Here is a 72,089-nt window from a genome sequence, read left to right on the forward strand (position 1 = left end):
TGGCACAATTTCCAGTGAATGATTTTAGCAACACGGTCATGGCGTTGTAGGTAGTCAGTTTGTGAAATTTTGCTGCACCCACTGATCAGGTGGTCAACTGTCTCTTCTTTTTCATTGCAGAGGCAGCATTTGCTGTTGGTGGTAACATGTTGAATTTTTGCCTTCATACAGTTTGTGGCTAGGGCTTGTTCTTGAGCTGCCAAAATAAAGCTTTCTGTTTCTTTTTTCAGTACTCCTGATCTTAACCAGTTCCAAGTTAGTTTCTGGTCAGCTTTGCCTTCAATACTTTTCAAGTATTGGCCATGCAGAGCTTTGTGTTTCCAATTTTCAGCTCGCTGCTCAATTACTTCTTTCTTATATTCTGCTTTTGTTTTAGTTGTCTTTAAAAGGCCTCCTTTATTTACTTCCTTAATCATGGTTCTTCACTTTTCTGGATGTAACCATTCAAGCTGCATTTTTCTTCTTCCACAGTCTGCTTTACTTGTAGGAGTCCTCGACCACCCTCTGCTCTTGGTAAATATAATCGGTCAACATCACTTTTAGGGTGCAAGGCATGATTCATTGTCATAAGCTTCCTTGTTTTTCTGTCCAAATTGTCTAACTCCATCTGGGTCCAGTCAATTATTCCTGCAGAGTATCTAATCACAGGTATAGCCCAGGTATTTATGGCTTTTATGATGTTTCCTCCACTCAATTTGGACATTAATATCTTACGAATTCGTCGAATGTACTTGGCTGAAGTTAATTCCTTGACTTTATTATGCATTAAGTCAGAGGCTTCTAAAATTCCCAAGTACTTGTAGCCTTCTTCTGATTTTACTGCCTTTATCATTTCTTCATTCTCTAGTTCTATTCCATCCTCTTCTATGATCTTGCCTGCTTTGGTTGCTATTGTTGCACATTTGTCAATTCCAAACTGCATACCAATGTCTTGGCTGAATTCTTTTGTGTTTTCAATTAATAAATTCAGTTCAGCTTTTGTTTTACCAAACAGCTTCAAATCATCCATGTACATCAAGTGCGAGATTTTCAGTCCTTTTTTTGCAAGTTCGTATCCACAGTTCATCTTCTTCAAAATGATTGTCAGTGGTAGCATTGAGAGTATAAAAAGTAGGGGTGAAAGGGAATCGCCCTGGAAAATGCCTCGTTTAATTTCAACTTCACCCAGTTCTTCTTCATTAGCCATAAGTTTTGTTTTCCAGAGGTTCATTGAAGATTCCATGAATTTTTGTATGTTGCTGCTGATGCCTAATATTTCCAGGCATTTCTTGATCCAGCTATGGGGAACTGAATCAAATGCTTTCTTATAGTCTATCGAAGCCATGAACAGGTTGGTTCGTCTTTTCTTTGAGTTCTTTAGGATTAGCTTGTCGATCAGCAATTGATCTTTTGTTCCTCTTGAGTTTTTGCAGCATCCTTTCTGTTCTACAGGAAGCAAGTTATTTCTTTCCAGGTATCTATATATTTGGTTTGCAATGACACCAGTAAGAAGCTTGTATGTTGTTGGCAAGCAGGTGATTGGCCTATAGTTTCCAGGGTCCTTTCCTTTTTCTTTATCTTTTTGGATCAAAAATGTCCTTCCAGTTGTCATCCATCCATCATTTTCAGGTGTTTTTAGGATCTGGTTCATCTGGGTTGCCAATCTTTTGTGCAGACTTGTAAGTGCCTTTAACCAGAAGCCATGCAGCTCATCCGGTCCAGGTGCACTCCAGTTCTTCACTTTTCTTGACTGTCTTTGCACCATTGCTTTTGTTATTTTCACGTCTTCCATTTTATGCATTTTAATAGAGTCCTCAACCTGTTTGATCCATTTTGCATTTCTGTTGTGCTTCTTGTTGTTTTCCCACAAATTCTTCCAGAATTTCAGAGCTTTCTCTTTATCAGGCTTTTCATTTGTTGTTACTCCATTTCCATTTTCTAAATTCTTATAAAACTGGTGCTGATTTGCTCTGAACTGTGAGTTTTCCTTGAACTGAGTTACTCGGTTTTCATACCTTTTAATCTTTTCAGCGATGGCAACAACCCTCTGCTTCAGCTCTTCAATTACTATTGCAATCTCCTTATTCCTTAGATCGTATCTTGCTTCCAGGTTGCTTTTGACCTGCTTGTTCTTTAGCTGACCTTGCCTTAGGTTCTTCAAGTTGCTCAAATCTCCACGTACTTTTTTGATCTTCAATTCTAACCGAATTTTCCACTTAGGCTTCCCCTTCTTGCCTCTTTGGGTCTTTTGTATTTTCAACCCCAGTTCTTTGGTGGTTATGATGGCTGCTGCATACATCAGTTGGTTTGTTTCAGCTAATGTAGTGGTTCGAATAGTTTGCACAGCCTCATTGACCTTTTTTAGTACATTTCTCAATTCTTTCCGGTTCACTTGGTTCAGCTTTGGCAAACGTGTTCTTTCATCATCTTCCATTTGGTGTTTTATTTTTCCAGCTAATTGAGCACTATCTGTTGGTGTTTGTTCTTTAGTGCTTCCTTGTTTTTTATCTTCATCCATTTCAGTATCCTCTTCTTCCCTTTCTTCCTCAATTTGCTTTTGAGTCTGGAAATCATTCTTGATGTTACTCCTCTTTGTTGTTGTACTCAGACCATTAATTGCTTTCTCTTCTATTGCTATTAATTCTTCTGTAGTGAAAAATTTGTGGTTTAGGATTACACGTCGTTGGTCCATTAACCTTTGTTCACTGGTGTCACAGTCCGTATGGTTCATCTTCCAAATCTGATACATTCTTTTTTGAAATCCATGTTTTGCTGGTTCAGACTGATAGTAAGCTTTCATAATAGAGGTGTTTTCTTCCCTGGTCCAGATTTTTCGCTTTTTGGGTTTTTCTTCCAGTAGCTTGTCAGCTCCATGCCCTGGTTGCCTAGCAGAGGGAGTTGAGCCCTGTAACTCATTTTGCGTAGAATGCCCAGGAGCCATAGCATCCAACGGAACCCTTGTTAATCCGGGCGACGGTTTAGCCGGCATAAATTTCATTTTTTCTGTATTCACCATATTTGAATGGGTTGTGGAGCAGATTTTGTCTGGCCCTTCACCTAAGGTCTGTCTGATATGGTTGCACCTGTTCAGCATAGCCCTTAGGATCACTAGAGCACGCAAGCCCCTCCACCACGACAAGGTAGAGCTCCTCGGAGGGGACTATTATTATTATTATTATTATTATTATTATTATTATTATTATTATTATTATTATTATTATTTTACAACCAAAATTTGTGTTGTTAAGCAAGGCAATGAGTCGAGGGAGTCATGTCCCTGGCAGCCCTGAAGATGCTCCCAAAATGGGTGTGTTTGGGTCTGTTACTTGGAACCCTGACACTCCCATATTATTACTTTCCTGCCATGGTGGTTAAGCACATCACTGCAGTGTGAATCATGCAGTCCTTTAGCAAAGAGTTCCCCAACGTTTCTGGCTTTGTGGATTGGCAGAGGGGATGGTTATGTGTGAGCGGCCGGCAAGCATTCGCGCACACATGCAGCTCCATTTGTGCGAGAGGTGTGCTTGTGCGCCTGCCGTTCATGCAAATGGCACATGCATGGGCACAAGTGATGATGACCATGCACATGCTCACTAGCCGTTTCCAAGGCCCGGTTGTAATCCCTTCACAGCCCACTAGTGGGCCAGGGCCCACAGGTTGGGGATCCCTGCTTTATCAGATCCATTTTCCCCCATTGACTTTGCTTGTTGGATGCTGGCTGGAAGACTAGAAAAGGTGATGACATGACCCTCAGATGCTTTAACCATCATAAATATAAGCCAGTTACCAAACTCTTGAATTTTGATCATGTAATCATGGGGATGCTGTGATGGCCATAAATTTGAAGTCCAGTCATGTTGCATTTTTCAGTGCCATTGTAACTGCAAGCAGGCTCTAAAAGAATGGTTGTAAGTCAAGGAGTATACATACATACATACATACATACATACATACATACATACATACATACATACAGTTGTAATTTTAAAATCAACATTTTACAAATATTTATTTAGTATTTTTATCCAAAAAAATTTGGGTTGATGAAGTTAATCTATTATGGATTATTTTGTTAATACAGTTGAAATTGGAGACTGAAGTTGAGTAAATCCATCTTTAATTAAATGATTTCTCAATAGAGAATTGAATAGATGAAAAAGGTCTTCTATTATAGATAACCCTCGTACATCCAATACAATACACCAATTTGAAAATCTTTACCCAAAAAATCCATTTGGGGCCAGTGCTAACTCTGTTAAGCACCATCCAGGGAATTCGCTTCCTATGTGTATTTCTTAGGTATTATTTTAATCAGAAGGAGAAAAAGGAAATGATTGAAAGAAGGGAGTGCTGTTTCAAACTGGTGATGATCTGTTTAAAATATTCTTCACTCCATTTTGATGGGGATAATGAGAAAGTGCTGAGAATTTTTTTCTTGATTTCATGTTTGTACAAATGTCACAACATAAGAAAATCCATACTGGAATAGAGTAACATTTTATTTGTTACAGAGAATACCAGGAATGCTATAACTAAGGTATAAGGGCAATATCTTTGGTTGCAGGAACAGTTGCAGGAACTGGGCATGGCTAGTCTAGTAAAGAGAAGGACCAGGGGAGACATGAGAGCAATGTTCCAATATTTGAGGGGCTGCCATAGAGAGGAAGGGGTCAAGCTATTTTCCAAAGCACCTGAGGGCCAGACAAAGAATAATGGATGGAAACTGATCAAGGAGAACCTTTACTATAGAAGGGAAAAATGAAAAATAAAAATAAAAAGTGTGTTACAGTAAAAACAGTAAGGGGTCTTTGCATGTTAAACCTCTAGCTACATTCCAACTCAATTATACTCATCAGGGACTGCAGCAATAACATGCACTTATGTCATATGAAGTTAGAGATCATATAATTACTAAAAATTAATTTAGATGACTGGTGATCAACAATGACCTGCTAAAGATTTCAATGTAAAAATATAAATGTCCTCAGCCAGGATGTCTATGAGGTGGGAGGGTTCGGTGGATATCCAAATGTCAAGAGAGTGACTGCGAATCATTTATAGAACTCTTTCAGCCTTGGCTATTTGAACATATGTGAAGCCATCTTGGAGAATTCTGGGAGTTGAAGTCTACCCATCTTAAAATAACCAAGGCTGAGAAACATTAATTTATAGTAAAAATTAATACATATATTAATTTAATAATAAATATAAATATTACAATATATATAAAAAGATGTCGAGACTCTAGAAAAAGTGCAGAGAAGGGCAACCAGGATGATTAGGGGACTGGAGGCTAAAACATACAATGAACGGTTACAGGCACTGGGCATGGCTAGTCCAGTGAAGAGAAGGACCAGGGGAGACATGATAGCAGTATTCCAATGTTTGAGGAGCTGCCACAGAGAGGAGGGAGTCAAACTATTTCCCAAAGCACCTGAAGGCCAGACAAAGAATAATGGATGGAAACTGATCAAGGAGAGATTCAACCTGGAAATGAGGAGAAATTTTCTGACAGCGAGAACAATCAACCCATGGAACAGAAGTTGCCTTCAGAAGTTGTGGGTGGTTCATCACTGGAAGCTTTCAAGAAGAGACTGGACTGGCATCTCTCAGAAATGGTGTAGGGTCTCCTGCTTGGGCATGGGATTGGACTAGATGACCTAAAAGGTCCCTTCCAACTCTGTTAAGCTGATAATCTTGAACCCACATTTGGTTTTGAGGATGACACAAATCTTGAGGATAACATGTAACGTAGTAATTGTTAACTTTCTTTTGTTAACATAATTTTATTTCAGCAAAGTATACAGAACAGATGCCAAGCTCCCTAGCTTCTAATTTCCTGAGTACTCCCTGGGCCCATTTGTGTAAAAGGTGTTGAATTGGCTACTCTCCAGTCCTTTGCAAAGAAACCAATCTTGAGGATACAGTTATCCTAGAAGATCATCAGTTTTACATCTGAGTTTTCAAGGAATTCTCGGATGAATTCCATCTGGACACAATAATCTACTTGTTTCCAATATGTTAACTTCATTTTATGCTAATGCTGTTTGGCACAGATATCTGTGTATCTCTGCTTCAGGAAAGGATGCAAATAAGTTGCTTATATTTTTCTGTTTTTTTCCAATCGTATGTTCTTTAGATGCTTCCTTAAACTTTTTTTGATGCTCCTTTCTAGTGTCACATAATGACCCAGTTAACCCAGGGGTGGGTTCTAAAATTTTTTACTACCAGTTCTGTGGGTGTGGCTTATTTTGTGGGCGTGGCTTGGTGGGGGGTAATGTGACTGGGTGGGCCTGGCCAACTTTTTTTTTTAACTTTTAAAAGCATTTTTTCTACAACCTTAACAGGTTGTAGAAAAAAATGCTTTTAAAAGCCTCTGACAATCAAGCAACTCAGCTGGGATCGTCAGATGCTTTTAAAGGCATTTTTTCCCTACAACCTCTTCGGCTGAAGAGATTGTAGAAAAAATGCTTTTAAAAGCCTCTGATGATCCCAGCTGAGCCGCGTGATCATCAGAGGCTTTTTTAAAAAAAACTTTTAAAAGCATTTTTTCAGCCGAAGAGGAAAAAATGCTTTTAAAAGTAAAAAAAAAAAACTCTTTGTGCTTTTTTTGGGTCTTCTTATGGTTCCTCTGTTGAATTTTACATTCTGTTTTGGTTAGACAACTCTTCCATTTTCTGAAAGAAATTTTCCTTTATTTAAAAGCTTCCTTAACACTATTTATTAATCTGTTTAGTGATCTCATGGAATTCTTCTTAATCTGGGGTACACGTTCCCAGTCTCTGAGAAACATAGGCTTTCATGGCAAATAGTATCTTTGAAGTGTGTAATAGGCAAGACTTCCTTCAGATAGCAATAGCAATAGTTCTTAGACATATATTGCTTCACAGTGCTTTACAGCCCTCTCTAAGCAGTTTACAGAGTAGGTGTCAGCACTCCAACTTATGCTCTCTTCCAGTGCTGTCATGAAGACCAGAAGTGCTGAATTATTGCTGAGATGAACTTTTACCTAGTTTTCTGCATGCAAGAGATAGGGTTTTCTGGGGGATGAGGGTGGGGGTCACATTCCTGTGAGAAGTACGTGCCAGGATGGAGAGATGGATTGGCTAATGGCCAATGAGAAATCGGGTTGGAGAGCGGAAGAGGAGGGGGTTGGAAGGAGGGGCCAGTTGAGCTGCAATTAGCCTCAGAAATGTCGGCTATTTCTGTTCTTAATAAAGAATGATTCATTAGAGACTGCGCTTGAAAATGAAACTTATTTTAAGACAGAACCGAAACCTGACAGACAGCTCAACTCTCCTCCAAATCCAGGCTGGCTGAGTTTAAATCATCCCGTTCCCTCCCACACAACTGGTCGGACGGACTATGGCTGAAGCCAAGCTATCGGAGGAAAGCCTGCTTCAAGAAAAGGGAGGAGCAGAAGCGGTCGTGATTCCAGCCAACTTGGAAAATACAAAGGTTCAACTTTCTCCACCTTCCCCCCCCGCAGAACTTCAAGCAAAGAAACGTGAAGCAGATAAGTACCCGGGGACTGTGCCAAAAGCCTTAAAGGCGGAATCCCCTTTTGCAAAGTTAAAAGATAAAGAAAAACCCCTAAGTGAATTGGGAAGGGCGAGCTGGGGATGGGAATGGCAGCGAAGCCCAGACAAGGCAGCACCTCCCTACCCCAGGATGAGAGACGAGGCAGAGGACTATCAACACCAGGGCTGGCCCTCCAGAGCTCAGCACAGAGAGGAGAGGGCAGAGAGGGAGGAGCCACCCCAGTTCAGAGGGAAGTTCGATGGTGACCCAGACAACCTCGCCCAATTCCTCGATTCAGCTGAGATATACATAGAGCGGTTCGGACACCTCTACCCTTTCCCCAGAGCCCTAGTGAATGCTATCAGGGAAGGGCTGGAGGGAGAAGCAAAGAGGTGGTCAGCATCACTCTACAAATACAGGGGCCCCCAGCTACAAAATGCGGATGGGTTCTTGCAACTATTGAGAGCCCGTTATGAGGAGGAGGAGGAGGACCCCTATGTGGAAGACGAACTCAGAAACCTAATGCAGAGGGGGAAGCCTATCAGAGAGCATATCCGTGAATTCAGGAGAATCATTTCCGACAGAGGGGTCCAGTTCACAGCAAAGTTCTGGAGGGAGTTTCTACGATCCATAGGTTCATCCCAAGGGCTCAGCTCAGCATTTCACCCGAGTACCAATGGGGGGGCAGAAAGACTGAACGCTATGATAGAACAGTATTTAAGATGCTACGTCGACTACCAGCAGTCCAATTGGGCAGACCTCCTATCTTTTGCGGAGGTTGCATATAATAATGCTGTCCACAGCAGCACGGGGCTAACCCCGTTCAAAATAGTGAGTGGCATGGATTTTGTTCCCATGCCAGAATACCCGAGGGAGCCCCCTTCCTCAGTCAGTTTGACCGACTGGATGGCAATGTTGAGACAAACTTGGGAAAATGTTAAGAGGGCGCTGGCAAAGGCGGCTCAATCTTATAAGGACCAAGCAGACAAGCACCGAACTCCCCAAAGACCATTTCAGCTGGGAGAGAAAGTTTACCTCTCCACCAAGTACTTGAGACTTAGACTCCCGAGCAGGAAATTGGGCCCAAAATTTATAGGACCATTTCCTATAATAAAAATAATCAACCCTGTTACGGTGCAATTGCAGTTGCCACGGCTTTTGGGGAAAATTCACCCCGTTTTTCACAGTAGCCTTCTAAAACCTGTAGTGGGGTCTACTTTAAGGCCAACACCACGTGAACCCCCTGGGCCCCTGGTTGTTGGGGGCCAAACGCATTATGAAGTGCAGCGGATTCTCAATTCAAGATGGCACAGGGGGCGCCTTCAGTACTTAATTAAATGGAAGGGTTACCCATTGTCAGAGGCTTCCTGGGTGAAGAGCACAAACATCCAAGCTGATCGCCTTATAGCAAAATTCCATGCAGACCACCCGGGAAAGCCGGGAGGGGGGGGTGCACAGCCAGGGAGGGGCTGATGGGACTAATCTTCTTGTGTTTTCCCTATGGGATAGGTGATGTCGCAGAAGTGAAGGGAGAGGGGCCGGATGTCAGCACTCCAACTTATGCTCTCTTCCAGTGCTGTCATGAAGACCAGAAGTGCTGAATTATTGCTGAGATGAACTTTTACCTAGTTTTCTGCATGCAAGAGATAGGGTTTTCTGGGGGATGAGGGTGGGGGTCACATTCCTGTGAGAAGTACGTGCCAGGATGGAGAGATGGATTGGCTAATGGCCAATGAGAAATCGGGTTGGAGAGCGGAAGAGGAGGGGGTTGGAAGGAGGGGCCAGTTGAGCTGCAATTAGCCTCAGAAATGTCGGCTATTTCTGTTCTTAATAAAGAATGATTCATTAGAGACTGCGCTTGAAAATGAAACTTATTTTAAGACAGAACCGAAACCTGACAGTAGGTATATTGCCCCCAACAATCTGGATCCTCATTTTACCAACCTCCAAAGATGGAAGGTTGAGTCACATGAGACTTGAACTATCAAACTGCCGGCAGCTGGCAGTCAGCAGAAATAGCCTGCAGTACTGCATTCTAACCACTGCGCCACTACAGTTCATTATCACTAGATAATCTACTACCAAGTCATTCAGACTTTGGATGATTAGTCCCATATTTTGCATTTAGTGTGAACATCTACTCATCAATCAATATCAAGGCAAGGTATTTATTATATTATAGATTTCTGAACTGTGTTCAGAGGCAGCAGCAGAATGCAAGTTTGAATTTTAACTCGTTCATGAGCAGTGAAGGTAAGGTCCATTGAATCACATACAAGCTAAACAGTTTGAAAAGCTTTATTGACTGTGGATACAACCTCAACTGGCACCTTTTGCCAAGTTTTGACCTTCCTCGCCAGCACTGGTCAACTCTGAACAGGATCCGTACCCAACATGGTGTCTGCCAGGACTCATTGTTTAAGTAGAGTCTTGTCTCTATCCCTCAGTGTGACTGTGGTGCCCCTCGATAAAATATCCACCATATTGTGTCCGGATGTCATTAAGAGCTTACACCGGTCCTGTCCTTGAATGGCTGGGTGGACTAGACATTAACATTTGAACTACTATAAGTCCATGTATTTGCCCTATGCTAAATAAATAAACAACCTCAACTGATATACGAAAAAAGGTATATGTATCTTATTTATTTATTTATTTATTTTTGTATCCCACTTGGGTTGCACGGTGGCTCAGCGGTTAGGATGCTGGGCTTGTCGGCTGGAAAGCCAACAGCCTGCGTTTGAGACCCAAGTGCCACATGATGGGCTGAGCTTCCCATCCTCGCCCCAGCTCCTGCCAACCTACCAGTTCAAAACCATACAAATGTGAGTAGATAAAGAGGTACCACTTCGATGGGAAAGTAGCAATAGTCCATGATGTCATGCTGGCCACATGACCAGAGAAATGTCTTCAGACAAGGCTGGCTCCATGGCCTTGAAACAGAGATGAGCACCCCCCCCCCTATAATTGGCAACGACTATCAGAGTCAAATCCATAGGGACTCCTTTACCTTTTTTAATCCCACCTTTATTATTTTTATGAATAACTCAAGGCTGCGAACATATCCAATACCCCTTTTTCCTCTTATTTTCCCCGCAACAACAACCTTGTTAGGTGGATTGAAGTGAGAAAGAATGACTGGCCCAAAGTCACCCAGCCGGCTTTCATGGCTTGCCAACACACTTAGTTCTGAGTAAGGAAGACAATTTGTAACCAACATTTTGCAAGCAGTATTGAAGTGATGAAGGTCATTTTTCATCGGTTCTCTGCATCTGTATTGTTTGTATTTGGTGAGTATATGTTTGTGTATATATACACACAGGATACATGTTTTGTATATATGCACATACATACAGTATTTGCCTTGAATAGTCGTCTGTCCAAAATCTGGAAGCTCTGTTAGGAAATAGAAAAACATTTTGCAAATATGTTAGATTGTCTCAAGTGCAGAAAGTCAGAAATTACATGTCTTCTGTTGGAAAAAATGTCCATCTGGGTTCAGTTCCAAGTGGGAAGAAAGACACTGGAAACATGGAGACTGCTTGGAAAGATTGTTTAATGATGGACAGGACTACATGGTTTGAAGTCCTGGGCAAAAAGAGCACATGGGAGAGAGAGAGAGAGAGGGAGGGAGGGAGGGAGAGAGAGAGAGAGAGAGAGAGAGAGAGAGAGAGAGAGAGAGAGAGAGAGAGAGAGAGAGAGAGACCCTCTCTTGAGCTTTGAATTTGAGCTTCCTCTTCCTGTGGCAAGCTATTGGCTGCTGTAGAACTCATAGCTAACCTTGTAAGTTTTCTGAGTCAAGCTTGGTTGAATCTTGCTGGGTGATGATGTAATGACTGGGCTTTGGGCAATCCCTATTATGGCTTAATGGCTTTGTCCTGGTTTGGATCTTGAGTGAGAGCTAATTCTATGATATCCTGAGGGCCATGTCTTTTGTGTTATAGATAAGCTGGCCCAGCCTTTGTCTTGTAGATAGGTTGACACCAAAATATCTGCTGGAGGGGGGGCAGGGAACTGAAGCTCTGAATTTATGTCTTTAGAAACATGTTTCTCCTTTAGGGAAAATACAATATTCTGCCTTTTTAATATTTCCTAGAATATTTCATTTTTCTAGGAGAGAGGTGGGTGCTGCTAACTTCCTACACTTCTTTAGTACAAATATTCTCTTTCTGTATATATAAAATCCAGATGCTATTTGAATTTGTCAGTCTTTTTAGCTGTTTCTATGATTTCCTTTGCTGAAAAGGCACTCTACGTTTATACCAATAGTGTAATTCTGTGTTTCCCACAAATTATGAGGGTAAAGAAGGACTAAGTAGGATACGAACAGCAAGCTCTCTGCCTCTCACCTCTCACCTCTTCTTCTAACCGGTGGATGGGTTTCTCTTGCATTAAGTGTGTCCAAAGCTGAAGTTCCTGAATGGTGGTTGTGAATCTAATTCTGTCCTAGTACTTTTCTGCACTAGGGCTAAGCTTGCTGACAAAATTAGTTTGGGGTTTTACTGTAGTTACTATGGTAATAAATTGCTAAGGCTTGAAGTTTTCCATTTCCCAGATGGCCTTTCCTCGCTGCCTTTCCTGGCCCCAATGCTACAATGATAGGGACAGTCCAGTGGTCATCAGCTCCATATAATTATAATGGATATTATTGGGTATGATTTTAGTGAGCATTATACCCATTAGACTGAATTAACTTACTTGTAATCATGTTCATTCATTTACATCAGAGAGCAGAGGGGAGAAACTGGAAGAAGTCAGAGTAAATTGTTGTAAGCACATGTTTATTATGCTTTGTGCATTGGCTACTTGCTGCTTTAAGTCAAAGCAGCCATGGAAAGCTTGAAAACCATATATTATTGCTTTCATTTCAGGGGGCGGGGCCAGCTGTCGGGCCGAAAGGGTGTGTGAACAGGTAGCTCTGCAACACACAGCCAGTTTTCAACCCTCCGGTGGGCTTTTGAAGTCGAGGAGGATCCTGAAGGGACATATGAAAAAGAGGGGCATTCTGCAGATTGGGAGCGGACCGTGCACCGTATCGGGAGGCAGGAGAATTCCTCAGAGACCGGACGGGGAAGAAGACAACCAGCGATGGCCATCCAAAAGAAATGACAGCTGGACAAAATAAGTGAGAAGCAGAACAATGGTGGATCGGATCTGGCCCAGAGGTGGGTTTCAGCAGGTTCTGACCAGTTCTGGAGAACCGGTAGCAGAAATTTTGAGTAGTTCGGAGAACCGGTAGTATAAATTCTGACTGGCCCTGCCTGCCCCCATCTATTCTCTGCCTCCCAAGTCCCAGCTGATCGGGAGGAAATGGGGATTTTGCAGTAACCTTCCCCTGGAGTGGGGAGGGAATGGAGATTTTACAGTATCCTTCCCCTGGAGTGAGGTGGGAATGGTGATTTTGTAGTATTCTTTCCCTGCCATGCCCACCAAGCCACGCCAACCAAGCCATGCCACGCCCACCAAGCCACGCCCACAGAACCGGTAGTAAATTTTTTTTGAAACCCACCACTGATCTGGCCGAAATCAGTTCTGATCATTGAAAGTGAGTGTAAAGGGAAGATTAAAAATTAAATGCTTTCGAGGGGATCCTTGGGTGGACTTGAAAGAGAAGCGGTTCCAGCTAGAAGGAGGGGCGGAGGAGATTCCCCCTCCCGATGGAAGAACAGCAAGGAGACGTGCGGGGAAAAGATAAGATAAGACCCAGAAAGAAAAGAAGGCAAGGGAGAACAAGATTGATTGGAATAGCAGGAAATACTATCTTGTACACTGGATTAAATAACAAGGTTTCTATTTATTAAACAGGTGGGAGAAGAAGATTTGGATAGCACACGCTTTTCATGTGTAGAAAGTTAGCACCTACCCCTCTCCTAGAAGAATGAAATATTTTAGGAAATATTAAAAAGGCAGAATATTATATTTTCTCCAAAGGAGAAACATGTTTCTAAAGACATAAACTCAAAGCCTCAGCTCCCTGCCCCACCAGCAGATATTTTGGTGCCAACCTATCTACAAGAGAAAAGGCTGGGCCAGCTTATTTACAAAACAAAAGACCTTCACTCTCAGGACATGATAGGATTATCCCCCACTCAAGATCCAAACCAGGACAAAGCCATTAAGCCATAATAGGAATTGCCCAAAACCCTTTCAGAACACAACCCTCTTCATTACATCATCACCCAGTAAGATTCAACCAAGCCTGGGACTCAAGACAACCTACAAAGTTACCCCTGCATCACCCCATGAGAGTCTGACAACCAATCAGAATACATTTCTTTCACAGGAACAGGAAGCAAGTTCAAAGCCCAAGAGAGGGTATAAATCAATCAATCTATCTATCTATCTATCTATCTATCTATCTATCTATCTATCTATCTATCTATCTATCTATCTATCTATCTATCCCTCCCTCTCTCCCTCCCTCTCTCTCTCTCTCTCTCTCTCTTGTCTTGAACAACAAGAGTTTGTTTGCATCTGTTGAACTGTATCAGCTTTAACACCAGTTAGCAATTTGAAAGTTGTTGGTAAGCAAGTAATTGGACTGAGGTTATCTGGTGTTGTGCCTTTTTCTGGATCTTTCACTATCAGATAGGTTTTGCCTGTTGTTAATAAAACTTCAATTTCACCTTCTTGCAGTATGTTTTAAACTGCTTGGCAATGAGTGGGCGTAGTACACCAGTCAGATGTTTCAAGCAAACAAAACAAAATAAAACATTCAGTTTATCTTCACGAGTGTTGACTAATTCTTAATCTTTGCCCTGTTCTCTACCATGCCTGCTGTTTTTACAAGTTCTTTCATTTCACTTTCTGCTTTATTCTTATCCACCTCCTTTATCCAAGTTGCATTTTTGTTCCACAGTTGTATCCAGAATTGGATTGATTTGTTGGGGTTTTTTTTTTCCTTTCTGACTAGTTCAGTGCATTGATGGATTAGCAGAAATGTATCTGATTTGATTGAAATCAGAAATGTTGCTTATTGTGTGCAATTTGAGTTTTATGTCTGCTGATCTTCTTTGCTATAACTGTAATTTGCTGCTTTATTATTCTAGTGCTTCCTCAATCTTCTTTGTTTCTAGGTGATATTTCTTGATCAGGTATTCTTTGGTTTTCTTGTTCTTCTGTTCTTTTCTTTCACCAGTTTTAGCTTGCACCACATCTAATCTTAGCACACTGATCTTACCTTCCTTTCATTTTGGAGATACACTGTTTGGTTTTTTTCTTCTTTCTTGATTTTGCATCTAAGATATTAAGTATAACTGAAGCCATACAACACATTAGTTGATTTGTTTCTACCCTAACCCTCACCCTCACCCTCACCCTCACCCTAACCCTAACCCTAACCTGGTCCTTATATTTCATATTACAGAGTTGGCATCTTTTAATACTTGTGCTAGCTGCTTCTCTGGAACAAGTTTCAATACAGGCAATCTTATTCTGTTGTTTTTGTGCTGTTCTAGATGCTCAGTTATTCTTTGGCTCAATTTCTTTACTTTTTTAATTAGAGGACTTTATTCTGAGAAGGCAGAGGATACTGTCTTTGGTGTAAGCCGCCCAGAGACCTCAGAGAGTGGGCAGCATAGAAATACGACTAATAAAATAAAATAAATAATATATATATATATATATTGTATTGTTTTGTATTGTATTGTATTGTATTGTATTGTATTGTATCGTATCATATCGTATCGTATCGTATCGTATCGTATCTAATCGTATTGTATTGTATTGTATTGTATTGTATTGTATTGTATTGTATTGTATTGTATTGTATTGTGTTATATTATATATATCATATCGTATCGTATCGTATCATATATTGCTCGCTGCCCTAGAAGAGTGAGGAAAATTCTCAGGGATGACTCTCATCCTGGTCATTACTTCTTTACCCTCCTACCATCGGGAAGGAGATATAGAAGTATAGCCAGCCATACAAACTGGCTGAAGAACAGTTTTTTTCTGTGGGCTGTCAGACTCCTGAATGAGAAATAACATCATAACTATGTAGTACTATGGACTTGCAGGGCCGGTGCAACGTGTAACTTGTTCACACTGGTGCAATAGGACTGGGTGTTTTGTTAATATGATTTATTGGGTTAGGGATTTTCTGTGTTCACTGTGAGTTGTATTGTATTTGGGGGGGGAGGTGCACTGAGGGAGCTCAACCAATCTCATTGCACATATGTTGTGCACTGACAATAAAGATTTGAATTTGAATTGAATTTGAATCTAGAACTGGTACATACTTTTTATATATCCTTTTCTCATTGGACTTATTTGCAATAACAGAATGACAGGTCATTATTTCTTTGTTTTTAATCTTTGTTATTGTCATTACTATGATGGTGATAACAATGGCAGGAAATTCACCAAACATTTGGAATTTTAAGTTTACTGGGCTTGCTAACCCTCAAAAAAAAAAAAAAAAAAAAAAAACTTGCTTGAAACCGTTTACATACAGTGATACTTCCATGACTCCTAAATATATGGTTGGAACATGAATATTAAAATGTATGATATTCATACTAAACAGAAAGAAGAGATAACAGTAATAATTCAGACATTCCCAATATGGGAACAGCAAATTGTTCTGTCCATTCTTATAATCTGAATTTCAACACAGATTCCTTTTGGTTTCTGTATTTGATCAGTATTAGACCAACTCTGAGATTTGGCTGAGTTGCAACTGGGTAAGCAATTATGAGTTGGCAGGAAAATATATTAGATTTTATTGGCTTGACTCCTGTACTCAGCCATGAAATTGCAGCCTTGAGATTCCTTCTTATCTGTGCATCAATTTGCCCTTTGAGGCTTTATGTTTAAGGCTTATAAAGGATACTGAGATGACATCTGTAAGGTCACCTCGTAGTTAGTAAATATCAGCTTTAAACATTTTTGTCTGTCCCAAAAGAAAAAAAAAATACCTTTACCATATTACTTGTCCCTTTTAGATTTATTTCTCTTTTGACATACAGTGGTGTTGTAGAACTTTCAACTGAGGACAGGAATAACTGTGTGACAATGAAATTGCTGGGCTGCCTTTTTTTGTAATGTGCCTTTTAAAAAGATTTAATACAATTTTAAGTTCTATTACTGAAGGCTTTCCTGGCCATACATATGATTTCTAGTAAAATCAAGGCAAATCGTTTCAAACTGGGTTGCAGGAAATACGATTTCAACAACAGAGTGGTCAACGCCTGGAATCCTGTACCTGATTCTGTTGTTACAGCCTCAAACCCTCACAGTTTCAACCTCAAACTGTTTACCATGGACCTCACTCATTTCTTAAGAGGTCCGTAAAGAAGGCACGCATAAGCGCACCAGTGTGCCTACCGTCCCTGCCTTACTGTCCCCATATATTTGTATTTACTTCCTTTGTTTATGTTTATGTTCAGACCTATACTTGTTATCTTGTACATGTTTGACAAACAAACAAACAAACAAACATCCTTCTCATGGACCAAGATTCCAAGGTATTTCCCAGTGTAGCTTTCTAAATAGCTATTTAACTGATAACAAGTTCTAAATTAAAGGACGCGGTGGCTCAGTGGCTAAGACACTGAGCTTGTCGATTGAAAGGTCAGCAGGTCAGCAGTTTGAATCCCTAGTGCCATGTAAAGGGGTGAGCGCCCAGTTTCTGAAAGCAGTTCAAAAGCACGTAAAAAATGCAAGTAGAAAAATAGGGACTACCTTTGGTGGGAAGGTAACAGTGTTCCATGCGTCTTTGGCATTTAGTCATGCCGGCCACATGATCATGGAGATGTCTTTGGACAGTGCTGGCTCTTTGGCTTTGAAATGGAGATGAGTACCACCCCCTAGAGTCGGGAACGACTAGCACGTATGTGCGAGGGGAACCTTTACCTTTAGCTTAAGTTCTAAGTTATAGTAATATCACTTTTATTTAGTTTTTTAAATCTTATATTTAGGAGCTCTCCTTCTATCCATCATGATATAAATGCAAATTCACGGTATTTATTTTTGATTTGCTCTTCATTTATCTTATTTAGTGCCATATGTTTGTCATCTATGGGTCTGTGACTCTTCTGCTCCCTCCCTTTCTTCTTGTGGCATTGCCAACTCCTACCTGTCACCAGAATCACACAATGGCAAACAGCAATTACCCTACTGCAATGACTATATATTTATATCCTACTCTTCTAGATGGTCTTACAACAACAACAACAATACAGAAAACCAACATTAATTATGACAAGGGTGGCAATTCAAAGCACAGCTTGCAGTTAAGATTCAACGGAGACCTGAAATAATAGAAGGAACAGTCAATCAAACTGTAGAAGGATATTGAAAACAATGTCTTAACAAAAGAGCATAGGAATATTTCTGTAGTTAAGCACAGCATATAAAGAGGCCACCTCTCTTGTAAATATGCTGACCGACGGCACAAAGAATAAGGTCTTTCCAGCCATATAAAAGGACATGTCTTTATGAAGGCACAATATGGATTGTGGTCCATTGGATTAGAAGATTCTACCTTCACTCTATTGTGCACCACTCTTTGTTATTGTTAATGCATTGATTGTAAGCTGCCCAGGGTCGTGTCACAGTGGTGAATAAATTTAATAAATAATATCTTCAACAATTATTTATTTATTTAGGGCAAACTAATCTCCCCTGAATAAATACATTAGGGTTCTACTGGGTCCCATGCTAATTGTCATTAAAGAACCAATTATGGAGGAATTCTCAAGAAAAGTCTGATTATTCCTCTGGATCAATTGAATTTTGTAATCTGCTTCATTTAAGGTTGATTCACATAAATAATACTACATTTGTCTTAAATGTACCAATTGCTACACGACAATGTATCTAAAAACCCCTGAAAGCAGAGGTGGGATTCAGCCGGTTCGGACAGGTTCAGGCGAACCGGTTGTTAAATTTTTGCACAGTTCAGAGAACCGGCTAATGGCACCACTGGCTGGCCCTGCCCACCCTGCCCGTCCCACTCCTTATCTCATCTCGCCCGCCTTGGCCACAGTATAGCAGCTGCTGCTCTCTAACTTCCTTGCTCGCTAGCTTGCTTGCCTTGACCAAGTGGCCCCTGCGGCCCAGCCCACTTGCCTGCCTTTGCCCCAGCCTCCCACATGACCCAGATCCCTGCCCAGCCTTCCTTCGCCATTCTCCGCTGCCTCCCATGTGGCCCAGCTAACTGCCTGCCTGGTGACCCTTCCTTCGCCTTTTTGCCAGTGGAAACAGCCTGCAGCCCTGCCTCTTTGCCAAGGCAGTGGCTACAAGGTGTTCACGCTGGCAAAGAGGCTGAGGCTGCAGGCCATTCGCACCAGCAAAGAAGTTGTGGCAGCAGTTTGACAATGATGTAGGAATTAGCTGTTTAGCAGAGTGATGGCATGGGGGGAAAACTCCTTGTGTTTAGTTGTTCTGATGTGCAGTGCCCTAAAGCAACGTTTTGAGGGTAGAAGTTGAAGGAATTTATGTCCAGGGTGCGAGGGGTTAGATATTTTCACAGACCTCTTTTTGGCTCGTGCAGTATACAGGTCCCCAATGGAAGGCAGATTGGTAGCAATTGGTTTTTTTCTGCAGTTCTAATTATCCTCTGGGTCTGTCTTGTTGGGTTGCAGAGCCAAACCGGACAGTTGTAGAGGTGCAGATGACAGACTCAATAATTCTTCTGTAGAACTGGATCAGCAGCTCCTTGGGCAGCCTGAGCTTTCTGAGTTGGCGCAGGAAGAACATTCTTTGTTGTGCTTTTTTGATGATGTATTTGATGTATTTAAGTCTTTAGATATTGTAGAACCTAGAAACTCGATGGTCTCTACTGTTGCTACTGTGTTGTCTAGTATTATGAGTGGTGGTAGTGTAGGAAGGCTTCTCCTAGAATCTACTATCAATTCTACAGTTTTAAGTGTGTTCAGTTCAAGACTGTTCCAGCCACACTACAAGGCTAATTGTTTAACCTCCCATCTGTATGCAGATTTGTCGTTGTCTCGAATGAAACCAATCACTGTTGTATCATCTGCAAACTTCAGTACTTTTAACAGAGGGATCCTCTGAGATGCAGTCATTGGTATTGTTCTGACCTAGGCTTCCCCAAACTACAAAGCAGACTCCCTGTCCAGAAAACTCCTTTTTATTAAGTTACTGTGAATTCTTCTCATTCATATCCAGCAAAGTTTTCAAGGGTAAATTTACAGTCACAGACTTTATCTGGCTTGGGAAGCTGTCAGGCTGATATCTTCAAAACTTGGGAGTAGCATTGGGACTACTGAGAGGTCGGGAGCCGTTAGAAAAACCGGAGCGGAAGGATTCGAGCGGAATAATGCCTAAATCAAAGGAACTTGTGTCTTCAAGCTCATCTGGCAGTGATTCAGATGCTGATACAGCGCATGCAAATCATCTGCTGTCAGAAAAAAGGAAAAAACAGACAGCCCCAGAGAAACCTGTAAAGAAACAGAAGACTGGTGAAAGTTCCAGAGGTGCAGCCTCCTCTGTGCAAAGTAGCAACAGAGATGAGAATATGTTTCAGATTGGTAGATATGTCAATGTTCGGGACTTTAAAGGTAAAGTCCTAATTGATATTAGAGAATATTGGATGGATCAAGAAGGTGAAATGAAACCTGGCAGAAAAGGCATCTCTTTAAATCCAGAACAGTGGAGCCAGCTGAAGGAACAGATTTCTGATATTGATGATGCAGTAAGGAAACTGTAAAGAAAAGCCATACAGAAACTCTACTCTTATAGATTTAAGTAGTCTTTTACATTAGCATTCGTTTTTCTAAAACTTATTTGTTTTCCAAGTTATTGTATATTTGGATTGCAAACAATTTGTAAGATGGAATGCTTTTTTTATTGTGCATTAAAAGTGTATTCTGAGTGAAGTTACAAATGTGTATACTTTTATTAAATAGATGTTATGTTCTCACATCATGATGTAAAATAAAACACATTTAATTAATAAAAAAAAAACTTGGCAAGGAGTCACAAATTAATTAAGCAAACTAATTGTCTCCTGCAAACTCCGCTCCCCTTTCGCTCCTCTTTTATTCCCTCTGGGAGGGGCCATTCATCGTCCACCTGTGCCTTTACTTCCAAGTCGACCCTTGTTCTTTAGCTGTTCCCTTCGTTTGGCAACTCTGCGCATGTGCACACTGGGAACAGGCCAGGGGTGGGTTCTAAAATTTTTTACTACCAGTTCTGTGGGCATGGCCTATTTTGTGGGTGTGGTTTGATGGTCATGTGACAATTCTTTAGGATTTAGCAGAGGTACTGGTCTACCAGGCTTTTAACTGCTTTCAGAGCTGTACCGGTCTACCCATTTGTTTTTGGAGGCACCAGTCTACCCATTTGTTTTTCGAACGCAGTGGTCTACCATCACACTGCTTTTTAACACTGATCAGCTGTAGGGCTGCCCTTTGAAGTCCCGTTTTTTTTCCTTCTAGCCAATCAGCTGGGACTCGGGAGGCAGTGAATAGATAGGGGGTGGGGCCAAATAAAAGGTAAGAATAACACAGGGGGGGGAGGGCCCAGCTCCCGAACAAAGAGAACCGGTTTGGTGACATCATATCGTCACCGCTACCAGCTCGGCCAAACCGGGCCGAACCGGGAGGAACCCACCACTGGAACAGGCTCCAGCTGTTCGTCTGCCTGACTGATGTCTGACTCCGAAGGCAACTGATAACTGGCATATGGCCCTGGCCCCCTCTCTGCCTCTGACACAGAGCTCTCATCAGAGCAGAGGTGGGTTTCAGCAGGTTCTGACCAGTTCTGGTGAACCGGTAGCAGAAATTTTGAGTAGTTCAGAGAACCGGTAAATATCACCTCTGACTAGCCCTGCCCCCATCTATTCTCTGCCTCCCAAGTCCCAGATGATTGGGAGGAAATGGGGATTTTGCAGTAACCTTCCTCTGGAGTGGGGTGGGAATGGAGATTTTATAGTATCCTTCCCCTGCCACAACCACCAAGCCATGACCACAGAACCGGTAGTAAAAAAATTGAAACCCACCACGGCATCAGAGCCTTCCCCAGACTCCAGGACTGGCCCATGTTCCTCCCCAACCTCCTCACTGTCCAAATCTGCTGCCAGCTCCGCTAGCAACTGGTGGGCCACAACAGGTATATAGAGAGAACAGCCTTCTCTAAGTGGTTTACAATGTTAGCATTTTGCCCCCAACAATCTGGGTCCTCATTATCACTAAAATGCTTTGAAAACCACCCCTTTTGGATGCTTACCAGAGCTCTAACAAACGAGTACTTTAACTGTAACACACATTCAAGTACTCATCAATATTAAAGCTGTGAAGTAACTGCTTATTTGCCATTCTGATTCAAAAGGAAAAGCTTTTCTTCCTAAGATTGCTTCAGTACATGTACTTGGAAATATTCTGAAGATATAAAGTGGAGGAAACCATGTCTGGTACAAATAAAATATTAGACATGACTTCTGAGAACTCTACTTACAGTTTACACAGCTTCCTCGGCCTTCCACTGTCTCAAAATCCTTCTGTGATCCATCCTTTGCCATGCTCTCCTCAGGCAACAGACAGTGGTGAAGGCAGCATGGAGAGCGTAAAACAAACTGCAGTTTTACGCAATGTATGTACTCTGCATGTGCTCCAGGCATCTGGTATTGACATTTACCTCCTGTTCCTTGTTATATCAAATGAAAAGAAAATGGATCACAAAGGACTTAGGGAAAACAGTCTCTGGTAAAATAACTTTTGAACAGATATGCAAGCAACCCATATTTTCATGTTGTGCAAGTCATGTTGTTTTCCTAGGTGACATGAACATCTGTTAGAATATAAAAAATATGTTAACTGACTCTCATTTAAAAAAAAAAGAAAAATAAGAATTCTTTTTTCTTACAATTGCTAAGAGCGTAGGGAAGAAAGACAAATTATGCCTTATCTAATTCACTAAGATCTTGGGGCCTTTATATATTTATTTTATTTATTTTTTTATTTTATATTGGATTTCTATACCGCCCTTCTCCCTAAGGACTCAGGGCGGTGTACAGCCAGATTAAAAAAAAACATGCAGAACAAATATTAAAAACAATTAAAAGATATATAAATTTGGCCCAATTAAAACTCATTTACCAATTAAAAACGTTTAAAACATTTAAAAACAGTTAAAAATTTCATCTTAAGCCAGCCCGGCTTGTTTAAATAAATGGGTTTTAAGGGCGCGACGGAAGGCACTGAGGTCTTGGATTCTCCTTATCTCTGGGGGGAGCTGATTCCAGAGGGTGGGTGCCCCCACAGAGAAGGCCCTCCCCCTGGGGGTCACCAGCCTGCATTGTTTGGCTGATGGCACCCCGAGGAGGCCCTCTCTGTGGGAGCGCACGGGTCGCTGGGAGGTCGTCGGTAGCAGCAGGCGGTCTCGCAGATAGCTAGGCCCTATGCCATGGAGCGCTTTAAAGGTGATAACCAACACCTTGAAGCGCACCCGGAAGACAACTGGGAGCCAGTGCAGCTCGCGCAGGAGCGGTGTTACATGGGAGCGCCATGCTGCTCCCGTCACTACCCGCGCTGCTGCGTTCTGGACCAGCTGGAGCCTCCGGGTGCTCCTCAAGGGGAGCCCCATGTAGAGAGCGTTGCAGTAGTCAAGGCGAGAGGTGACGAGGGCATGAGTGACTGTGCACAGGGAATCCCGATCAAGAAAGGGCCGCAACTGGCGAATCAGGCGAACCTGACAAAAGGTCCCCCTGGTTACAGCCGTCAGATGTTCCTCCAAGGACAGCTGCATATCCAGGAGGACTCCCAGATTGCGAGCCCTCTCTGTGGGGGCCAATGACTCGCCCCCAATAGTCAGTGATGGAGTCAACTGACTATATCGGGATGCCGGGAGCCACAGCCACTCAGTCTTGGAAGGGTTGAGCTTGAGCCTGTTCCTCCCCATCCAGACCCGTACAGCCTCCAGGCACTGGGACATCACTTCAAGGGCATCGTTGGGGTGGCCTGGGGTGGAGATGTACAGCTGGGTGTCATCAGCGTACTGGTGGTATCTCACCCCAAAGCCACGGATGATCTCACCCAGCGGCTTCACATAAATGTTGAACAGAAGGGGCGAGAGGACCGATCCCTGCGGCACTCCACAAATGAGAGGCCTCGAGGTCGACCTCTGCCCCCCTGCCAACACAAACTGCGACCGGTCGGAGAGAAAGGAGGAGAACCACCGCAACACGGTGCCTCCCACCCCCAACTCTTCCAGCCGGTGCAGCATGATACCATGGTCGATGGTATCAAAAGCCGCTGAGAGGTCTAACAGGACCAGAACAGAGGAACAACCCCTGTCCCGAGCCCTCCAGAGATCATCAACCAACGCGACCAATGCCGTTTCTGTGCTGTGCCCAGACCTGAAACCCGACTGGAACGGATCTAGATAAGATGTTTCCTCCAGGAATTGCGGAAACTGTCGTGCGACCACACTCTCAACAACCTTCGCCATAAAGCGAAGGTTGGAGACAGGACGATAGTTGGCCAATATTGCCGGATCCAGGGACGGCTTCTTGAGGAGAGGCCTCACCACCGCCTCTTTCAAGGCGGTGGGGAAGTAACCCTCACTCAACGAAGCGTTGATAACACCCTGGAGCCAGCCTCGTGTAACCTCCCGGGAAGCCAGTACCAACCAGGAGGGACACGGGTCCAGTAAACATGTGGCCGCACTAAGTCTCCCCAAAATCCTGTCCACATCATCAGGAGTCACAGCATCAAACTCCTCCCAGATAACATTCTCAAGACTATTCCTCGTCACCCTGCCCTGATCTACCCAGTCAGAGTCCAAATCCCCCCGGATCTGGGCGATTTTGTCATACAGGTATTGTCCGAAATCCTCCGCCCTGCCTTCTAAGGGATCCTCCCGCACTCCTGGATGGAGCAGGGCGCGGGTCACCCTAAACAGGGCAGCCGGACGATTCCCTGATGACGCAATAGAGGCGGAAAAGTAGTTAGACTTTGCCGTCTCTATCGCCACTAGGTAGGCCTTAATATGCGACCTTACCAGTGTATATGCCTGTTTGTCTCAGATCCATTGTGCTGACAAACTAATGTTATTCGTTGTTGTAACTTGCTAATAAATGAATCCAGGTACATTTGAAATAACAAACAGACCATTTGTAACACCATTACCCAACCCAGATACAGTGGTTACCAGAGAATTTTGTCCGCACACTCAAACCAGGAATAGTGGAAACTAATCAAGGAGAGAAGCAACTTAATACTGAGGAGAAATTTCCTGACAGTTACAACAATTAATCAGTGGAACAACTTGCCTCCAAGAGTTGTGAATGCTCCAACACTGGGAGTTTTTAAGAAGATGTTGGATAACCATTTGTCTGAAGTGGTGTAGGATTTCCTGCCTAAGCAGAGGGTTGGACTAGAAGACCTCCAAGGTCCCTTCCAACTCTGTTATTCTATTCTATTCTATTCTATTCTATTCTATTCTATTCTATTCTATTCTATTCTATTCTATTCTATTCTATTCTATTCTATTCTATTCTATTCTATTCTATTCTATTCTATTCTATGGCTTAGGCTTTTGATTGGTTAAAACTCATAGACAGATAGCAAGTTAGATATTGTTGACAAGGTGGCCCAGGGCATTTGGCAGACCATCTGCGGCCAGCGACTGCTCCCCACTGCCCGGTGCATTACCACAGGGAGGGCCTCCTTGGGATGCCGTCAGCCAGACAATGTCGGCTGGCGACCCCTAGGGAGCGGGCCTTCTCTGTGGGCGCACCTACCCTGTGGAATCAGCTCCCCCTGGGGCTCTGGGTGGCCTCTGACCTTCGCTCTTTCCGCCGTGGCCTTAAAACATGGCTATTCCACCTGGCTGGCTTGGACTGAAGGGGTTTTAGAGGGGATTTTAATGGTTTTTATAGTTTTATTGGCTATTTATTGGCTCAACCCATCCAAGACTGAGTGGCTATGGTTTCCGATGTCCCGATATAGTCAGCTGGTGCCATCGCTGACTATTGGGGGTGAATCATTGGCCCCCACAGAAAGGGCTCGCAACTTGGGTGTCCTCCTGGATTCACAGCTGTCTTTAGAAGATCACTTGACGGCCGTGACCGGGAGGATTTTTCATCAGGTTCGCCTGATCCGCCAGTTGCGTCCCTTTCTAGATCGGGACTCCCTACACACAGTCACTCATGCCCTCGTCACCTCTCGTCTGGACTATTGTAATGCTCTCTACATGGGGCTCCCCTTGAGGTGCACTCGGAGGCTCCAACTGGCGCAGAGTGCGGCCACGCGGGTGGTTATGGGAGCAACATGGAGCTCCCATGTAACACCTCTCATGCGCGAGCTGCACTGGCTCCCGGTGGTCTTCCGAGTGCGCTTCAAGGTTTTGGTTACTACCTTTAAAGCGCTCCATGGCTTAGGACCTGGTTATCTACGGGACTGCCTGCTACCACCAATAGCCTCCAATACGCTCCCATAGAGAGGGGCTCCTCCGGGTGCCGTCGGCCAAACAATGTCGGCTGGCGGCCCCCAGGAGGAGAGCCTTCTCTGTGGGGGCACCTACTATCTGGAACGAGCTCCCCCCGGAGATACGGAGGATCCCGGATCTTCGCACCTTCCGTCGCGCGCTTAAAACATTTTTATTTCATCATGCTGGCCTGGCCTAAATCATCTCCTCTTTTAAATTTAAATTTTAAACATAAATTTTTAATCTGTTTAATTATGGGGTATTTTAAAATTCAGCCTAAATTATTTAATTTGTTTTAATTTATTTTAGATTTTGTATTTCCTGTGTTTTATCTTCTGGCTGTTCACCGCCCTGAGTCCTTCAGGAGAAGGGCGGTATAGAAATTTAATAAAATAAAATAAAAATAAATAAATATTTTTAAAAAATTGAACTTTGTGTATTTTTTTGTTGTGAGTCGCCCTGAGTCCTTTCAGAGATACGGCGGCATATAAGTCCAAATAATAAATAAATAATAAATAAATAAAGCAATGATAAAAAGTATAAACTATTGCTTTCATTAGAGGAACTCTTTTGCAAAAAGTTTTCTTTCAGCTAGATTCTATGTTGGTTCCCCGATGGATGGAACCTGTAACCAGTAGCAGGGCAGAGATAGGAAGATACATTATTCAACGTATGTGTTTGTGTTTGTGAAGCCATGGAGAAGTATCATATATTCATCTGAGGTGAACACCCAACATACATTGAAGATAGCTGCATTTTCATCTTTTCTAGAAGTTCAGAGATGGACAATCTGACAGCCTCGAGGCATCTCCAGACTTTAAAATACTCAGTGCGCTAATAGTTAAAACCATCTCAACATAATTACTTTATACTGGTTACTCTCTTTTTTTATTCAACCTATTCATCACCCATTCATTCTTGACTCTCTCTCTTCTTGCTTAATATTCAACACTTCTTAAGTGTTACCCTGTTCCAACTGATTGTTGTGGTTCTCCTGAAATATCTAATTCTCATTTCAATATAACAAAACTAGGAGAAACACCCTATTATATATAGCAATTTTGATTTTTTTTGACAAGATTGATTCTTTGTTATACATGAGCTGGGCTTGCTGGCTAAAAGTCAACATCCCTGGTTCAAGAACTGAGCACTGTATGACAGGGTGAGCTCTTGTTACTTGCTCCAGCTCATGCCAACCTAGCAGTTTGAAAGCATGCTAATGTAAATAGATAAATAGGTAGTACTTTGGTGGGAAGATAACAGAGTTTCATGCACCTCAGTGTACAGACATGCTGGCCACATGACCATGGAAAGTGGACAATGCTGCCTCCCTAGATTAAGAAACAGAGATGAGCACTTCCCCTTAGAGTTGGGTATGAGTATATGAGCTACTAAATTTGTACTATTATTTGCACATCTTCAACTCTCCCTTTTCATTTACCCATCTTTGTTAAACATTCCATGAAGGCATATAAATATATCTATTTGCTATCATTTATTCATGACCTTCCTTTCTTCTCTCTATTTTTCCCGGCAAACAAAACTACCTCATAGATCAATACAAAATGTTGCATCATAAAACATATCTAACCTTCTCTGAAATTATTTGGGTTTTCAATCAACAACATGGCATCATTTACATATAAACTGCATGCTTGTACATTCATATTCCCAACTGATGCACTTCTAACCTCACCACAAACATTCCCTGTTAATTTATCCATTAATACATTAAGGGTCCAAGGGGATATCACACATCCTGATTATATTCCCTACTGACTATTCCTTCATATGCTTTATTTCCAATTTATATAGCACTCATCTCACTTAGCAAGCAAACCTCATATTTATTTAAAACATTCCATAATTCAAGCCTATATACGTTATCACGTTTTCTCTAAATCAGGGATGTCAAACTCGATTTCATTGAGGGCCGCTCAGGGTTGTGTTTGTTTGTTTTTTATTTTATTTTATTTTATTTATTTTTAATTTGATTTATATGCCGCCCTTCTCTGGAGACTCAGGGCGGTTTACAATGTACTAAGCAGTAGCCTTCATCCTTTTGTATATTTATACAAAGTCAGCTTATTGCCCCCACAACTGGGTCCTCAATTTACCTACCTTAGAAAGGATGGAAAGCTGAGTCAACCTTGAGCCTGGCGAGATTCGAACCTGCAGTAATTGCAGGCAGCTGGTCTTAATAACAGGGTGCTTTAGACCACTGTACTACCAAGGCTCCTGTGTTTGACCTTGGGGGGGGCGAAGTGGGTGTGGCCATGAGTGGGCATGGCCAGCTTGACATCACTCATTTCGGGAGTGCCTATGGTGGCCCGAGTGTTCTGCCAGAAAAAACAGGCTCCTGAGCTCTGTTTTCAGCTGTGATGGCCTCCCGCAACCCTCTGCCATCAAAAATGGAGCTTGGGAGCACCCATGTGTGGCCCTCCTGAGCTCTGTTTCGCTGGCAGAGGCACTACGGGCCGGTCCTTCGCTGTTTCCAGGGTGCCCTCGTGGACCAGATCTAAGCACCCCATAGGTCAGATATGGCCCCTGGGCCTTGGGAGCACCCCACCCCTGCATTTGTTGTACATCAATTTTTTTTTCACATTCTTCTGTTTCTCAAGGACCTGCTGAAGAATAAAATTCCTGTCTGTACACCATCAGCTACACTAAATTTCCCAGATTTTGCTTTTTCTCAATGTCATAACTTTTCAATCAGAATTTTGCCAAGCAATTATCTAGGCATATTCAATATTTTTTTTTTTAAAAAAAAGCCCCACAATAATTTTTACATCCATTCTTGCTATTTATTTCTTTATAAAGAGGAACAATAATAGCATTCTCCCAACTGTCACAGGCACAGATGAAAATTTCATACCTATGTTTTTTTAAAAAAATTCCCCAATGTGAAACCTGACATACATTTATTATTTCCTTTTCATCATTTTTCTCTTGGACAACAATATAGTAATATGCTCCTGAATGCAACTGAATGAAATAATTTATTCCAGTTCTACTCTTCATGATACCACAAACATTCCAGTACCATTCTCTAAAATATTTCTTGCCGTATTCCCATATTTTGAAATGCCAGAAGCCTGCTTTTGCCAGAAACTCAACGATCGGAAAGTATTGACGCTATAGGAAAGCTTCAGCTTTTTGCTTCCCATTGCTGAAATTTTGAACTTCCCATTGCTCTCGCCTTGACCTATGATTCTTCCACCCTCTACCAGAGCCTGAAGGTAATGATGAGAGTTATCTAGCTTGTTGCTAGCTAAACACAAAGAGTCAAAGAGAAAGTAGTTGGAAGAACCCTTGACACATAATCTACTGAGGGACTGCAGATGTGAAATCTCAACCTGTGGCCAGTTCAGATAGATGGAAAGTCAGAAAAATAATACATTCTGGCAGCTTTGCTCTATATGGAGAACTGCAGTGAAAGAACCAATTAGAAGGAGAAACTGTCCATCTGAGATGGCATCATACTTTAAGACATTTTGAACTTCAGAAGAAAGATGCTGTTGCAAAGGGAGAGGAAGAAAACGGCCAAACTCTATTTCCTGTGTTCCCGGTTTTCTCCTATCAATTTGTTCCTACTTCATGTAGCACAGGGGTGTCAAACTCAAGGCCCGGGGGCTGGATCCGGCCTGCGGGGTACTTAGATCTGGTCTGCAGGGCTGCCCTGGAAACAGCCAAGGACTGACCTCTGCCAACTAAAATGGACTCGGGAGGCTGCTAGGCCCGTGTGAAGCCCTCCTGAGCTCCATTTTCGCTGGCAGAGGATTGTATGAGGCCATTGTAGCCTCCTGAGCTCTGTTTTCACTGGTAAAGTGCTTGGGCCACAACAGGTACCTCTGACACGAGTGACGTCAAGCTGGCCATGCCCACTTGGCTCCCAAGGTCAAACACAACCCTGATGCAGCCCTCAATGAAATCGAGTTTGACACCCCTGAGGTAGCCCATCCTGAATAGATCAGCTATGGAATGATATTTCTCCCCAGCTTTGCTGAGTAATGATGATATTACGTGACTTTTCCTTTTCTCTATTTCCTCCCCTCTTCTTCTTTTCCCTTGTCTTCTGCTATTCCCTCTCCCCGTCCTTCTATAGATTACGGTGTGACATATTATAGTCCATTACTGAGACTCAAGCAAAGACAAAACCTTTATATAAACCTTTGGAATTGTCAGTAAAACCCAGAAAATTCCTGATCTTGCTCTTTAACCTATCTACACATCCTACTGAAAACATTAAATGGGGAATATAATTCACGTGTTTGAATAGCACATGGTCATGTCAAAATAAAGCACTGAGTGAATGGAAGAGTGAGGAGAGAAGGTATCAATTTAGGGGAGCCCTAGTAGATTTATTCTCATGATTATCTCTGGTTAGATTTAATCAGGATTCCCTTGAAGGGGAAGAATATCTTATAACTCCAAACTGATAAATGAGATATTACAGGGTGTTCCAAAGTAATAACCAGAATTAGTGGTTTGGTATGGACCTACCCAGTGGTGGGTTCCTCCCGGTTCCGCCCGGTTCCGCCGAGCCGGTAGCGGTGACGATATGATGTCACCGAACCGGTTCTGTCCCCCCGTCCCCCACCAGTACCAGTACCTCTGCTAAATCCTAAATAATTGTCACATGACCATCAAGCCACACCCACAAAATAAGCCACGCCCACAGAACCGGTAGTAAAAAAATTTAGAACCCACCCCTGGACCTACCTCACCACACAGAATTAAGTAGGGATTTAATTTCATTTATTTTTTTCCATATTTCAAATCATCTATCTACAACAGGTAGAACATTTTTTTTTTTATCTTAGTTCAACAGATCATGTCCAAATGTTGCTTTATTCTGAATATGGGTATCACTAAAAGGGTAAAACACAATGAGGGCAATGAATTCTATTGAAAAAATTCTCTCCTGGTGATTTCTAATTTCTTTCTCATTTACCAAAATTGCTTTCCATTGTCTCATAGCTTCTTTTACAAAATTCTGGATGATTGTACTATAGCAAATATTTCCAAAGATTTCTGTACCAAATTAAGTGAGAGGAAATTTATAATAATCCAATCCATTTTATGTTGGGGTTTTTTTAAATCTGGAACTATTTCAATATCATTTGATCAATCAACAATTGATCTTTTGTTCTTCGTGCATTTTGGCAGTTATATTTTGGTTCAGGCAATGATTTTTTTTTTAAATGTAACTGAACATCAGTTACAGTACATGAAGTAATATATCTGTTATCATTTTGAATACTGTTGGCAAACAAGTAATTGGTTTGTAATTACTTGCAATTATACCCTTGTTCCTGATTTTTATTATTTAAAATGTTCTACCAGTTATTGTCCATATTTCAGCTTTTCCAATGTGTAATATTTCATTAAATTGAGTGGCCAGCCTTTCATGGAGAGTTGTCAAATGTTTAAGCCAAAATCATCGTATTTCATGTTTTCCTGGTTCTTTACCTTCTTTGCATGCTTTTGAAAATCACTTTTGATGCTATGAAAATATCATCCATTTTGACTGAGCCAAGGTTCTCAATTACTTTTACCAATTTGCATCTTTATTATTTTCTTTTTGAGTATCCCATATGTCACTCCAAAAATGTAATGTTTGATCTTAGATGTTTCAGATAAATGTTTCATCTTCTATGTTTGTAGTTCGTTCCATTATTGCTTATAAAACAAATGCTGGTTTGTTTGAAACTGTGAGTTTTATCAAAATGCACTTATTCTATATTTGTGTTCATTTTCTATGAAATAGCCATATTATAAAATTTGTATCTTTCAGGCCTTTGGATAGTTCTTTTGTTATTCATCTTTTCCAATGGAGGAAGCCATACATGGTAGCTTGAATTTTTCATAAATAATCATTTCTTATAGCTCCATCAGTCGGCCAAAGAGCTGAAGTTCATCATTTTTTTGCTCAATATTTTCATTTCTTTCATTATCTTTATTACCTGTCTCATAATTTAATATAATGTAGTGTCGTTCTTCAAACATTTAGTTCATTTAATGATCTTCAGTCTTGCCGGTATTTTTATTAATCCTATTTAGCTTTCTCAGCTAGTGTTTCCAATCCTTGCAACTCAACATCCATAAAAGGTTTTCTTTTAAAGATGTCTCTTGTTCGCTGTTCATCAGTTTCTGAGTCTAAATGTTTATGTTTCCATATTTCAGATTTTCTTTACAAATCCTCGAATTTTTTATTTGATCTGAAATAGCATTTTATTCATAGCTCAAGTTTCTTCAATTGAACTTGACCATTCTGGTTGCCTAGCAAGCAGAGGTGGTATTCAGGTGGTTCAGACCGGTTCGGGCAAATCAGTAGCTCCAATGATCAGCTGGCCCCACCCATCCACTCCCCACCCTATTCTGTCCTTTATTTCCAGCTTTCTTGCTCACCTCAATCACGTGGCACAGCTGATTCCCCACCCCTCACTGTTCTACTTACCATTGCTGACTTGGAAGCTAAGCAGCTGAACTTCTAAATGCTCTATTTTCAGCGCAAAGCACATGCTCACTGAACCAGTTGTTAAAATGGCAGCATCCCACCACTGCTAGCAAGACCAGATGACTCCTATATGTGTCACCAGATGCCCAGAAGATATAGCACCAGACACAGTGCTTGTTGACCTGTACAACATTCAATCTGGTAAAAGATTTTTCTTTTGTGAGTTCACCTTTGAAAATGGGCTTGCATCAGTGGTGGGTTCCTCCCGGTTCGGTCCGGTTCGGCTGAGCCAGTAGTGGTGATGATATGACGTCACCGAACCGGTTCTCCCCCCCGCCCTCCCACCCCCCACCCACGTTATTCTTACCTTTTATTTGGTCCCACCCCCAATCTATTGCTGCCTCCTGAGTCCCAGCTGATGACTAGAGGGAAAAAAACTGTTTAAACTCTTGCTGCGGGGCTTCAAAGGGCCGTCCTACAGCTGATCAGTGTTAAAAGCAAACGAATGAGTCGGGTCGTAAGTGCGAGGACTGGTCGTAAGTCCATTGAAGCACACAAGCAGGATGGTAGCACCTGAGTGGGTATTATTAATGAATCACAGTCTTTAGGATGGGTATTTTCTCATCATTTGGATTCTAACCAAAAGCCCAAAGCTTCATAGTGATAAATTTATAGTATACAGAAAGTTTCAAATATTTTTTTTTTTTTTTGCAAAGTTGCTGGTGTCAAGCCTGGTGCATTAAAACTTCCAAATACTCATGAATCTCTTTAGTATATTTCCAACAGAGATAAATAGAGATAACCTGGTAGAGATAGCATGGTAGATCTTCATTAGCAGAAAATTCTCTGAAAGAAAAGGAATATACTGCAGTGTTAAGAGTATATGCTTCATATGAAGAAAGGATTAATTTTAACTCCTGCCTCAAATTCTTCAGCGTACACCAATAAATGTAAATGATGCTCCTCCAACTACAACAAAATTGTCCACTATTTACCAAAATTAGAAATATGTCGCAAAAAAGAAGTTGGAATAAATATATAAAAATACTCGCTGGACACCCATGCTTTGCTACGAAACTATGTGATCGGGCATGATAAATTGACACTTACAGCCTGAAACTTAATGTAGAATGTATAACTCCATAGCATCAGAGCATGTTAATATAAGGCAATTGGCAGTTGGAACAGAGTTCTTTTCATGTGGAGAGGGGGAGTAGAACATCTAACTCCTTAGCATCAGAGCATGTGAATATAATACTGTATATGAAATATTAATGATTTGATAGTTATTTTGAAAAATCCTTTCTTAGTGAGCACCTAGAAGCCAAGACAAACATATGTGTCAAATTTCAAGTTTGTAGGCTTTACGGTTCTAGAGATTTCATGATGAGTGAGTGGTATTTGGCTTAATATGCTACATCTCAAATACCCATGGAACAGAACATTTTATAATGAATTTTGCTGGTCAGCCTTCATTTCCAGGCTTAAAACCTAAAGATGAGTCTACTCCTAGGACCTCCATTGATATAGAGATGGTGTTTTCTTGCCAATAATATAGAAATGGTTTATAACGGCTTGCTTTCTACATGGTTTATCAACTTCTTAAATACAGCTCAAGTATTTATCAGAACTGATCTTGCTTAGCTTTCTCTACCAAATAGCAACTAAATTCTATTTGATACTGCCATTTGTTGTATTTAGTTGTATTAATAGTCTTAGCTGCACTTAGACAAATGTACAGGTTCTCTTGCTTACAGTTCTGTGAGTAGATGGACTTAGTGGCCCAGTTTTGTGTACTGTTGCTGGTAAGGATGTGTTAACAATAAATAGGGCAAAGTCTAAGGATTCTATAGATAATGATAAGGATATAGAACAGTGGTGGGTTTCAATATTTTTTACTACCTGTTCTGTGGGTGTGGCTTGGTGGCGTGGCTTGGTGGGCATGGCAGGGGAAGGATACTGTATAATCTCCATTCCAACCCCACTCCAGGGGAAGGATACTGCAAAATCTCCATTCCCTCCCCAATCCAGGGGAAGTTACTGCAAAATCCCCATTTCCTCCCGATCAGCTGGGACTTGGGAGGCACAGAATAGATGGTGGCGGGGCCAGTCAGAATTTTTACTACTGGTTCTCCGAACTACTCAAAATTTCCGCTACCGGTTCTCCAGAACTGGTCAAAACCTGCTGAAACCCACCTCTGATATAGAATCAGGGAATTTGCCCCATGACTCATGTTTTTTCATTCACATATATTCCTCTTCCATATCTTGAAGTACCAGAGAAAGAAGGGGGAAAAATACATTTCTGGAGCTGACATTTCCTGCATCAACTTGTAATTGTGCAAATAAATCTGTAGGCATATAGGCACTAATAGATGAGTTAAATGATATATACACATATCAACCCAAAACCACAAAAACGTTCTCTCTCCAAACTATGCTGTCAGATTTTCTTTTCATGTTGCTTTGAAAATTGGATTCCCTACTGAGATAAGTATTTCATTATTGCAGTAGGGGATAAGTTGAGCATCCCTCAACCAGAAACCAGATCAACCACCTGATCTTCTATTCGTTTATTTTTAATCAATTGTCATTAGGTAAACATAATTAGAAAGCACAAGATAGCAAATCAAATGAAATGCAATTATCTTTAGAAACCTGGTAACTTGAGACTCCATTGTAAATCATCTTCATTCTTGATAAAGTACATACAATTCATCTATTTAGCAAGTAAAGATATTGTCAGGTCCCATAGATTCCTATTGGGACACTGCCATTCTGGTGGGGAGGGCCTGGATGCCTTCCTCACTTTGTAACCTTTTTTCCTGTTGCCTACTTATCCCGTACTTTGATTTACCTTCCTGGGAATGTAAGAGGGGAAAGGGAATAGCTAGAGGGCCATCTGTTTTGTCTCAGCACCTGAGCCTCCAGCAAGTGAGGCCTGAGAACAACTTATCACCTTCTTATCCTGAGGTTCTCAAAACAATTTCGCACCTGTGGGTTGGCTTGTCCTGCACCCGGCTGAGGAGAGGGGTTGCTATCTCTTTTAATCTGAAGGTTATGCGCAGGGATTATCAGATCTTGCCTTCTCTGTCTTGCTATCACTTTCTCCCAGTAAAAGTTTCCTTTTGCAATGCAAACCATTTCAAGAGTTCTACTTTCTTGAGGAGGGAGGAGAGGCAAGTCCTTACAGATATTTACATTTTTCTCTTTTAATTTTGGAGGGGCAAAGGGAATGAGTGAGAGAACGGATTTAAAATATTTCAGAAAGTCAATGAAATATTGTATGAATATAAATATTAGAATTCCTTAAGACAAAATGATGATCCAGCAATATTTTTTCATCATTATGATTCCAGCACTGTCTTTCCTGCTTATTTGATTTATTTAGCATATGGCATCTACAGAAGTCATGCAATAACTGGCATATACATTTAAATAAAGGAGAGAGAGAGAGAGAGAGAGAGAGAGAGAGAGAGAGAGAGAGAGAGAGAGAGAGAGAGAGAGAGAGAGAGATACAATGGTGGGATTCAGCCAGTTCGCACTACTTCGGGAGAACCGGTTGCTAACTTTCTGAGCAGAACTGGATGGATGGATAGATGGATGGATGGACGGATGGATAGACAGACAGACAGACAGACAGACAGACAGACAGACAGACAGACATAGGCAGGCAGGCAGGCAGATATGTGGACAATAAAATATAGGAAATAATACATTAAATTAAGATAAAAACATAATAAAATCACCATAATACGGAGCCACAGAATTGCAATGGGATAGATGTTTCTAAGCAGGACAGTTGTTCAGAGCCGTGGTGGCACAGTGATTAGAATGTAGTACTGCTTGCATTCCAGGAGTTTGATTCCTTTGATCATGACCGGCTCAAGGTTGACTTCAGCCTACCATAATTCTGAGGTCGATAAAATGAGGACCCAGATTGTTGGGGGAAATAGGCTGACTCTGTAAATCACTTATAGAGGGCTATAAAGCACTGTGAAGCAGTATATAAGTTTAAGTGCTATTGCAGGAAGGCCAAGTAGGCCACGCCCACCATGGCCACGCCCACCCAGCAACCGGGCAGAGAACCCCTTGCTAAAATTTTTGAAGCCTACCACTGAGCCTAGTCCTCTTTTTCTATTTAACTTCTAAGAATCTTGTTTCATCGAGTGTACCAATCCACAGGCCAGCCAATCTACAGGGTACTGCTGATCTGATTAGATTGCAGGAGTGCCTCCGAGATGGGGGTGGGGGGAGAGAGAAATATAGATTTTGAGATATATGCTTACAGCAGGGAGAATACATTTTGCCCAATGCTGGAAGAAATATAAAATTCCAAAAATATCTGATCAGGAACTTAAACTTGAAAAATATGCAGCAGTGGGAAAATTAACAGTATATATTCACAATAGAAGTTTAACCAAATTTAAACAAGAATGGTTGCCATACATATATCACATAGCATGGCAAATATCATTATGTATAGTGAGGCTTTTAAGGAGCTCAAATGTTTATAAACATTGTAAATTAGCAGACGTACAATAAGGAGGAAGTTGGAAACCCAAGAGTTTTTCTGTTTTTTTTCTCCCCTTATTTTTCAAATTTTGATTGTTGTCGAACTTGCTACATTTACTGAGTTTTTTTCATCTATCAATATGTAAAAAACATTAAACAACTATACAGTGGACATCCTAATATAGCTTAATACTGAAACCTTCAGCGAACAACTTTGGCACAATTTATATAGTGGTTTTTGGAATTTTTTTTAATTCAAGTCTGAATGAAAGAGTCCGACAATCTTATGCACATTTACACTGACATCCTATATTGAAATTAATATTGATAGAATACCTTTTTTAAAAACCCTCAACAGTGTAAGTTATCTTAATAATCTTCAAACAATAGTGTACAGCTATCACTGTACTGAAATAATGTAATGTATTAAGATTTACAACATCATTTTAAAAATCATAAATTAAAAAAGTATGAAAAATTAAAAGGTTTTATCTTAAGCACTCAACCGCATAATGTATATATTTCAAAACCGTTCTGCAGAATTTTGAGGAAAGGGAGATGAATAACAATGAAAAAATAATTTTATTTTACTTGATAATTATTCTTCAATGGGTATCAAATTAAATTTTCAGGTGCCCCTAATTGGTGCCTAAAAAGTGGAGACCACAGAGCTTAATTATATAATACAACGTAATAATATATTGTTGCTCTATAATTGCAAATGCCCTTTCCACTGAAAGTCAGAGATGAGCTCAGCAGACAGCCTCAGGGTGTAGTAATTAGGGTGCCCCAAAAGGCAGGAAAGACATAATTGCTTCCAATCCTTCCATACTGTCTAATGAGGTGCCCAGGGTTTTGCAATGTCCAGGATTGTGGGGTGCTAGCACTGATGCAACCTGCAGCACTCTCCTGTCCTGGAGTAACAGCCCTCTGAATTGCCGCTGATGCTATTCCTTATCAACTGGACACCGGAATAAACTTACTCCAAATATAATCACCTAACTCTGGTGATGTATAAACGTATTCCAGAATATAACCCTCTAACTCCCAGTTGCAATGTATGGCTGTGAAAATTGGACCATAAGAAAGGCTGAGTGCCAAAGAATTGAGGCCTTTGAACCAGAGGTGAAATGCTCCTGGTTTGGACCGGATCGCTCGATCCGGTAGCGATAATGGCAGGTGGCTCGGAGAACCGGTAGCAAAAATCCCTGCCCACCTCCCATGCCTAGCTGAGCCGCACGATCATCCGAGGCTTTTTTTTTACTTTTAAAAGCATTTTTTCTGCTGCCCAAAAAAATGCTTTTAAAAGTAAAAAAAAAAAAAGTTGGCCACGCCCACCCAGTCACATTACACCCACCCACACACCAAGCCACGCCCACAGAACTGGTAGTAACAAATTTTACATTTCACCACTGCTTTGAACTCTGGTGCTGGAGAAGAGTCCTGTGAGTCCCTTGGACTGCAAGGCGATCAAACCAGTCAGTCCTAGAGGAGATCAACCCTGACTGCTTTTTAGAAGGCCAGATCCTGAAGATGAAACTCAAATACTTTGGCCACCTAATGAGAAGGAAGGACTCACTGGACAAGAGCCTAATGCTGGGAAAGATTGAGGGCATCTCAGAGAATGAGGTGGCTGGATAAAGTCACTGAAGCAGTTGGTGTGAGCTTAAATGGTCTCCGGGAGATGGTAGAGGACAAGAAGGCCTGGAGGAATGTTGTCCATGGGGTCGCGATGGGTCGGACAGGACTTCGCAACTAACAACAACAACAACAACAAACTATTTTGGGATGGGGCGCATCTGAATGTTTGTGTTGTGGCCCAGAGAGCTTTATGTGCACCTCTGGTTACGCATACGAAAAATGAACATGTTGCAGTTCATTTAAATGCAGATATCAATCTTCTGTCTGTACAAACTGCATTACTTACCAAGAGAAATATATCCCCAAGCTCGGTACAATCTGCTTCGTTGCATCTCTTCTTCTTCTTTCCCCAGATAGATGCAAGTAGAAATATAGTTGCAAGCAGGCACTGCAATATGTGTAAGTGGGTGAAAAGAATGTTTTTTTTTCCACATATGCATTTATCTTCCACCTGCCATGGGAATTTTCTTATCAAAAACCCCAAATTCATTTCCTGGGATTCTAATCGCAGCACATCTGGAGGACAACGTATTTGTAAAGGGTTTGTTAATAGGTACAATTAGCAAGGACTACAAAAAGCAGTTTGGCTAGCAATTAAGGGAAACCTGGGAATTTTTCCTTTTGAGCTAAGAATGTGTGTTTGTGGGAGGAGGGTTGTCTCTTTGTTTTAAATTTATAAGGGTTTTAGCATATACTGTAGGAGTGTATTCTGTGATTTTCATGCTGTAGCTGCTGACAAGTTTTGTTTTATTTTTTAACTACTGTAGGAAGTTAGCACCCACCCCTCTCCTAGAAGAATGAAATATTCTAGGAAATATTAAAAAGGCAGAATATTATACCTCCCTGAATGAGGAATGGAGAAACATGTTTTTTAGGCAGGAAGCAGACTCACTCTTAATAGCCCTCACCCTCCTCAATAGCCCACAGCAGATGTCAGCATTTAAGAGATAAAGAGATAGCTAGGTCTGTTCATAAGCAAATGCCCTTACCCAAGATCCAACAAAGGTAGGATTAGCTGTCTACCCATCTAGCAACAGAACTCACCCCATGGCACCTGGGGAGATTGCATCACCCAGCAAGGCTCAACCAAGCCTGGGACTCAAAAGACAACCTACATAGTTACCCCTGCATGGCCCCATGGAAGTCTGACAACCAATCAAAATACAAGCTCAAATTCAAACTCAACAGAGGGTATAAATCTCTCTCTCTCACACCCATGTGCTTTTTTGCCCAGGACCTCAAACCCACATGGTCGTGTCCACCATTAAACCATCTTTTCAAGCAGTCTCCATGTTTCCAGTGTTTTTCTCCCCACTTGGAACTGAACCCAGATGGACATGTCTTCCAGCACTACTGGCTGAACATTTCCTATCTCTGTCTTTGCAGTCCTTTGCCTATTTCCCTGCTCCATTTTTTCATTTAGTTTATAGTTGTACTTTTTCTACTGAATTAACTATCTATTTCTACACAATTGCACCTAACCATGTCCTCAATATATGCGGTGCTTGACTGTTTTCACCTGCTCCTTTCTGATATCATTGTACCATTATTTTTCTACTGGTTTAGAAATACAGTTGCTCACATTAATTGCACCTCAAAATATTTCTTTCTGCATGTTTGGCATCTATCCCAGCTCAGATAGAATATAGTGTCTGTGTATGTTTGTAGTGTAGAAAGTTAGCACCCACCCCTCCTAGAAGAATGAAATATTCTGAGAAATATTTTAAAAGGCAGGATAAAATATTTCCCCTAAAAGAGAAATAAAAAATCTTAAGGGAGACAGAAACTCAGAGCCACAGTTCCTTACCCCCAAGGAGCTACTAAGCTGAGGCCAGCTTTTAGAAATGCAGATTTGGTAATCCATTCAAGACAGGATATTTTGAACAAAAGGCAGAATTAGATAGAAGGGTACGATCAGCCCTCACTCAAGATCCAAACCAGGAAAGCCATTAAGACACAACAGGAATGGCCCAACACCCTTTCAGGACACAAGCTTCCTCATTACATCATCTCAGAGAGTCTCTCATCTCAGGCTTCAACCAAACTTAACTTGGACAACCTAAAAAGTTAGCTATGACCCCTACAGCAGTCAATAGAATAAATTTCTTGCACAGGAACAGGAAGCTGAAGGGAAAGGCCCAAGAGAGGGTACAAATATCTCTTTCTCTCCACTCCATGTGGTCAGCTGCCTAGGACCTCAAACCCATGTGGTCCTGTCCATCAATAAACCATCTTTCCAATCAGCCTCCATGTTTCCAGTGTCTTTCTCCCCGCTTGGAACTGAACCAGATGGATATTTTTTCCAACAGTAGGTATACACATACACAGTCACAGACACAATAGCACTGAGATGGCGAACCTATGGCACATGGAGCCATGTCCCCTGGCACACACGGTGTCGCCCGTTCCTCTTGTGTGTTTCTGGCACATTTGCACGCATGACAATCAGCTGGCCTTTTTGCATGCGGCAGTGCTGGAAACTAGAAGAGCTGGTCTTCCGTTTTCCTGCGTGAGCATGCATGCCGGCCAGCTGATCATGGCTTGCACATACACGCCAGAAACCCGGAAGAATAGCTGGCTGAAACGGAAATTCAGTAGCTGAAACCGAAAGTTCATTTTCGGGCACATGCATGCACCCTGGGCAGCTCCTCTTCCAGGTTGCATCCCAGGTGTGCGCATGCTCCCTTTTTGGCACTCAGTGCCGAAAAGGTTTGCCATCACCATAATAACATATGCTGCAGTCACCAAGCCATTCTACCACCTCCTTACTCTACATCTAGGAGCTTTGTTTTCTCTGCCATAGGGCAGCTAATATTAAGGGTTGATTTAAATGCCAATGAAATTGATGAGCTGACATTCTGATTTGGGGATGGGTCCCAGGGGTGAAATCCAGCAGGTTCTGACAGGTTCTGGAGAACCGGTAGCGGAAATTTTGAGCAGTTCAGAGAACTGGTAGCGTAAATTTTGAGTAGTTCGGAGAACCTGCAAATACCACCTCTGGCTGGCCCCAAAGTGGGGTGGGAATGGGGATTTTGCAGTATCCTTCCCCTGCCATGCCCACCAAGCCACGCCCACAGAACCGGTAGTAAAAAAAATTGGATTTCACCACTGGTGGATCCTCTGGAAAGCCACTTAAGCACCATTTAAACAATTGTTCATATATGCCAAGAAGGAAAGCATTTATTTTATTTTTATTTTATTATTCATATTTCTATGCTGCCCACTCTCCGAGGACTCCGGGCGGCTTACACCAAAGACAGTATACTAAATAGCATATTGCCCCCAGCAATCTGGGTCCTCATTTTACCCACCTCAGAAGGATGGAAGGCTGAGTCAACGTTGAATGCATGGGAGTTTCTTGTTGATGGGGGAACATTTATCCCACACATGGCTGGCCAAAATAGTGGTCAGCCAAGTCACAATATATCTCCCCCAGTCGCAAAACAATGTGTCCTAGAAATAGATGAAACAAAAACAAAAAAAGCATTAAAACAAGTACACCCACTACCCCTTTCGAGACCAAAAATGGACAGGTAAACTTTTGATGATATAATTAAACAGATAATGCCTATAATAATGTGGATAACAAGAAAACATATGAAGAGCAATGCAAGAATGCTAAGATGATTGCCAAATCCTGAAGCGTGTGGGAAGTTGCAAACAATCAACAGTAAATGTGCAAAATGCAAAGAACTGCTGTTGGTAACAACTTCAAGAGAAATGTAACAGATTTCAAGTGTAAGGGTGAAGCGGCATAGAATCACTATTCCTATTCCAATGGTTTAATCAAAACTCTGTTAATATACTAGGGCCATGTCCACTAGACTTGCCTATTTATAACTTTGGCTGCTTCCTGGCATTTTCTTTGTACAGAGTGCCAATCTACAGTAGTGGCCAAAATTATGGAAACCTTTTGGGAAAAGTGTATTTTTGAGGTTTGATGGCTAATAACACCACTTTTTTTTTTGAGTTTCAAGATAATCTTATTCCACTGCTGGAATGGCCTGGGAATAGCCCCAGACCTTAACCCAATTGAAAAACTATGGAGCCAGGTAAAGAAACTTGTTAGTCAGAAGCATCCCAGCAATAAAACCCAGTTAATAGAAGTCATCATTCAATCTTGGTTTCACATGATAACAGCTGCAGAACTAAAAGACTTGGTTCACTCCATGGGAAGACGTTGTAAGGCCACAATTCATGCTAAAGGTTACCCAATTAAGTATTAACTGACATGGTGATCATTTTTTATATCTCATTTTTTCTGCGTGTTTCACTTTTCTTCTCCATACCATAACTGCTATTCCAATAGCAAATCCTTCATAAAAGTTATTGCATTACATTCTTGATTAAATTATCTTTCCATTGATATATAATTTTATGGTACTAGTCCCCCCCCAACTTCAAAAAAAGTGGTGCTATTAGCTAGTTTTAGAAAATACACTTTTCCCAGAAAGTTTCCACAATTTTGGTCACTACTGTATAGGTTCATAGAAGGCCACCAGCCTGTCTTTTTTATTTTTTCTATAAGGATAGATGTCCGACACAATACTATAACAGTAGATTTTGCTCAGCTTTTATAGGACTTCTGAGTAAGCTGGAGCCACTAAAGAACATAAGTGAACTTTGGCAGAGCCTCAGATATCTACCAACTGAGCCACTGAGGTTAACCAGAGTTATGCTGAAAATGAAAACATAAGATCCTGGAGCTAAGTTCAGCTTCTGGACTGCCAGGTTTTTCAGACATAAGCTGTGGAGATCAGGAGGGCATGCCAACATTCTGGCTTCTGAGATTCAGGCATTTTTTTTAAAAAAAAGAGGACTCCTGCATTTTGTAATGGTAGAACTAGACTGCAATGCCTGGGTTGAACATATCATCCTAAAACATAGTATACCGTTTGCTTAGGACAAGATAGAAAAATATTTAGTATAATTAATAAAGCATAGGAAGTCATGTTAAATCAAACCATGGCTTAAAGTGACATGAGAACTGAGTTGATGACTGATCGAAACAGACACATAATCTGCACTTCCACATAAAATCCTGTCTGAAGGTTCTGTGAACTGAATTTATATCACAACTAGCTGATAACCTGGCGTTGCCCGGGTATTTATTTATCCCAATCCTGTATTAGACAGGAACAGCAACATAACCCTGAGCCCGGCTACCACGTGTGCAGTGGCAAAATTCTGTGTCGCTGCAATGTCCACAAGAAAAAAATTGGTTACCGAATTATAATGTCAACTGGTGCCAATTTTTTTTTTTTTTTGAGATATCTATAACAATACATTTACTCACATATTTATCGGCTCTACACGCATGTAAATTAGGTTTAAGATCAGGTATTTTCATTACAGAGATGTTATTATTTATGATTAATGTTAGTATTATTTTTAAATTTATTGTATGTCTATTGCTGGTCGATGACCATAATAAAATTTTATTCTATTCTATTATATCATAACCCTGAGCCCTGATTTTGGTGAGAATTAAATTAATTTTTTTTAATTTTTATTTATTTTTATATGCCGCCCTTCTCCAGAGACTCAGGGCGGCTTACAATGCATTAAGCAATAGCCTTCATACTTTTGTATATTTTATACAAAGTCAGTTTATTGCCCCCACAAACCGGGTCCTCATTTTACCCACCTTAGAAAGGATGGAAGGCTGAGTCGACTTGAGCCTGGTGAGAATTGAACTCGCAGTAATTGCAGGCAGCTGGACGTTAAATGCTGCCTTAGTAGGAGGCATTAGCCTTCTATGCCACTCAGGCTCCTGAAATTAGTTAAAAATGTTTTCCCTGTGCCCCCAGAAGCGTCAAATAAAATGATACCACCTTGTTGTTTTGCTAGCTGATCCATGATCATTTGGTATGCTGTTTTCTGATCTTGATTTAGAAGTGGCTTCTTGTCCACGATATATGCACTAAGCCAGAGGTCTTCAAACTTGCAACTTTAAGACTTGTGGACTTCAACTCCCAGAATTCTCCAGCTAGCTATGCTATGGGACTTCTGGGAGTTGAAGTCCACAAGTCTTAAAGCTGCCAAGTTTGAAGACCTCTGCACTAAGCTGTTCGATATTTGTCCTCAAGAATAAAGCCTTGTTGAAAATGTCTTAAGTCTTAAAGCTGCCAAGTTTGAATACCTCTGCACTAAGCTATTTGATATTTGTCCTCAAAAATAATCAAAGCCTTGTTGAAAATGTCCGGACCAAATGTTGGATTTTTCCCCCTTACCAGAGGGAGCCCCCTTGTGGAGTACGGGAGTAGTGTGAAGCCGTTACCATGGCAACTCCACTGTGCTGCACAGTAGAATCCACATTAAGGCAGCACAGTAGAAGCCATTTTAAGGCACAACAGGCTGTATCTTCACAGAACGCACACCCCAAGGTGTGTTTTACCCCCCCCCCCCCGCCCAGTATTTCTTTCCAGAGAGTAAGTCATCTGTGTACCAAGTTTTGTTATTCCAGCTTCGGCTAACACAGACAAGTCCATGTTGGTCAAAATCTCAGTGCTTTCCAATGGACGTGTTTGATTGATTCACATGGGAGTGTGTGTTTCTTGACTTACATCATTTTAGCTAAATGAAGCTAAATAGCAAAGAGCTCTCAGATTACAAGGTCTCTGCTTTTGGTCAAGAAGCAGCTACCATGCCAAATGATAGGATGAATCTACCTCTACTGACATTTGTTTGTTTTGCTTTTCTATTTACCCTATCTTTCCACTGGCTTACAAATACAAGAGATTAGTCTTGAATTCATTGCACGTGACCTACAGTATACTGCCTTTTGTTCTTGTAAAGTGGGTGGTTCCTGAACACTAGTGGCCTTAGATTTGGGAGCTATACTCAAGTGTTGCTGACAGCCTGATAAATCCATAAATTGAGCAGCGTATTATTTTTCTGTTCTTTGGGGAAATTATTAAGCTATTAACTTTACAGCTTCCTTACCTTTAAAGAATGCATTTTTACATTAAGGGACGGGGGACAAATAACCTCAGTAAATTCCATTAGGTTGAAGAACAATAAGAATTGTAAACTATTTATTTTAAGAAAATAAATGCTACTGGGGATTCTTCATATTTCAAGATACTTAGCATGGGGGTGGGTTTTTCTAGCTGAGTTCTGCAAGATCTTCTTTTTCACAACAATTGTGCAGTTTCACAGTCTTGTCTGAGAAAGAGTTATGTTCTTATTTACGAGGTAAAAAAGGATGATCTTACAAAATACAGCAGAAGTGAATGGAGAAAGTAACAGAAAGCAAGGAAAAGGATCTTGGTTGAATGATGAAATGAAAGAGACTGTGAATGCAGGAATAAAGTACGTATGAGACAATGAAGGAAAAATAAAAGACTGAATGCAAAAATTACTAGATTATTAATTTATTAATAAGAGACTTCTAATCAAAAAGATGCAAGATAATGAGCAAAATTTGGGAAAATTTGAATCTGAGAGGGTACTACATTTGTTGATTTAGAGAAAGCACATAGAAAACAAATATTTTTAAATTTATTTATTTATTTATTAAATTTTTATACAGCCCTTCTCCCGAAGGACTCAGGGCGGTGTACAGCATCAGGTTGTTGAAATAGTTCACTGCAAATAAATATAATTTCAACAATTTGCTTCTGTGGGATGCAGTCAGTAGGCATGGAATCACAGCCATAATATATCTGAATTGTTGCTGTTGCTATTGAGAACCAACTTACCATATTTTTCGGAGTATAAGATGCTCCAGAGTATAAGATGCACCTTAGTTTTTGGGGAGGAAAATAAGAAAAAAAAATCTGCCTCTGCCTATCAACATCCATCTGTGTCAGGGCACCAACAAATGCCCTAATTAACTCATGAGCCTCGAGCCAAGTTTCAAAAGAAATATAGTTATTCATCTGGTATTCATCTGGATAGTGTCCTGTCAGTGTGTGCGAAAGTTGAGGGCTGTTTGGAAACTGAAACAGTATTTGTTGTGTGAGCAACAAGGAAGGAGCCAGCAAGGAGCCTGGGCGTGGCTTAGGTTAGCAGCTCTAAGTCTGTGCTGAGCTGTAAACTAGTCTGCTGCTCAAAACTGAAACTGAAACTCCTCTTCTTTGCTTGTGTTTTGCTTGTATTTGCTACCACATTGGAAAATCTGCTTTTGGTATTGTATATTTGCTTCATGTGTTATATTATATATAAAGAGAAGTTATTGAATCCCACTGAATCAGTTACTTGTGTGTGCTTTCTGGATGTGATTGCTGCTGCAAACTCCGAGTCCTTGCAACAAATAGCAAACAGCCAGGTCAGCTTCAGCACATTATTGCAGCCTGATTCAGCACAAGCAGCTGATTGGAGGGTGGATCTGCCTCCTGGAATACCCCCAATCAGCTGTTCCATGCTTCAGGGATTGCCACAGACCATCGCCATCTCGGTGCCTCGCATTTTTGGCTACATTCAGTGTATAAGATGCACCCAAATTTTCACCCTTTTTTAGGGAAGAAAAAGTGTGTCTTATACTCCGAAAGATACGGTACGTTGGTTTCATTTTAATGTATGCCAATTAGTGTACATTTAAAGAGACAATAAAATTATTCTAAGTGTAAGAAGATTCAAAATAGAAAAATGTAGACTACCTTGTTTCCCCAAAAATAAGACGTCCCCTGATAATAAGCCCAATCAGGCTTTTGAGTGCATGTGCTAAAATAAGCCTCCCCCCAAAAATAAGCCCTCCCCAAAAATAAGCCCTCCCCAAAAATATTTAAATGCATGTGCAGCCAGTCCCCGCCATTTCCTCTGGTTAGGGTTAGGGAGACAGAGCTGGAAATCAGGTAAGACTGCAAGAGGAGCCCTGTCTTGCTCCATGTGCCCCAAAATAATAAGACCTCCCTGAAAATAAGGCCAAGCTATTATTTCGGGATTAAAAAAAATATATAAGACAGGGTCTTATTTTTGGGAAAACACAGTATCTTGGGAACCAGTATCTGGTTCCAAGAAGAATAAGTTGAAGTCAAATCTGTGCACCTTTTACAACTTTGGTCTAGTTCAGTCAAAAATGGTTTTGCAATAAAAAAAAATTATTGCAGAAGGGAACCAAGGCACAGTAATCTGAGATTTGCCATGATATAAATCCCTTCAGAGATTTGGGACAGAAAGTACATAATCATTACTCTTATAAAAAAAACAGAGTGTTCATTGTGCACTCAAATACAATATTGGCATCAAACAGCCTTTCAGGTACCATTCAGTGAAGATGATTTTTACAAAATCGAAGTTTATTAACTTTGCCTCTGCTTTTCCTTTCATGTATAATTCAGGCACCATCTGGATAGGCTTATAGAGATCAGTACGGCTGAAGACCTTGAACTGCCACTGATTGTTTAAATCTTGTACCTGGATATATTCTTGATGAAGCCTCCCTTTTTCAGCATTGACATTTTTTCTTTATCCAGGGACATTATTGAGGACGCTTGATAAGCAATGATTGCTGAACATCCTGCAGCTTAGTTCTCCTCAGAGAGTTATCACTGGGTGTGTCATAAAGAATTGAAATTCACCTGTTTATCCCACTGATCCCTTGTTAAAAGCAATAATTCAGTTAGCCTCTCTGCCTCATTTCTCACAGCTGACCACAAACATTCTCAACTTGGCTCCATTTCTGAAAAGTTTGTATAAGACAGTTGAAATTTGTTCTGTGTCAGGGTTCCGACAAATGCCCTAACTAAATCATGAGCCTCAAGCCAAGCTTCAAAAGAAATCCAGTTATTTATTAGGAGCTTCATGTCAGCATGTTCCAAGTGAAGCCAACTCTGACCCCACGTAATTTACAGCCCAGACTTGACCCTGTTTCCCACCCTCCCCTTAGGGTGTGTCATCAGTCTCATTTACCAATGGAGCAATTTGGCAGGTTGTAGAAATCACTCCCCTCCGGCCACTGTGGGTAACCCTGGGGGACAGCCTTGAGAGAGATGTGTCTGGAATGTGCTTTTGTTTTTGGCTGCCGTGCTGCTTCACTGTTTTCCCATCCCCCTTGCCTATGGCAACTCGAAAGCAGGCCAGGGATACTTTGCAAGTTGACATTTTGTTTGCATTTTAACTTGCACTCACATTTAATTCAAACTTTTAATGAAACATTATCCTTCCACTTTGTCTAGTTTTAGTGGTGCTGCTTTGCAAGCAAACAGACATGGGGCAGACAAACATTAAGGGGAAATGCATACAAATACCTAAGCATGTGAAAAGTAACATACAAACCTATGTATTAAGTAACATCTCCTTGTATTAAAGGAGATGACTTGAACATGGAAATGGACCATTTTTTTCTGGATATTTTAATTTATACACTGATCCAAAAACAGAACAGAGCAAACTCTAAGAAACAAAATGAGATCATTGCTGATAGAATTTTGTCCATCCTGCCTTGTAAAGGAATATGGCAATAACCTTGAAGAAGCTATGCAGATGCAAGTAAGGGAATATTAAAGACAATTCAGTCCTGAGAGAGAAGAAGATATGAGAAAGAATCTCAAAATAACCCCACCCCTATTCTGTTTGATATAAGAAAGTGCAGCAGGAAATATCATTCTACTGTATTATAAATAAGAGTTTAGTATGTGTTCCTTTAGTCTTTGCACTGATCCTGAGATTATCCACCTCAAAGGGCTGACATCACTAAATTGCAGGTAAAATAAATAAGATTTAGTTACTAATAGCATACAATCCATTTGTAAAGAAGAGTTTGGTCTTACTGAAGGCATTGAAATTGCTCTCCTTATTTGTGAACTACAGTATGTAAAGAGTAGAAATCCATCTCATACTAAGTCTAAATATTAATGCTGAGTAGATTTTTATTCTTCAGAAAGTCATTCAGAAAAGTATGACGAGAGAAGTCTTAATTTGGGAACATTTTGTGTGCTGTTTGTGGAGTTGCTTGTTGCTTGTAAGATCTTGCAGTAAAACTAATGCAAGTAATGCAGTAAGAATTACTTATAAAGCATACAAATAACAAATTGAATGATTAATCAATAGTCCAAATTGAGCTAAATATTGTGTGATGATGTGTGATAAACCGTTCCTTATTTAATCTATAAGGGATGTACAAATACGATCAGGTTATTGATATGTTGACAAATCAACTTTTATTATCATTAAAGACCAGCATAAGGAGTGTGTGTTGGTTAGGAAGATAAACCTTCTTGTACTTTTGAAAGCACATGATGAAGTTGTTGTTGTCTGAGAAACTAACTGATTTACAGTACTTCAAATCTTATACAGGCTGTACGGCAATGAGGGCAGTGACAGTGACTGGAGGTCAGGTCATCCTGCCACAGTGCATGATAGCCAATCGGATACAGCCTACAATGAAATGAGATGCAGCAGGACATCTGGCAGCATTACTTGATCTAGCAAACTCAGGAAGGATTACTTTAGACCAGGGCAGTGGTGGGATTCAGCCGGTTCTGTCCAGTTCGGGCAAACTGGTAGCGCTGATTACAGTAGGCTCTGCCCACCCGCCCAAACTTAATACCATCCTGTTTAGCTATGTTTAGGAGGCTTTGCACATGCGCGGGAGGCATGAAAGAGAGCAAAGCGCATGCATGGAAGTTGGTGTGTGCGAGCAAAGTGAGAGTGCGTGCATGCGCTCACATTTGCGAACTGGTAGGGAAGGTAAGTGAATCCCACCTCTGGACCAGGGGTGTCAAACTCAATTTCATTGAGGGTCGCATCAGGATTGTGTTTGACATCAGCGGGCTGGGGTGGGCATGGCCAGCTTGACGTCACTTGTGTCAGGGGTCCCTGTAGGCCCGAGTGCTCTGCCAGTGAAAACGGGCTTCCGTTTTCTGCTGTGACGGCCTTCTGCAACCCTCTGCTAATGAAAACAGAGCTCGAGAGGGCCGCCTGCGGCCCATCCGAGCTCAGTTTTTGCTGGCAGAAGCACCACTGGCCGGTCATTTGCTGTTTCCGGGGTGGCCCTGGAGGCCAGATCTAAGCACCCCGTGGGCCGGATCCGGCCCCCAGGCCTTGAATTTGACACCCCTGCTTTAGATGTACAGCAGAAAAAGAGAAGAAGTTGCCTTCCTGGCATGCTGAATTTAAGTTGAGAACCTTTTCTGTTCCTATCCCTAGAATTCATCAGGAGCTCATGTTCGTGCCAAAGCATCTGGCAGGACGCAGAAGAAGGGCCTTCTCTGTAGTGGCTCCCTCCCTTTGGAATATTATCCCTTCAGAAATTAGACTCTTCCCCCCTCCCCCTTTTGACATTCTTTCATAAGGTCCTGAAGACTTGGTTTTGCCAGTAAGTCCATCAAATGGCTTATTTGACGGTGTGTTGTCGCTGGGGAGGGGAGGAGTGGTGTTATTGGGTTTTTTTTTTTCTATACTGTGTTTTATTGCTTATATGCCTCCTAGAGTCTCTGTGAGCGAGTAGGCAGCTATATCAATTTTGTAAATAAATAAGCTAGCTGGCCATGAGGATCAACCCAACGCTTACTGGAGGCATAAGAGATCACAAAAATCGGGCAGGGGTGGGTTTCAGTTCCCTTTACCATTGGTTCACCCCACGTGCGCATGCTCACTTTGTACACATGTGCACTGTCCATGTATGCACCAAGTCTTCCGTGCATGCGCTTTGCTCGATCACGCACCTTCCATGCATGTGCCCAGCCTTGAAAACAAGCCTAAATAGCACTGCTTGGAGCCGGGGCGGGCCCATCCACAATCACAGCTACCGGTTCGCCTGAACCAGTGCAAACTGGTTTAATACCACCTCTGGGCCACTGCCCCATGGGATCCCAACAGTGGTGAAATGTAAAATTTGTTACTACTGGTTCTGTGGGCGTGGCTTGGTGGGGTGACTGGGTGGGCGTGGCCAACTTTTTTTTTTTTTTTACTTTTAAAAGCATTTTTTCTACAACCTCTTCGGCCAAAGAGGTTGTTTAAAAAAATGCTTTTAAAATGCTCTGACAATCCCAGCTGAGTTGCCTGATTGTCAGAGGCTTTTGTTTTCTTTTAAAAACATTTTTTTTTTGCTTTTAAAAGAAAAAAAGCCTCTGACAATCAGGCAACTCAGCTGGGATCGTCAGAGCCTTTTAAAAGCATTTTTTCTACCGAAGGCTCTGGCGATCAGGTAACTCAGCTGGGATCGTCAGAGCCAAAGAGGTTGTAGAAAAAATGCTTTTAAAAGGCTCTGACGATCCCAGCTGAGCTGCACAATCATCAGAAGCTTTTTTTTTTTTTACTTTTAAAAGCATTTTTTTGGCCGAAGAAAAATGCTTTTAAAAGTAAAAAAAAAAAGCCTCTGATGATCGTGCAGCTCAGCTGGACGGGGAGGCAGGGAATTTTGTTACCGGTTCTCCGAACCACCCATCGCCATCGCTACTGAATCGAGTGATCCGATCCAAACTGGGAGCATTTCACCCCTGGATCCCAACCCTGTTATACTGAATTCTACAAGGCTTTCTGTATTTAGCTCCTTTTTCCAATAAGCAATTCTTGGACACAGCGATTAGAAAGCAAATCTACTGCAGCACATACTAAAAATGAGGCTGCAAATTCTACAGGAGTGTTTAAAATTCTCAGTTGAAATTCTCAGTTGACAGGTAAAATGTTCAATACAAAATAGTCAATGTTCATCAAAATCAGCACATAACTTTAATGCTCCTTTCGTAATGTCAACTATTCAGTCAGTGTTCATTAATATCGGTACATAGCATTAATGTGTATTTTCATAACGTTGAAGAAAGTAATTAGTTTAGCTCCACTCCTTTTTTCTTCTCATTTTAGCTCATTTTTCCCCTTTTATATAGTAAAATCTAACATCATTAAATTAAATCCGCTAAATTTGTCAAAAGAGTGTTTTTGAGAATTTTTCTTTTTTCCCACTGCCTTTGTTCTACCACCCACCTCTACAGTAATCTACAGAATTCGAAGGGGCTGTTTTCAACCCACTTAAGAGAGCCACCAAGTTTCACCCACATGCTAGTTTGGTGATTTCTAATCTAGGCATTTTAAAGGGAGTAAAATAATTTCAAGGAGATTTCGGAGATTTCTAATTGGTCTGTTTGTATGTGGGAATAGAAGAGAGGAGGAATAGTTAAACATAATTTCAAATATGAATCTGGATGTCCATTTGGCCTACTGTTGGGCCTAAGCCCAAAGATGACAATATTAAATCCAGTGAGTCCAATTTTTTAGTTGCTTATGCCTAATAGACAGAATTTTGCCAGACTATAGTTAATAACCTTCTAATCCAGGGGTGTCAAATTCGACTTCATTGAGGGCCGCATCAAGGTTGTGTTTGACCTTGGGGGGCCAGGGTGAGTGAAGCCAGGTTGGGCATGGCCAGTTTGACATCACTCGTGTCAGGGCGCCTGTGTCGAGCCTCGCAACAGGCTCGACAGCTCTACCATGCGATGACAGCATCAAGGGACATGTACATACGTGGTGATGGTAGCACTGGGTGCAGGCGGCCGTGTGTGGGGTGAGGGGTGGCGGTATCAGGTGCGGCGGGCTTAGGACCTTTTCCTAACGACGCAACGGAAGTGCATTCCAGAACACGCTGATGAGACGCTACGTTATGAAGAGGGGTGTGGTAATAAACAGGGGCATGGTATTAAAGGAGGTAATGAATGGGCGGGCTATATAAACGCCCCGTTCCTGGAGTAATGTAGCGCCGATTTCAATCGTCTTTATGAATCACATTGTGTATTCAGAAGCCGACGTAAATAAACCAGCGTACTACAAATTGCTGAACAGAATTGCATCTTGCTTGGCACGCCTGAGAGGTTGTGGTGGCTTGAGTGCTCTGCCAGTGAAAACAGAGCTTGGGAGGCTGCGACGACCTCCTGGAACCTTCTGCCAGTGAAAACAGAGCTCCGGAGGGCTGCCTGAGGCCCTCGCGCAGTCTGTTTTTGGCTGCAATGGCCTCCTGCAACCCTCTGCCAGCAAAAACAGAGCTTGTGAGGGCTGCCTGCAGCCCTTGCAAGGTCCGTTTTCAGCTGCAAGGGCCTCCTGCAACCTTCTGCCACAATGCTGCTGCTGAGATTGCCACATACACAAACACACTCCTTCCCCAGCTGTATATTACAGCAGTCCTACAGTGTTAAGACTACAGTTGTTTTTTGAGCAAGTATTTTGTGCATTAAAACTAACCTGGGGTACACTAAATCTAAAAAGAATCCACAAAGTTAATTGCAGCAGAATAAATACTGTAGCTACAATTGAAATTTCTTAGAAGGGATAGTCTAATTCCTGTAAAATTCTCTACAAATGAAGACCTATTCATTCACAGGAGAACAAATCAATTGAATCCAGCTTCTCTGTCTATAAGTAGCTGGAGGCATTTTCAATCTGCTCCTCGCTTGACTGCAAGGTAGTGATTTTGGAAAAGAGGTAAGAGATAATTTTCAACAAAATGAACATTAATAATTTTGGGGAAAATAATAACATTGCCATAAAAGAGCAAAGTGCACAATAATCTATTATTTGACTCTCCATTGCAAGAATGGTGCAATTTATTTTGTCAGTGTGCAATTTTTTAAAAAATGTATATTTATTCTGTAAAACTTAAACAATTTTCCATTGTTATTCCAACTCATCAAGTCATGATTAAAAATAACAGATAATGCATGCATATTCACATAGCATTTTCCAGATTGAACGACTAATTTTAGAAAAAGAACATGGCTGCAGAACTTCATGTTGTGGTCTCCCATGCTGTTAAGAGAGGACCGAAGAATGGGTAAAAAGCAGGGGTGGGTTTCAATAATTTTAGCAAGGGGTTCTCTGCCCAGTTTCTGTGTGGGCGTGGCCATGGTGGGCATGGCCTTGTCAGCCTCCTGTACCATGGGGGGACGTGTTTTTGCCCTCCCCGGGCTCCGGAGGCTTTTTTCAAGCCTCCGGGAGGGCAAAAATGGCCTCCCCAGGCTCCGGAGGCCCTCTGGAGGCCAGAAACTGGCCTGTTTCCAGCCTTCCCAAACTTCCTGTAGGCCTGCTTTTTGCCCTCCCTGAGCCTCTGCAAATGCCCTGCACTTATCTACATCCAAAATGGGTCAGGTGGGGACTCCTGGGAGGGGCAAGGCAGAGTGGGTGGGGGATTTGGGGGTTCTTCGAACTCGAACTACACAGAATCTTAGTTAGAGGTTCTCCCAAACCCCTGTGAGGCTCCAGCAGCCCACCCCTGGTAAAAAGATCAGGGACAGACTAAAAATGTGGTCCCAGAGGAAATTGGCAGAAGCTATTGGAGCCATAAGACTGCCAGCTCGGGACATGTTATTTTAGGCCATCTCCCTGATGCACATCAATGTATTGCCTGCATACAATTGCCTGTATTTTGAGGCAGGATATAAAAGGATAACAACGCATACCAGTGGAACAGGTCCATAGATTCCAATATTTAGGCATTCTTTTCCAGTCTAATGCCATGTGGCTTGCTCAGGTCAAATCCTTCCGCACCAAGGCCAAGGCCATTACGCATGCCCTTCTGCAATTCTTTTACACGGAGGGAGCCCAACATATTCCCTCAGTATTGAATGTATATAGGGCAAAGGTGATAGCTGCCATTACATACGGCGCCCCCCCTTTGGGTTCAAACAAATATTTCCCTCCTCGAGTCAGTTCAAAGCCAGTTCTTACGCCGCCTAATGGGAGTCCCCCCCTGTGTGAGTAATGCTGCAATCTGCTTGGAACTGGGCACACCATCTCTTGCTACTGTTCTGTGGAAGTGTGCTATTGGCTACTGGCTGACCCTCTGGGTCAGACTTCCAGACTACTATTTAGGCCACAGGATGACTTCCACAGTTCTTGGGCCCACAATATTCACACCAAACTTATGAAGATAGGTATTCCCCCTATTGAAGCCCTTATACTTGGCCCAGATGCAGCCAAATCGCTAATATTTCAGCGATTGGATGATATTGAAAGACAACAGAATCTGGCACTTGGTGCGGGAGTATGTTCTCCATTTTCTCTCGGTATTACTCCCTGAATGCACCCCCCCAAATATCTCTCTATGCTATCCTTTGTTAAATACAGGTTGGCCTTTCTAAAGGCACGTTTAAATGTGATCCCCTTGAATGTCCTAGATAGCAGGTGCTCGGGATGTGTGAAATCCACCCACTGTTCATGTGATGGTCGATCTCCGGAATCGTTGGCTCATATCGTATTTACATGCCCCTATTATCGGGAGGTAAAGTCAGAACTTATCTCTCCCATTTGCCAAAGATTTCCTGGATTATCTAAGAATCTTAGTCTTCGCTTCTTACTCCAAGATACTGATTCTAAGATTACATTAAAGGTAGCAAATTTTTTTGCTGCAGTCTTAGGGTGTAAGAGCTGGGGGAAGGGACGGGCTGGACCCATTGACTGAGGTTAGCTTTATTGATCACCAGCAGTCGAGTTAGCTGGTGGTTGTATAAAGTGCCGATGTGTGGATTTTATGCAAATTGCAATATACTATTTTCTACCTATGTACAATTTTAATCGACTATAGACCATATAGATGGAGCTAAAAACTTAAAATACATGAACTGTGAGTTTGACGGAGTGGTTTTCACCATTGATCTTGTTGCCGTTCTGCACTTCAGTCTGGTCGTGTGCCAGCTATGTGCCTTGGATGTTTTGATTTTTTGGTCTATGACTGCAATAAAGTATGATGATGATGATGATAACACCTTTGAGAGCATAGCCCCCTAAGGCCATTCCCAGTATGTCTCTGTTGCAGGAAGATTCTGAGACATAAACAGAGGCATGCAGGCATGTGCTCAGGAAACAATTAATGGGCTGTCTTCACAAATCAGGGCAAAATGGTTGTGTGACTTTGGCCTTTAATGGCTTCAGCAGAATTTTCTAAAAAAATATTCATTTCTAGAACCTATCGTTCTGCAGAATGTACCAAAACCACTAGACATAGTACTACAGTGCTATAAAGATAAGATTAAATTGCCTCTTTTTGTTTATATGAACTGTGGTAAAAGGTAAAGGTAAAGGTTCCCCTCGCACATATGTGCTAGTCGTTCCCAACTCTAGGGGGCGGTGCTCATCTCCGTTTCAAAGCCGAAGAGCCAGCGCTATCCAAAGATGTCTCTGTGGTCATGTGGCCGGCATGACTAAACGCCAAAGACGCATGGAACACTGTTACCTTCCCACCAAAGGTGGTCCCTATTTTTCTACAGAAGCTGGGACAAGTAACGGGAGCTCACCCAGTTACACGGTACTAGGGATTTGAACTGCTGACCTTTCGATCAACAAACTCAGTGTCTTAGCCACTGAGCCACTGTGTCCCTCTGTGAACTCTGGTACTAGACCCATATGAGAGAATTCTAGCAGAAATCTATCCACAACAGATTTCAAACTCCATTTCCTCTAAAATGCTGGTAACTACCATTACCTGAACTAATTGAGAGCCATTATCTGCTGCTTTAACTAAAGGCCTCCTGGGATTGCTAACGCTCTTTAATATCTTCATGAGAAACCTCACACAAGGGATGCAGGCAGAGATGAGATTGAGCTGGCAGCTAAAAATACAGACAGCACCCTGGAGAGGCTATTTAATTCATCATTCCAGAATATGAATGGAATTATATGAGATTCATCTTCCAAATCAATGGAAATAACAAACATTATTTCTGGGAGAGAGAGGTCAAAACTCAACAATACTTTATTTAGATTTACGTGGAAATTGTTCTGTTTATAATGCAGACTCACAGAGCTACTTCATGCAAGAGCCATTGGGTTCTACTAAAATGGGTACTCTGATGTCTTACGAACATATGGTAGCCAGAAAACTAAATCTAGGTAGAACACAATATTATTACAGCTGTTGTCTACATAGATACTATTACTGTTTATGTGGTAGCTCTGTTTACATATATGTACTTGATTACATAAAACTAAGATCATGGCATCTGACCCTCTCAATTCCTGGCAAATAGATGGGGAAGAAATGGAGGTAGTGACAGATTTTATTTCCCTGGGCTCCAAGATCACCGCAGAGGGGGACTACAGCCAAGAAATTTAAAGACACTTGCTCTTGTGGAGGAAAGCTATGGCAAATCTAGACAGCATACTAAAAAGCGGAGACATCACCATGCCAACAAAAGTGCAGGAAGCAAATAAACAGGAAGCAAAGACATATTTGGTGATTTAAGATTTTAAGTTTGAGACATCATTACCTTCTAAGCTAAAAAAATAGCCATTTCTGCTGTCCCCCCCTCAGTATTCTTGATAAATCCATTATTCTTCATATTATGAAGACTTTCATGAGAGGTGTTTTTTCCTCAAGGTGAATTGTTCCTAATAATATGTTAACAAAATTTATGGCTATCAAATCAAAACACAGCAATAATAGGAAAACCATATCAGGAAGTTAAAAGACAGCCCTTTTACAACAGGAGGGAAAAAATAGAAAATAGTTACACTCTTGTGAAAAAGAATCTATTATACAATTACAGCTATCGATTTAATATGGTTTATTCTAGCTCTTTTTTTCTGAAATTCCTACAAATAAATAATGTTCACTTTAGTTCAGAGGTGGGTTTCAGCAGGTTTTGACCAGTTCTGGAGAACCGGTAGCAGAAATTTTGAGTAGTTCAGAGAACTGGTAAATACCACCTCTGACTGGCCCTGCCCCCATCTATTCTCTGCCTCCTGAGTCCCAGCTGATGGGGAGGAAATGGGGATTTTACAGTATCCTTCCCCTGCCATGCCCAGCAAGCCACCCCCACCAAGCCATGCCATGCCATGCCACGCCCACCAAGCCACATTCACAGAACCGGTAGTAAACAAAGTTTGAAACCCACCACTGCTTTAGTTATTATACTACTTGATCATTTATGAAAAATATTATAGGAATAAACAACTTGAAGGATATAACCTAAAGCACTGATTAATTGGTGAACAACACTGTGAAACTGAGTGATGTTTTAACTAAACATTCTGTCATTTGTAATTTTAAACAATTCAAATTCTTTTTAGAAAAATCAGATCTTTATGCATTTTAAATATTTGGGAATACTAATTCCAAAATAAACAAATAAGCTTTCTTTATTGGTGCCTGTGAACATATCATTTTTTTAAAAAATCAGTCCCAAATTATGACAGTTTGCTAAAAGTTACATGACCTTGTGTGAAAAGATTAATATTCTAAACAAGAATACTATTTGAAGACTGATACAATCTATTTACACAATGTTGTACTTTAGTAAACCCTTTAAATTCTTTTAGGTTGACTGAAGAAATTTTAAAGGAAGGACAAACCCTTAAAATATGCATAATAATTAGGATAACAATTAATAGTTTAATAGTGTCATTTGTTTATATTTCACATTTTTAAACCATCCATCTCCCTCAAAGAGGGGTTTGACAGCCTCTTAAAAAGTGAGACTGTGCAAGATAATCCTAAATAACATTACACATAATTTACCAGCCAGAGATGGTGTCAATGTTTTTACATTCAAGTTTAACAACAAAGATAATAGTTTATATGATTGCCAGCATCTTTATTAGCTGTCAAAATCAATTATGTAGTCATCATTAAAGAGAACTGGAAAAATCTTATTTTAAAAAATGTTAATTACAAAACGTCAAAAGCATGGCAAAAAATCTCAAAATATGTCTAATCTATTCAATAGAACACATATTTAGACCCTTTGCTGTCTTCACAGATTAGATCTTATATCTATTGCATCTTGCAGCTATATAGGTCCTCAGCCCTGATCAATGTATATGTGAAGTGTATCTGCTGCTTTGGCCAAAATTCAAAGATTAACAATTCTCAATATGAACATACATCTCTCACTCATTATTTAACTGTTCCTCTAAAAGGTAAAAAGTAAAGGTTCCTCTCGCACATATGTGCTAGGGGGCGGTGCTCATCTCCGTTTCAAAGCCGAAGAGCCAGCGCTGTCCGAAGACGTCTCCGTGGTCATGTAGCCAGCATGACTAAATGCCAAAGGCGCATGGAACACTGTTACCTTCCCACCAAAGGTGGTCCCTATTTTTCGACTTGCATTTTTTACGTGCTTTCGAACTGCTAGGTTGGCAGAAGCTGGGACAAGTAACAGGAGCTCACCCAGTTACACGGCACTAGGGATTCAAATTGCTGAACTGCCGACCTTTCGATCAACAAGCTCAGTGTCTTAGCCACTGAGCCACCGTGTCCCTATACTGTTTCTCTACATCTGTTGAATTTGATCTGAATTTGATCTGTTACCTCACTAAACTGAAGTATTACAAAGTAATAGAAGGAAATAAAAATTAAAGATAACACATAGGGATTATAGAAAGGCAGCTAGAGATTTTTTTTAAATTAACATTTTATCTATAAAATAAATTGTCACTGTTAATATGACATATTCTGACCTTTTCAATCTAGAAATCCAAAGCCCTTCCAAAATATTTTAAATAAAGCAAAAAACCCAGCACCTCAAGAAGAAAAGAATAACAGTTTAACAGTGCATTTTGAAACTTTAATTTTGTTTTGTTTTAGTATTATTATTCTTATTATTCCTGTTAATTACTTTTTCACTAATATAATATATAGAAGACAGGTCAATAATTTGCAAATAAATTTAGTAGTTTAAAAATTTGGGGAGGGCCTATTTCACAAGGGGTGGGAATTAATGTCGTAATTATGTATTAATCAGTATTCAACTAGATGGGATAATTTGGGGGGAGGTTTTCTGTTCTTTTTTCTCTTTTTTGGATTTTTTTGGGGGGGAGGAATGTTGTATTTTGTATTTTAGCTTTGTCTTAAATAAAATAAAAATAGAAAAAATGTAATATAAAAAAGAAAAATAAGAAAAAACAGTCATCTACAGGTAGTCCTCAACTTAGAACAGTTCATTTAATGACCGTTCAGTTACGACAACACTGATAAAATGACTTATGTCCGTTTTCATATTTATGACCGTTTTCATATTTATGACTTCTGCAGCATCCCAACGGTCATGTGATCAAAATTTGGACAGTTGGCAATTGATTCATATTTACAACAGTTGCAGTGTCCCAAGGTCATGTGATCACCTTTTGCAACCTTCTGACAAGCAAAGTCAATGAGGGATCCAGATTCACCTAACAATTGTGTTACTGACTTAACAACTGCAGTGGTTTATTTAACAGCCACTATGTAGGATAGGCAGGCAGAAGACTATCAAATCACATCAGGGGTGAAATGCTCCCTGTTCGAACTGGATCGCCCGGTAGTGATGGCGGTGGGTGGTTCGAAGAACCAGTAGCAAAAATCCCTGCACCCCCCACCCTCCATGCCCAGCTGATTAGAGGCTGGTTTTTTAACTTTTAAAAGCATTTTTTCCTGCAACCTCTTTGGCTGAAAAACTGCTTTTAATTTTTTTTTAAAAAAAGCCTCTGATGATCGCGCAGCTCAGCTGTGATCGTCAGAGGCTTTTAAAAGTATTTTTTTCTACAACCTCTTCGGCTGAAGAGGTTGTAGAAAAAAAAAGCCTTTAAAAGCCTCTGGCGATCCCAGCTGAGTTGCCTGATTGCCAGAGGCTTCTAAAAGCAGTTTTTTCTGCAACCTCTTTGGCCGAAGAGGTTGTAGAAAAAAAAAAAGCCTTTAAAAGCCTCTGGCGATCCCAGCTGAGTTGCCTAAAAGCAGTTTTTTCTGCAACCTCTTTGGCTGAAGAGGTTGTAGAAAAAAAAAAGCCTTTAAAAGCCTCTGGCGATCCCAGCTGAGTTGCCTAAAAGCAGTTTTTTCTGCAACCTCTTTGGCCGAAGAGGTTGTAGAAAAAAAAATGCCTTTAAAAGCCTCTGGCGATCCCAGCTGAGTTGCCTGATCGTCAGAGGCTTCTAAAAGCATTTTTTTCTGCAACCTCTTAAGGTTGTAGAAAAAAATGCTTTTAAAAGTAAAAAAAAAAAAGTTGGCCATGCCCACCCAGTCACATTACCCCCCCAAGCCACGCCCAGAGAACCGGTAGTAACAAATTTTAGATTTCACCCCTGAATCACATCCATAAACACCAACTATCCATCAGAAGAGACAATGAAAACTTCTTAAACTTACAGTACAGGGACAGCTATATTTTCATCAGGGAAACTGTGTGTCCTAGACCAAGGTAAAGCCAAAAATGCTAGGGTATTCCTGGAAGCTTGGCATTGAAACAAAGAAGCCAGAAATAATACATAGAGATAAACTATGTTTACCCACCATTCAAAAGAGACAATTAAAAAAGCTAGGAAAAAAATTGAAAGACCAAAACATTAGCCTATGTCTGTGATGGCGAACCTATGGCACATGTGCCCAAAGTGGCACACGAAGCCATGTCCTCCAGCCTGTGTGGCCTTGCCTGTTTGCCTTCTTGGTTTCCAGCATGCATGCGCGCATGACGATCAGTTGTCCTTTGTGCATGGTGCAGTGTCGGCACATGTACACCAGCCAGCTAATCGTCAGGCACGCATGCATGCTAGAACCTGGAAGTTTGAATTTTCCAGAGCATGATCCCTTTGCACTCGCGGCAGTGCCCAAAACTGTCCTGCGCAAGTGCGGAAGCCAGCTGATTGTCGGGCGTGCCTGTGTGCTAGAACCCGGAAATTCGATGTTTCTGGAGTGCAGCCCCGATGAGCGCACGTGTGCGCGATGTTTCCAAGTGCCGAAAATGTTCGCCATCACTGGTCTATGTATAACAACAGGATCTCTTGTCCCAGGCACATCTCTTTACCTTTACTTACACTGAGTCACAACTGCCATTTTAATATCCATTTCCCAGTTTGAAAAGACCCACTTAGAGCTTTTTAATTTAACTATAATCATCACCAACACATTTAACCTTCTTTGGATGACTGCAGAAAAGTTAGGAGGACAAGTTTGAATTCCTTCTATTGGTTTACCTTATTCTCTTCAAAGCAATACCCATTATGTTTTCATCTGACTTACATTATCCATGTAATAGTATGGAAACTGTTGTTTATTCTTTTGTTCATTCATTGATCTTTGGCTGGAATATTTATTCCAGCTGACCCCATCACGAAAAGAGAAAAGTAAGGGAGGGAGGGAGGCAGGGAGGCAGGCAGACATTATGCTTATTTTGCAAGCTAACAATAACAACTTAAAGAGAGACCTAACCTTTTCTGCTAACCTGCTTTGATTTGTACTGTTTGCCTTGCAGCAGCTTCACCAGACAAGGTGGTTCATGCAGTGGGCCTGGGGATATAGAATCTTCTTCCATTCCTTTTCCAGTCTAGTGGATCCACACCTCAAATTTTATTATCTCATCTCACCATCTGTTTGGATCTAAATGAACCCCTTGGGCAATTCTTCCCTTCCACAAAAGACAGAGATTTCAGAGAACAGGATAAGCTGAAGAAAAACTGCAGCAGTATTCAATGAGATACTATGGACTGAAATAGATATAATAACCTATAGCCATCTGCATATTAGAATAGAATAGAACAAATGAGCTGGAAGGGACCTTGGAGGTCTTCTAGTCCAGCCCCCGGCTCAAGTAGGAGAACCTATACTATTTCAGATACGTGACTGTCTAGCCTCTTCTTAAAAACATCTAGTGATGGAGCGCCCACAATTTCTGGAGGCAAGCTGTTTCACTGGTTAATTGTCCTCACTGTTAGGAAGTTTCTCCTTAGTTCCAGATTGCTTCTCTCTTTGATTAGTTTCCAACCATTGTTTCTCGTCCTGCCCTCCAGTGCTTTGGGGAATAAATTGACCCCCTCTTTGTGGCAGCTTTTCAAGTACTGGAATACTGCTATCACGTCACCCCTAATTCTTCTTTTCTTTAGATTATCCAAACCCAAATCCTGCAGCCGTTCTTCATATGTTTTAGTCTCCAGGCCTTTGATCATCTTAGTTGCTCTTCTCTGAACTTTTTCCAAAGTCTCTTTTGTAGTATGGTGACCAAAGTTGGTTGCAGTATTCCAGGCATGGTCTTACTAAGGTTTTGTAAAGCGGTATTAATATTTCACGTGATCTTCATTCTATACCTCTGTTTATACAACCCAGAATTGTATTAGCTTTTTAGGCAGCGGCTGCTCACTGCTGGCTCATATTCAAGTGCTTTATTTATTTATTTATTTATTTATTTATTTATTTATTTATTTATTTATTTTATTTTATTAAATTTCTATACCGCCCTACTCCCGAAGGACTCAGGGCGGTGAACAGCCACAGGATAAAACACATAAATACAAAAATTTAAAATAGAATAAAAACGAATTAAATAATTTGGCTGAACATATTTAAAATACCCCATAATTTAAAAACAAATTAAAATTTACATTTAAAAAGGGGAGAAGATTTAGGCCAGGCCAGCTTGATGAAATAAAAAAGTCTTAAGCGCGCGACGGAAGGTGCGCAGATCCGGGATCCTCCGTAACTCCGGCGGGAGCTTGTTCCAGATTATCCACTAAGACTCCAAGGTCCCTCTCACAGTTACTGTTTTTGAGCCAGGTCTCATCTAATCTGTACTTATACTTTTGATTTTTCCTGCCTAAATGTAAAACTTTGCTTTTCTCCACATTGAAATTCATTTTGTTGGATAGGACACATTGCTTAAGTTTGTCAATATCTTTTTGGATCTTGACCTTGTCTTCTTCTTGAGTGGAGGATGTTGGTTATTCCTGCCAATTTAGTGTCATCTGCAAATTTGATGAGTTCCCCTTCTATTCCCTCATCTAAGTCATTTATGAAGATATTGAAGAATACTGGGCCTAAGACTGAACCTAGTGGGTACTCCACTACGTCTCTCCATGTGGATGTTGTACCATTAAGTACTAATTGTTGAGTACGGTTTGTCAGCCAACTACAAATCCATCTGGTGATGATGTTGTCTATTCCCTTTTGTCGAGCTTACCAAGAAGTAGATTGTGGTCTACTTTGTCAAATGTCTTACTGAAATCTAAGTATGCTATGTCCACAGCATTTTGCTGGTCTACTAATTTAGTAACTTTATCAAGAATAAGATAAGATTGGTTTGGCATGATCTGTTTTTAACAAACTTGTGCTGGCTGCCAGTTAGAACTTTATTTGCTTCTAGTTGTTCGCAGATCTGGTTTTTTTGATTATCTTTTGCAGAATTTTCCCAGGTATTGATGTTAGACTGATCGGTCTGTAGTTTCCTGGGTCTGGTTCCCCCCCACCCCACGCCGCTTTTCTTGAAAATGGGTTATATTGTATGAACTAAAGTGAATACAACCATCAGGGAAAATATTAGTTGGATTTCAGTGAGTGAAATGGAACAACTGTCAAAGAGGATAGATTCAAGGTAAGGCCTTTGAAATATACAAGCAATAGGTTGAGATCAACAATTGCACTGAAACCTCTGTCAGTATCATGTATAGCAACACATCAGTTAAACTGAAAGATAAATCTGAAAATTAATGAGAGAATAGGGGAATATGCAATGCCAGACATACAAAATGTTTGATGGATAATAAACTAAATGTTTTCCTGACAAATAGTCTAGTGAAAGCTCTTAGATGTGCACTCTATTTTGCTTCATTTCCTAATAAATATTTGGCATTACTTGACATGTAATGCCTCATTCACAGAAGGACTTCCAATCTTCTTTTTACAAGTTTTGATGGAAAGATTTGAATTATCTATCAGGCCTGGAAGCAGTGGTGGAATTCAATTTTTTTTACTACCGGTTCTGAGGGCGTGGCTTTGTGGGTGTGGCGTGGCTTTGTGGGCGTGGTGTGGCTTGGTGGACGTAGCTTGGTGGGTGTGGCAGGGGAAGGATACTGCAAAATCCCCATTCCCTCCCCCCTCCTGGGGGAAGGATATTGCAAAATCTCCATTCCCACCCCATTCCAGGGGAAGGATATTGCAAAATCCCCATTTCCTCCTCACTGTGGGGCCAGCCATAGGTGGTATTTGCTGGTTCTCCGAACTACTCAAAATTTCCGCTACTGGTTCTCCAGAACCTGTCAGAACCTGCTGAATAGCACCCCTGCTGGAAGCCATCTTTTGCACTGGGCCTTCAGGTCTGCCACATTTACTACTGTGGGAAATTTGGAGAGGGGATTGTATGGAGCATGGGTGATATAACATTCCTTTCTCAAAGAGTCAAGGACATCTTGCCTTGCACCTGGAGGGCTGGAACTGGGAGGCATCTCCAGTTGGGACAGTGTTTTGATTGGACCATATGATGGACATGTGGGTGCTGGGCAGTGACTTGGACTTTCCTTTGGGTGGGGAAAACCTGGAAGCTTTCAGATTCGGGTTTTCCCAGATGTGCCAATATGACATCTCTAATAAAATGGAACTTTGAGGAACTTCAAGCCTCGGAGTCTTCTTTCGTTGGGGGTGTTACTTAGAACCCTGACATTATCTTTTTTTTTTTAATGCAATTTTATTGATTTAAGAACATATTACAATTCAAACTAAACAGTTCGGCAACGTGTAGTCATATTGTATATTTACAAGTGCGGTATCTAGTCAATTATCTAATCGTTTATACAGTTTGTACAAAAGTTCTTGTGAATAAAATTGATTACTGTTTAATTAGAGTACAATAATATACAAGGTTATTTAATCATTGTGCATTATTCCACATGAGTATTAACTTTTGCATTTAATTTCTAACCACCTATACCACAGATCCCAGATCGCATAGAATTCTGAATCCTCCTTTCCGTTTAACACATACGTTAATCTGCACATTTCTGCGCAGTCAAGTATCTTATTGACTATCTGTTCCTCGGTTGGTCCTTTTTTCTCTTTCCAATATCTGGCATAGGAGAGTCTAGCAGCTGTGACAATATGAATAATCAGATATTTCTTGTCCTTTCCAAATGTTCATTTTAGCACACCCAGGAGATAAATTTCCGGGAGGAAGTTAATGTCCTCCTTTAATATTTCTTGGATCCATTTTTGTATTTTTTTCCAAAACTTCCTCGCTTCCGGACACGTCCACCACATGTGATAGAAGGTACCTTGGTGGTGAACCCTGACATTATCATCATCAGCATAATCACCTAAAAATGAACTGCCAAATCTTTTGAAATTTGCTAAATACTAAAGATAGCTCTTTTCACAATCTGTAACTGAAAAATAGTGTAAAAAATTCTTAACCCACCCAGCAAAGATCCAAAGAACTTCTATAATTTCAAACTTTGTTTTGTTCCATATCCTGAAGGATTGCAACTGGATCTCTTCAAGAGCCCACCACACTCCAAACTTTCAAATAGATGTTTCATCTCAAATAGTCCACAGGGCTATCTTCTGGTAGTCATCAGATGGTTAATCCAAAGCCAATCTGAACTTCCTTCTGGTCAGCTACCATTCTTATTCTTAAAATTGAGGGTGGGAGAACTATCCCATGTATTTACAATCTTGGACGGATAAAACAAGTATAGAATTTAAAATTCAGAAACACCAATAAAACACAAATGTAAAATACAGAACAAACAAAACATCAAAGCTCTGAAACGATTCCTAATGAGAAGAGGATCTCCCCTGGCTTCTGCAAGCCATAGCTATTGCAGGAAAGTTGGTGAACTTTGTAGTGGTTTTTCAAGTTAGGACTTGCAGAAGGAAGGTTGTAATTTTATCAGAAAGACAGCCAAAGTTTCTGATAAATGGATTCATGAGTGCCAGACACCATGGGTAGTGCAATGGACAGTGCAACAATACATGGGTGATTGACTCCACCTCTATATCAGAATGGAAGCACTAACAATTGTTGTGTGGAAGACTTATTGTGTTCATTAGAGTCAGTCTACCAATTCAAGTCAAGGTAAAATGTTTCCTGTGTGAGATATCCAGGGTTTTATAGGAGTAGTCAGAGATTATCCAATGGAGAACCTGCAATTGCACCATAATAGGTGTGGATGATTTTGGCCTTGTCATTTTGTAAATCAGACAAACGGAAAATTTGTTTTGATCGTTCACCAATAAAAATACAATCAATTAAATGAACAACACAAAACTATCCTCTAACGACAAGAAGCAAACATTTCTGCGAGAATCTTACACATAATGTAGCAAAACTTTGCTACTTTTAGAGAAATAAATTGATTATGTGATCTGATAAAAACTTTCTGAATGCCCCAGAAATTTAAATAAAATAATAATCCACTGGTGGCAAATGTTCCTGTAGAACTAGCAATGTAGAACAACACGGATTGTGGTGTTTTTGGCACTCATATCAAAGGGTTTTATATCATCAGGTTTTATATGGGGTTTTCCTGTATTTCCCTTCCAGGACAATTGTGGGAATAGCATTAAACTGAGCTAAAGATAAGGTTATGTGCAATTATGTTATGAGAGAAAGCAGAAATTTCTCTTGGACCTGCTATATCCAAGATCCTTTGCCTTACTATTGATCTAGTTTGATTTGATTCTAAGGTTAAGGTGGCATCATTGGAGAAACCATAGAGCATGGGGGTTTGACCTCAGGGTGTGTGTGTGTGTGTGTGTGGCCAGGGTGAGCATGGCCAGCTTGATGTCACTTCTGACAGGGGTGCCTATGGCAGCCTGAGTGCTCTGCCAGTGAAAATGGGCTCCCAAGCTCCATTTTCGGCTGGGACAGCCTCCTGCAACTCTCTGCCAGGGAAAACAGACCTCAGGAGAACCGCACATGGGCCTCCTGAGCTCTGTTCTCGGCTGTGATGGCCCCCTGCAACCCTCTGCCAGTGAAAACAGACCTCAGGAGAGCCACATGTGACCGTCTCGAGCTCTGTTTTCACTGGCAGAGACATCACAGGCCAGTCCTTCACTGTTTCCAGGGCAGCCCCGCGGGCCAGTTCTAAGCACCCCATGGGCCAGATCCAGCCCCCGCGCCTTGAGTTTGACATCCCTGCCATAGTGGCTCAGTTTCTTTTGGATTGCTAGTTCCCAAGAAGATTTGTAATTGTTTGCTAATATTAGATGGGTCATCCTGCTAGGACTTTTGTGTAGTTTCAACCAGTTGGTAAAGATATTTATCTTGGGATTATATTCAGGTTTACTGACTCCTGCTTCCTGTTGAAGTACTCCATTTGGAAAAACAGCAGGAAGATACGTCTTAGAAATTTTGTCTGAATCCTTTCTAAAGTGATCATGCTGTTATATGATCCCAACTGAGCCCTATATAATGAATCTGCTCGGGCTTTAGCTGCAAAAAACTTAATTGCAGCAGGCATAAACTGTGCTCCTTTGGAAAAATAATAAATTTGTATAACTAATGCAGATCTCTGGTGCATTGCAGGATACATAGAAATACACGTTTTTATTTCTGCTTTCTGAGACTTGAAAGCCTACTACTAGATATCTAAAAACCTTAACTTTTCAAATAGACTTGCCACCTTCTCTGTTTTGGGGATATTTTGCAAGTCTGAATCCCTGCTGTTCAATTAAATTCAATTAAGGTTTTGGCTGGGCTGAGAGACACTATTATCCAAAGTAAGATGCCACAGTATGCTAAACTGGAATCCATTGCTTCCTCACAAATAAGGATGTTGTGGTTCGTCGACTGCCAGCAGAGATGGCAGTTGAGTCAGAGGAGTCAGAGGAGATGGAGGGAGTGCCTAGGTTACCATTGGAGCCAGCAGAAGGAGGAGCAGGTGATCCCAGAGCCAGATGCAGAGAAGAGCCCATCTACTCATGCTAAGGCAGAGAGACAGCTGTTTTCAGGGCCTGAGCTGAGTGAGGGGGAGGAACAGCTGGGCCCTGTCCCAGATGCGAGTACATGCAGAGAAGTGTGGAGAGGAGAGCAAGCAGGACTGAGGGCCAGCTATCCAGGAAAAGAAGGAGATGTTAACAAGCCCCTCCCTGACTGGGATATAAAGAGGAGGGGTGTGGGAGGCATGATTCCGTTCCAGCATGACATCCATTCATGCTCCAGAAGAATTCCCTCCAGTGGATTCCTTGCCACTAATCAGGTTGGTCAGAACTCTTTGTGTTGGGATCGAAGTGCCAATTGAGGCTCCCTGTGGGGAACTCAGAGACTGCTATGGCTTGTGAATCACCTATGGATGTGTGACCTGGACCTTTGTCAGTGAATGCCGTATATTCCTGCCTTTCTAAATAAAAAGGTGTTTCTCTTCACAAGTAGGCTGTTGAGTGGGGCTCGTGAAGGTTGGGTCAGAACAAAGGAAAACCTATTCAATGGAGAGAGCAAAACCAGAGACTGACCCCAAAGGATTTCTTTCAGCCCAAACCTGAGGCTTACTTAGACAGGCCCCAGGACAAATGCAGCCAAGTTCTAGCCATTTGAAGTTGAACGTGGGACATGGAATATGGTTTTCAGAAATTGGGTTGCATTGAATCGGCACTAAGGTTGCGGCATCCTTATAACCAGTGGTGGGTTTCAATTTTTTTTACTAACGGTACTGTGGGCGTGGCTTGGTGGGTGTGGCATTGCTTGGTGGGCATGGCAGGGGAAGGATATTTTAAATCTCCATTCCCACCCCACTCCAGGGGAAGGATACTGTAAAATCTCCATTCCCTCCCCAATCCAGGGGAAGGTTACTGCAAAATCCCTATTTCCTCCCGATCAACTGGGACTTGGGAGGCAGAGAATAGATGGGGGCAGGGCCAGTCAGAATCTTCACTACCGGTTCTCCGAACTACTCAAAATTTCCGCTACTGGTTCTCCAGAACTGGTCAGAACCTGCTGAAACCCACCTCTGCTTATAACGCCTTATAAACAAAGAATTGTAGATCATATAACCCCAGGTCCAGGCCCTTTTCTTTAAATAGTGTTATTGTTGCAGGAATGTAAACATTGCCACAATGTCTAGTATATCACACTAGAAACTTTTTGAACTCTAACAAAAAGTTCACTCAGTTGGTTGCTCCAGTGGTTAGAGGTTTGGAACGAGATGCCTCAGTACTTGAAATAATTGAAGAATAAAATGTGTGTGTGTCAATGTGAGAGAGTTGAGTGAACGATAGTTTTGTTCTTTCCATTATCTATGCTTGGAGGATCTTGGCTGATGAAAAGTTCTAGAATGATCTCTAGCCAATGCCCCTCATTGGGTAGAACAGGAAATACTGAATAGATGAATCTTCCTCCTCTGAATACTGCACCAGAACTAGGTTATAAAGCACATTATTTACTTTTGTGGGCCCATTATAGTATGCCTCATTAAACCAAAAGACAAAATCAGTATTTTAAATGCTCTAACAACAGTGAGAACACTTGCATCCGCAGAAATTCATTATTATCAGTCAGTATAAAGAATGATTTCCCTAATTTTCCAACACAGAATTATCCATCTGGGCATGAGACAGAAAAAGGCCATAAAAATGCAAACACCAAAGGCGATACATAAAGCTATCTCAAGTTAAGGAGAACCTCAGCTCCTACTTCAGGAGGCTTAATCAGCTAGAAATAAATGGCCAGATCTGAAGTTTCCAGTATCTGTTTAAAGGGACCAATCTAATCCCTATGATTGGGATAATGCATTTCCCATTTAAGAACCATCTTAAGGGGAAGATAGATAGTCCCTATCTTAACTCTTGGGTATGCAGGAATGAATTCCGAAAAGAGAAAATATTCTAAATAATAACAAATGTATTGTCATTGTATGTGTATACACAGTATACCCATACAACGAAATTCACTTAACACTCAAAGACCAGGTCCAACACACATAACAATTCCCAAACACACTCCCATCCAGCACAATTCCCCACCCCTAAACCACCCAAACATCCACACAACAGACCAAGTAGTGCTGTCCAACAGCTCACTAATGGTGGCCCTTTAGTTCATTGTTAAGTGCAATTATAGCTCTGGGATAAAAACTATTCACAAAATGTGTGGTCCGAGTTTTAATTGTTCTGTATCTTCTGCCAGAAGGCAACAGTCCAAAAAGATTGTAAGCAGGATGGGAAGAGAATATTATGCAACTTTCTCAAACAGCAAGATTCGAAGATGTCATCCAGGGCTGGTAGCTGGAGCCTGATGATATTCTGGGCAGTTTTAATGATTCTCTGTAGAACTTTTTTGTCCGCTACAGAGCTGCTCCCATACCATGCAAGAATGTCGTATGTCAGGACACTCTCAATGGTGCTGCAATAGTAGGACAGAAGTAGATGCTAGGATAGATTTATCTTCCTGAGCATTCTCAGGAAGTACAGCTTCTTCTGTGCCTTCTTCACAAGCATGTTAAGATTCATAGTCCATGAGAGGTCCTTCGAGATATAAATGCCCAGAAGTTTAAAACTACCAACCCTCTCCACCTCCTCACCATTTATGTACAATGGTAAATGTACACCAAATGTAAACCAATGAAGTCAACAATATATTGTGGTGCTCAATAAAACTTACCCTTACGGAACGGTGCATACAGTTTTAGCTCATTTTAAGACAATATTCATCATTTCCAAAATATTTTCATATATTTTCTCCCTTTTTAAATTATTTTTACTATTTTGCTTAGAATGCATGAAACTTTTAGCCAGCTCCCTGAGCTAAAGAATCCACTTTGTGGGGTTCAAACAAGCTTCAGAATCAAAACAACTTGCTAACCAAATCACAAAATCAAAACTAAAATATGAAAGGAAAATAGTAACAAGAGGAACTAATGCTACTTATGAGCCACTGTGGCGCACCGGAGCCACAGTGGTGCAGTGGTTAAAGTGCAGTACTGCAGGCTATTTCTGCTAACTGCCAGCAGCTTGCAATTTGGCAATTCAAATCTCACCAGGCTC

General features: G+C 41.2%; 1 protein-coding gene and 1 pseudogene across 2 annotated transcripts; both read left to right on the top strand.

Annotated features, from left to right (window-relative positions):
* Window positions 1-6,908: 6,908 nt before the first annotated feature.
* Window positions 6,909-15,719, top strand: LOC148113179 (uncharacterized). 2 transcript variants are annotated; one of them, XM_087871805.1, is made up of 4 exons: window positions 6,909-10,325; window positions 10,615-10,790; window positions 12,372-12,665; window positions 13,306-15,719. In XM_087871805.1, the coding sequence occupies exon 1, from the start codon at window positions 7,345-7,347 to the stop codon at window positions 8,971-8,973; it is 1,629 nt and encodes a 542-aa protein (XP_087727931.1). In that variant the 5' UTR covers window positions 6,909-7,344; the 3' UTR covers window positions 8,974-10,325; window positions 10,615-10,790; window positions 12,372-12,665; window positions 13,306-15,719. The 2 variants fall into 2 exon arrangements, with proteins under 2 accessions (XP_087727931.1, XP_087727930.1); XM_087871804.1 differs by having other exon boundaries at window positions 6,909-10,790.
* A 3,558-nt stretch (window positions 15,720-19,277) lies between these two features.
* Window positions 19,278-20,436, top strand: LOC117678027 (activated RNA polymerase II transcriptional coactivator p15 pseudogene; annotated as a pseudogene).
* Window positions 20,437-72,089: the final 51,653 nt, after the last annotated feature.

This window comes from Pantherophis guttatus, chromosome 6 (genome assembly GCF_059756535.1).
Source record: "Pantherophis guttatus breed Tessera chromosome 6, ASM5975653v1, whole genome shotgun sequence".
In the NCBI taxonomy this organism is placed as follows: Eukaryota; Metazoa; Chordata; class Lepidosauria; order Squamata; family Colubridae; genus Pantherophis; species Pantherophis guttatus.

What these genes read in the sequence shown, in the direction of transcription:
- LOC148113179 (XM_087871804.1), top strand. Translation starts at nt 7,345, where the DNA reads ATGGCTGAAGCCAAGCTATCGGAGGAAAGCCTGCTTCAAGAAAAGGGA.